The sequence below is a fragment of the Physella acuta genome, unplaced genomic scaffold (assembly GCF_028476545.2).
Source record: "Physella acuta isolate Inbredline_101_S28 unplaced genomic scaffold, ASM2847654v3 ptg000409l, whole genome shotgun sequence".
NCBI lineage: Eukaryota > Metazoa > Mollusca > Gastropoda > Physidae > Physella > Physella acuta.
In genome coordinates this window covers 236,798-297,745 of record NW_026731928.1, presented here as the reverse complement: position 1 = coordinate 297,745, position 60,948 = coordinate 236,798, and the positions used below count along the sequence as shown (strand labels likewise).

At 35.3% G+C, this 60,948-nt stretch overlaps 6 protein-coding genes and 1 pseudogene across 6 annotated transcripts in view; 1 reads left to right on the top strand and 6 right to left on the bottom strand.

Annotated features, from left to right (window-relative positions):
• Nucleotides 1-2,164: 2,164 nt before the first annotated feature.
• On the top strand, nt 2,165-4,222 carry LOC131942501 (cytochrome P450 2U1-like). Its single transcript, XM_059302404.1, has 2 exons — nt 2,165-3,555; nt 4,049-4,222. Exons 1-2 carry the CDS (start codon nt 2,165-2,167, stop codon nt 4,158-4,160), a joined length of 1,503 nt encoding a protein of 500 aa, XP_059158387.1. The 3' UTR covers nt 4,161-4,222.
• A 2,308-nt stretch (nt 4,223-6,530) lies between these two features.
• On the bottom strand, nt 6,531-14,275 carry LOC131942488 (cytochrome P450 2U1). The gene is made up of 3 exons (XM_059302391.1): nt 14,130-14,275; nt 12,189-13,571; nt 6,531-6,876 (listed from the first exon to the last, which is right to left on the bottom strand). Exons 2-3 carry the CDS (start codon nt 13,562-13,564, stop codon nt 6,765-6,767), a joined length of 1,488 nt encoding a protein of 495 aa, XP_059158374.1. The 5' UTR covers nt 13,565-13,571; nt 14,130-14,275; the 3' UTR covers nt 6,531-6,764.
• A 4,217-nt stretch (nt 14,276-18,492) lies between these two features.
• On the bottom strand, nt 18,493-19,043 carry LOC131942500 (ubiquitin-conjugating enzyme E2-17 kDa-like; annotated as a pseudogene).
• A 1,366-nt stretch (nt 19,044-20,409) lies between these two features.
• On the bottom strand, nt 20,410-21,667 carry LOC131942499 (abasic site processing protein HMCES-like). The gene has a single exon (XM_059302403.1). It carries the CDS (start codon nt 21,586-21,588, stop codon nt 20,410-20,412), a length of 1,179 nt encoding a protein of 392 aa, XP_059158386.1. The 5' UTR covers nt 21,589-21,667.
• A 9,054-nt stretch (nt 21,668-30,721) lies between these two features.
• On the bottom strand, nt 30,722-45,921 carry LOC131942498 (uncharacterized). The gene is made up of 17 exons (XM_059302402.1): nt 45,798-45,921; nt 45,055-45,145; nt 44,693-44,784; nt 43,724-43,854; nt 40,823-40,970; nt 39,329-39,474; nt 38,318-38,453; nt 38,049-38,144; nt 37,615-37,739; nt 37,158-37,255; nt 36,136-36,220; nt 35,409-35,480; nt 34,884-34,982; nt 34,539-34,592; nt 33,459-33,563; nt 32,764-32,859; nt 30,722-32,282 (listed from the first exon to the last, which is right to left on the bottom strand). The coding sequence occupies exons 2-17, from the start codon at nt 45,126-45,128 to the stop codon at nt 32,079-32,081; spliced, it is 1,761 nt and encodes a 586-aa protein (XP_059158385.1). The 5' UTR covers nt 45,129-45,145; nt 45,798-45,921; the 3' UTR covers nt 30,722-32,078.
• Nucleotides 45,922-48,704: 2,783 nt separating this feature from the next.
• Nucleotides 48,705-51,285, bottom strand: LOC131942508 (uncharacterized). The gene is made up of 2 exons (XM_059302411.1): nt 51,263-51,285; nt 48,705-50,414 (listed from the first exon to the last, which is right to left on the bottom strand). Exon 2 carries the CDS (start codon nt 50,366-50,368, stop codon nt 49,148-49,150), a length of 1,221 nt encoding a protein of 406 aa, XP_059158394.1. The 5' UTR covers nt 50,369-50,414; nt 51,263-51,285; the 3' UTR covers nt 48,705-49,147.
• Nucleotides 51,286-56,476: 5,191 nt separating this feature from the next.
• The window catches only part of LOC131942497 (cytochrome P450 2J2-like), a 5,286-nt gene continuing 814 nt past the window's right edge, over nt 56,477-60,948 (bottom strand). Inside the window, exons 2-3 of the mRNA XM_059302401.1 lie at nt 57,166-58,562; nt 56,477-56,588 (exon numbers count right to left, since the gene is read on the bottom strand). Of these exons, the coding sequence (XP_059158384.1) occupies nt 56,477-56,588; nt 57,166-58,562 (1,509 nt within the window). The remainder of the gene's footprint in view (nt 56,589-57,165; nt 58,563-60,948) is intronic.

Sequence of the window (60,948 nt, the reverse complement as noted above, 5' to 3'; positions counted from 1 at the left end):
GGGTCTCCAAACTACGGCCCGCGGGCCGGATGCGGCCCGCGAGGTCCTCTCATCCGGCCCGCGAAGATCTTTTTGTCCACTGAAAAAAACGTTTGGTGAAGTTGGCTGAGGAACTTGCTCAGATAGTCACGACATGCCTGGAAGAAACTGGCCCCCGAACTGAAATTTGATAGTTAATGTGGCCCTCGGACTAAAAAGTTTGGAGACCCCTGGTTTAAAGTATGGATTTTTCACCCACTCTTACTGGGTTCTACTTTAAATATTTGGACTTAGTTAACATGTTACCGAAAATATCAATTCCCTAAATTGAATTAGCAATTAACAGCATGGGCGAATTTCAAGCTAAAGGACTAACGTTATAGTATTTTCTGTGACCGTGTCTATGACTACGCCTATGACGAAGTCTAATTAAGTGTAGGTGTGTGTTTATGAGTTTTGTTTCCCTTTCAAACCTGACGGTAGTGAAGTAGAGTTCACTTGTTTCCGTGACCTCGGCATATATGCCCAGCCGCCTTTACTTGAGTGAGTTAGGTACCCATCAGAGTTGAATGAACTCAGGGACAGTCTACTGACTTCGACCGGATTCGAACTCGAGTCTTTCGAATTAGAAGTCCAGATCTCTACCGCTAGACCACTCCGTCCCACATGAGTTTTGATATTGTTGGTATTCATATAGCTCTTACTGCATTTTCCTACCTATTCACCAACCCGGGCTTTTTTGTTTAATTTAATGAATCAATTTTTTTAATGATAGGCTAAAAGATCTTACAGTTAGGAAAATCTTAATTCCCCAAGGATTGATCAGTCGAACTATGGTAGAGACGCCTAGCGAAAAAAAAAACAACCTACAACACAACAAAGCCCCCCCCCCCCTCCCCCTGACCCCTCTCACCCTCCTACCCTAACCCTTCCCACTCATCCAACTACCTACATGTTTCAATAATATATTTCTAAAAAAAAACAAGTCCAGTTGTAACAGTTACAGGACACCCTAAAATACAGAAACAGACTCGTCCTTGACACTTTGACCTATTTGCATATCGTTGCTGTCGACTTTGGCCTAAATGTGTGTGTGCACTTTAAATTAAATTCATTTTTACTCAGTTGGCTGGGCTTGGTGTTTCATTACTGTCTGGGTATCGGGAGCGAGTGCACATGTAGCAACAACTGCAAGTAGGTCCTGTTTAGTTTTACTTACATTGGAATTTTCTTAGCCTTCATATTTTTGGTATAACGTTATTTAAACTGTTTAACGGGATAATTCCTAAAACTCTTTGGTACAATTTATATATATATATATATATATATATATATATATATATATATATATATATATATATATAGTTTGGATACATACATTATGATATATACTATTATTATTTACATTTCAGTTGCATAATTTTTGTTGTTCAAGGGCGTACGTTGTAAATTCCATGTTCATATGATTTAAAACTATATTACATATAACATATGAAAGTTATGTTATTTATAGCAGTTGTTTTTATAACAGATATTGTAGATGTTAGCTTGAAGTGACATGAGCCTTGCAATGAAATCGAGGCCCAAAATATCGTTTTAAATTCGGTACATGTATTGTCATATTGATGTGCGATCTCCGAGCCTTTGATTTTCCTGAAGCTGCAATGGAATATGGTGCCCTTTTTACACTAGTTTGAGAAACGGAGCTGTAGACAGATGTAAGTGTGGATTATATCAACCAGGCAACATATGGTGTTACCTGTCTGACTAAAGTGTAGACAGCGTAGTACACGCTGTACGGTTGGACTGCATTCTCGCCTGGCCCAGTTTATGGACTATTGATCTAGTGCGCTATATTTACGGGACACGGAGCTAATCAATTTCACTTGCAAATCTATTACATCTCGACATACAGTCTCACAGTTAACTGTGCGGATACACAAACAAGTACGAAAATACATAAATACGGCGCATATATATATATATATATATATATATATATATATATATATATATATATATATATATATATATATATATATATATATATATATATATATATATATATATATGTATAGTATTTGTAATATATAGTAATATTATTATTTAGCTTACCAGCCCGCATAAAGTATTATATCATTATTATTTTAATTACTTGTTTTTTTTATCTTATTTCAGAAACAATATGCTAGAAGAACTACTTTCCACACTGCCCTCATGGGCGTGGCTTGTGGTTGTCCTCATATCTCTAGTGTGGTGGTACAACCACAAGCCAGCACCACCAAACTACCCGCCTTCTCCTGGTCTGTCCCTGCCTCTGATTGGTCATCTCTATTTGATGGAGAAAGATCCAAGAAAAAACTTCAGACAATGGGCACGGACATTAGGAGGGGCTTTCAGCTTAAAGATGGGGACAGCACCGTTTGTAGTGTTGAACAAATATGAGCTGATCCATGGGGCGCTTGTTAAACAGGGAGATAACTTTTCTAACAGATCGAGCACAGATATTTTCGCTAAACAGTTTCAAAAGCGTCAAAATGGGATTATTCTTTCATCTGGCCCTTTATGGAAAGAAATTAGATCTACGTCGATGACAATTTTAAGAGATTTAGGCATGGGTAAAAATATCCTGGCGGAAAAAATATCCGAGGTGGTTGAAGTTTACCTGCAGGAGTTATCTCACCTGGACGGTAGAGCAACAAATGTCAGGAATTTAACCAACGCTTGCGTCGCTAACGTCATCTGTTCAATTATCTTCGGGAAAATGTTTGAGTTGACGGATCCAACCTTCACTAAACTTTTAACCCTCAACCAAAAACTAGCGTTAGTGTTTTCGCCTACCTCGGTTTTTAACTTTTTTCCTTATTTGAGGCTCGTTCCTTTTGACCCATTCAACTTAAAGCAGATGATCGCCATCACAGATGAGATCAGAAACTACACAAAAGATCTAGTCACAGCAAAGATTCGCCAGTCTGACTCTACCAGTGCTGATTGTTTCATCTCGGCCTTTCTCGCTGCAGTCCGCGTTAAGAATCATCATGGTCAGCCCACACTACTGGACGAAGAAAAACTCAGCGTCGCCGTTGAAGATTTGTTTGCGGCTGGATCTGAGACTACCAGTACAACACTGATGTGGGCCATGCTGTACGCTTTACATTACCCAGAAACACAGGAGAAAATCTATCAAGAAATTGTTGACAATGTTGGAACTAATCGATCACCTACAATTTATGACAAGGCAAAACTAAATTATTTAAACGCGTTCATCATGGAAACCCAAAGGGTGTCGACTATATTACCACTAGCTCTGATTCACGAGTGTTCACAAGACACGACCGTTGGCGGTTACACCATCCCTAAATGGACACAAGTCCTGCCCAACTTGGATTTTGTACACAACGACCAGCAAGTCTGGGGAGACCCGGGGAACTTTAGACCCGAGAGATTTCTTGATGACCACGGTGACGTCATCGCGCGCGAGGAGCTGATACCCTTCTCAGTTGGTCGACGGTTATGTCTGGGTGATTCCTTGGCTAAGATGGAGTTGTTTCTCTTCCTAGCTGGTTTATTTCAAAGGTAGGCAAAATCGTTTTTAAATATTTACTATTTTCTCGAATATCATACACAAATTAAAACGATGTTTTTTTTATTTTCGTATCACACCATTGACCCTAGAGTTAGCACACGGGGCGGGTGCCCCACCCGCCCTTACCTAGGTTCGCCTCTGGCTAGATTTACCGAGTTGTTTCGCTAATGAGAACTCTTTGTGTGGACATGTTTCAAGTCCTCCTAGGGCAACACGAGCAGAATGACATGAAAGTCTTCTATGTCAACATTCATGTCTTAAAGTATTGCTTTTGGCTTTAAAATTAAGATAACATAAGTAAAACTACTAAAACATTGCTTTGTAGTTGACTTGAAGCGTGTTGTTTAATTATTATTTCTATGTACTGTTTTGTTTCTAACTGAACTCAATTCATTAAACTTCAAGTTGTTGTTTTTTTCTCAATAGATGAAACACAATCACTTATTGTGTGGTTTTACAAATGTCATGTCTCCTGCTCCCCAGGTTCCACCTGCTCCCAACTGACCCAGCCACCTTACCACCACTGACAGGTGTCGTTAGTGTAGTTGTAGCCCCGGAGGCTTTTGACATCAGGATGGTGGAGAGAGACAACTGATGTCAACAGGTTTATGTCAAATGTGATTGGTGTGATGTAGTTATGTTGATGTCGCCAGGTTGACGTCAAAGTGTATTATATATATATATATATATATATATATATATATATATATATATATATATATATATATATATATATATATATATATATATATATATGCTCTTGATGGCAATGGAAAGCCTTCTATTAATATTCTGAGGCGAGCGTAGGCTCAATTCAACTAATGATAAATAATGTTTGTGTTTATGAATTTACTTTTTTTTAAATTTAAAATCAAGCAGATTTTGTTTTATTTGTATATACATTGTAATTTCTTTATTTTTTACACAGAATATTAATAAACCGTGAAGCTAAATCTCAGACCTCACAATTTATTAGTGGCCCATGTTAGCCGGCTAACTCACACACAAACGTATATTTTCAAGAAGAAGAATATACAAAATATGACAATTGATTTGAAGCTCAAAACCTAACATTTTGTTCATGGTATTGTTTTCAGTTGTTTGCTACCTTGCAAATAATGTTGTGTATTGTTTTTATTATTGATATGCACACATTTTTCATTCCATTTATCTAAAACCATTGAATTTTATCTTTTTATACAATATATTAAAATTTAAAGTTACATTTAAATAAAATGTGTACAAACAAGACGTAATAAGTTTGAAGTCAATTTCTAATCTTACTTGTTTATTATTATAAAACTTAAGACATATCTTCTTTTATTTTTAAAATACTATACTGTATCTAAATCATATCTGCAATGGCTGATAAAATCAAAAGAATATCCGCAATGTTTTTCTAAAATTTAAAACGTAAATGCGACAATAACGCAGATTATATTTTTACTATTTTGTACAAAACTTAGATGTATTATAATAATCTAAGATGGAAAATTATTATACTCAGATTTTTTTAGTTATGATATTTATTATTAATACATTGCACATTATAAAATTGTATTGCAAAACAATGAAGGTAAACCGTTTGCTGTCGTAAAAAAAAATCAACCTACATACATTTAGATCTAACAATACTAATTTAGTGTAATAAATCAGAAACTATTAAATTTGAATATTAGTTACTCTAAAAATCCACTTAAAAAATACAACAAGATTTTAAAGTTACGTTTTCTTTATGATTTTTATTTTAAATTTAGCATTAGATAAAATGGGATTGTTGTGTTATGAGGCAAATGGTTCCCAGTGTTGTTGTACCACGATAAAAAATGTATTGATCTCAACATAAGCGAAAATTGTAATTGAAGCAGTATAATTCTGGCAAATGTTTTTGTTTGCATAATGTGAAGACCAAGTCCTATTATTTACTCATCACAGCAACATGTATACTTTGAAGTTAAAAAAATAATTTTACTAAGATAATTTTTTCGAAAAATTGGAAGCCATAACAACAGACAAGTTCCCTATTCAGCAGAAGTTAAGTAATTTAAACAATGAAGCTAAGCATTTTATTGATCATGAATCATTAAACAATATAATAAATAATATAATAATAATAATAATAAAAATAATAATTAATAAATTTAATAAATAGTAACTTAGAAAAACTGCGCAGTTTAAAATTAAAAGTATAAAATTATTAATAAAAAAAATAATTTTCGAATCAATCGCAAATGTATTTTAAGGATAGCTAAAAGATACCTCATGCAATGTTAAATGAAAGTGCAAATCTTATAGCCTACCTAGTTGGAAATGTTAAAAATCTTGAACGCATTATCACCAATTTACATTTATTCAACTACCCCCAATCATCATATATTAGAAAACATATTAGAAAACTCATATTGGAGTCTCTATATGTTAGAGAAAATTTGAAAAAAAAAAACAAATTACACGTGACAATATGAAAGCAGATGTCTGTAAAATATAAGACAAAACAAAGACACAACAACAGCAATCTTGTATGATTTTGTAAAAATGCTATGCAAGACGTATAGTTCGATCTAAAAAAAATAGACAATTAATTAATTTCAAAATGGCCCATTATTATTAAATGTGTAATGTAGTGTTGAAGACACTGATCTATTTATTGACAAACATGGACGTTTTAATTTAGTCAGATAAAAGTTTTTCCTTCTGAAATATTTCATTGTGTTTTTTATTTAAAATTATTACAGAAGCTTGTGAAATATTTGTATATTACTCTCATATCAGGAGTCGAAATTTCCCATAACGACCCTATATTTATTTAAATAATTTTAATTTTAACTAGGTTTTTAACAAGATATTTTTTTATAGAGATTTGAAAATGCATAACGTCATGGCTTTCAGACAACAACACCAAGAAACAGAAACATCATAATCGTCATATATGACATTTTAACTATGCTAATAAAACCTTGTGTTTATAGAAATAAGAAAGGAAAAACATCATAAACAATGTTGAGACATCTGGACGCTGATTTAAGATTGTCAAGGAATCGAAAATACAATCTTAAGTAGTTGTTGTTGCCTTATGAAACGGAAAACACAAATTTAACTTTTACAAGTGACAAAGAATACATCAATGAATAAGTGTATCAAATTTGTTTTACTGTAGTGGTAGTTGTAGATGGTTGAAGGTGTCTCCAAATTTGTGACATCAGTTGTTTCTCTCCACCATCCTGATGTCAAAAGGCAGTGGTGTTACAGCAACACCAAAGACACCATTCAGTGGTGGTAGGTTGGATGGGTCAGCTGGGAGCAGGCGGAACCTGGGGAGAATGTGACGCAAATTTAAATATACGAAAACAAAAACTTCACTGACCGATTCACCAATAAATTGTCTAAATAAAAATACCCATTATTCGAGTTTTACAACAGTATACAATGAATATATTATACTTTTACACCCAAAAAAAAAATATTTGTGTCTACTATCACCGTAAAAAAAATAGAAAGATTAAATGTATCTGAGATCTAATTTTAAAAATTAGCGTCTTAATAAGTTTTATTTTAACTTCGAAAATTAAATGTAATTGGAAAATTCATACCGTAAAGACAACCATTCACAATGCAGATTTGCGAAACACAAATTGTATCTTTAACTATAAACTAACCTAGTGTGATGACGCAAGATTACGTCAGACATGTTTAGCAGATATAGGTTAGCAGAAACAGACTATAGGCCTAGTTGGTTGGGTAGAGAGGCCAATGGGCGCACAGGGCTGACCGGTCACGTGGGACGGTCAGCTGACCACTGAGGCGTGGGGCAGTAGAGCGATAGGCCAGGAGTTGTTAGGTAGCGGCAGAGACGGCCGAGAATGTAGATAGTTAGGAGATCATGATTGGATAGCGAGGAGAGAAGGTGTTAGGTAGTGGTTAGAGACGGTTGTAATTTGCAGAGCTAGAGAACAGTTAGATAGTGTTAGGAGTGGTCACGGGAGTGCGTAGTAGTAGGTAGCATGTGGTATGAACAGTCAGTAGTAGAAGTAAATAGTACAGTGTAGATCAGTTAGGTAGAAACTTGAACATATATATCATTTTAATAAAGAACAATTATAGTTGAACTTGAACTGTGTGTTGTTGGATTCATTCGTTCCGCTACGCCTCATAAAACCCCCACCCTCACAACTGGTGGAGCGCGGGTCGAGGACAGGAAAGACAGTATATTGGTTACTCATGACGGAGTGTACTGGTGTACAGCTTTCTTAACTCAACACAACAGAGGGTTTCTTCAACCGGAACGAGTTTGGATTACCAACACAAGGGAACAGTCTACATATTAAAAAAGATAAGTACCTTCCAACAATTTTTTTAAACGTTTGGGTTTAGACTCGTGCTGGATATTTTGTACCAGCGGGGTTCCTGTCTGTTGTTTCTTCGTTACACTTACACCCTGTTGCCTTAGTTGTTTTTTTTAACTTCCTCAACACTACACACAAATACACCATGGAAGCAGAATTAGAATTATATAAACAGGGTATGGCAATGAACAAAACGGGCGAAGAGCTAGACGCATGGGTAGATGGTAGGTTAGAACAACGGCTAGAAAGAGAGGCTAGAGTAAAAGCAAAAGCGGCAAAAACATCAGCAGAGGCAGACTTGGAAAGCAAAAAATTGGAAGCAGAAACAGCTAGGCTTAAAATAGAATCGGACAAAGCAATAGAACTAGAAAAACTGAGAATACAGCATGAATCAATAACAAACAACCAAAACAACACTATTCCTGCTCCAGTAAAACAAGAACAAACCAACACCCATAAGAGCATGCTTTTCAAACTGCCAAAATTTCAAGATGATAGAGATAGCATAGACGCATACATTCGCAGGTTTGAAACTATAGCAAAAGCAGAAAACACACCAGAACACCTCATGAGCACACACTTACTCACCCAATTAGGAGGTAAAGGATTAGACGCTTGCCACACGCTCACCGAAGACGAAATAAAAGACTACAAAACACTCAAGCAAACACTCCTGGAATTCTATAATTTAACAGAAGAAAACTACAGAAATAAATTTCACAAATTACAGCCAAACAAAGAGGAAGACTTCAGAGTTTTTTCAAACGAAATTAAGCTTACATTAGACAAATGGATAGAATCATCAGGCATCAACAAAACTTACGAAGACCTCCTACAATTCATACTTGTAGACAAAGTACTAAACAGTGTACACGCAGATCTATTTGCATTCCTACAGGAAAGGAAACCCAGAGACATGAAAACAATGACTGATCTATCCCAAAAATACATTGCTGCCCACCCCACAAAACCAATTAGCAAACGAATCGAATCAGAAATAGTACCAGTCTACGTAGCCAACATAAACGATGGGGTCAGAAGCCGTAACCGCAGTGCTAACAACAATCGCCCACACTCAAGTAGACCAGAGCAACGCCCACTGCCAAGAAATAACCTTTACCAGACACCAAACAGAGAACCTCGATGTTATAGATGCAATCAAGTTGGTCATATGGAAAGAAACTGCACACAAAACACGAACTACAGGACCAACAACGCCAACTACACATACAACGGACCTAGGAACAACAGATATAACACACATGCAGCATTTATAGCCTCCCAAACGAAAAACAATAGACTCAATACATTCCAGGCAAGAATTAACAACACACCAGCGTACGCAATGAGAGATACAGGTTGTTCGACCGTTGCAGTACGCAACACATTCGTACAACAGCATCAATACACAGGCAGATCACAAAGAATACAAAGTTTTGGAGGTGCGATACACACATGGCCTACAGCTATTGTTACTATAGAAACACCAACAGCATACAAAACAGTTGAAGCTGTGGTATTCAAACATGGCCCTTACGACATGATTCTGGGCAACATACGAGGTGTAAAAAGATTCCAGGTAGAACACAACACACATAGACACGCGCCAACCCCATGTCAACAATGCCCTGCAATAGAAAGCTACAATTCTCTCAAGTTAGTATGTACAACACAACAGCAAACGATTGCCAGATTACAAAATGATATCACACAACTCATAGAACAGCTACAATGTAACCATCTACCCCATCGGTCTTAGCACATTAACCCCATGACCAAGCATTTGACCCGGAACGCCCCCACGAATGTTTTTGAACAACGGACTAAAGTCAAGTCGAGTTTTTTTTTTCTGTTAATCTAAGTCGCCGAGAAATCGGCGTGAAGTCAAAGAAGTTATTCGAAGCCAGTCAAGGCAGTCGATAAGTTGTTGAAGTCGTAGTTGAGTTCTTAGTGACGTAGTTGAAGTCATGTTGCAGTCAAAGAAAAGTCTTTGAAGTTATATTAAAGTCGTTGAGGCCATAGTGAAGAAGGGAAATCGTCGAAGTCAAGGAAAGACGTTTAAGCCGTCGAAGTCAAAGTGAAGACGTTATTTAAAGACGTCGAAGTCAAAGGGAAGTCTTTGAAGTCATATTGAAGTAGTCGAAGTCAAAGTGAAGTCTTTTAAAGTCATATTGAAGTCGTTGAAGTCAAGGAAAAGTCTTTGAAGTCAAAGTAAAGACGTTTAAGTCGTCGAAGTTTAGTCAGTCAGTGAAGTCTAATAAGTTAAAGAGAAGTCGAAGCCAGTCAGAGGTCTATGAAGTCAGTCGATTTAGTTGTCGCAGTGAAGTTAGTCTTCAAAGTGAAGTTAGTCGTCAAGTTGAAGTAATTGAAGTCGTCAAAGTGGAATCAGTTGTTTAATTGAAGTCAGTCGAGTTACTGAAGCCAAAGTTGAATAAGTCAAGTTACTGAAGTCATAAGTGAAGTCAGTCATTAAGTCAAGCCAGCCAGTTTTTTGTCAGAAGTCAGATAGTGAGAGCTGCTCCACTATATGATTACGTATTCAAATGTTGATTTGAAACGGCACGATTACTTATATACACTTACATGTCTACTCTTTTTGTGAAGCTATTTCTAAGCTCTAGTAATGTTTACGTCTATTGAGTTTATTAGGCTTTACAGATTGTTGTTAGAGTGTACTGATTTTTTATTTGGTTAATTTTGTAATGTTATATTTGTATGCTGTATGTACCGCCAGACAAATGTTCAGCACGTTTAAATTTGGGATTGAGGTTTTTTAAATGGAAGGTACCTCTGTCTGAATACATGTCTGCGCGGGCACTAAAATGTTCACGTAAAGCCATTGCTCATTGTCTCGTAATACAATTTTCAGACCCACTACGCTTATTCAGAATGAGACGAGATGAAGCAGACACTTCAAAGAATGCCGCCACCTGAAGCCCTGATTACGTTGAATTACCTGGACAGCGAACAGCCCTGCTTAACAGAGAATTGCCCTGGTCAAGACAGCGGACGCATCGCCACCGCTTCGCACCCGCACTGGGGTTGAATAACAGACCGCCAGCTACGTACACCTACGTCGGCACATACAAAGGGTAGAAGACCCATCGTCCAAGTTCCCAGCGTCGGAATGTTACGTCATTGTTCGCCACGCACCAGACAGCTCCAGTTCATCGTCTAACCACTCTACGTGGACGTCTCAACCAGCGTTGAGTTTGTTGCGTCATCACATTGACCAACGAAAGTTATGCATACACCCGCCTCACGGGAATTTACATCAAAACTCGCCACAACCCACCCACCACAGAGGAACGCCAGCAATTACATAACACTTACACATACACTTACACTGCTCGCAGAGCCCGTTCAACCAGTTACACATTCCACTAAGATTAGCTCAAGGCCAGTACACGACAACCTAGCCAGAACTGAGTTACATATGATTGGATTCACACATCCCATAACGCTACAGACGTCAGGATACCTACACAAGAACGAAAACAATGACATTTTTTTCTCAGGAACACAGACACAAGATTTTATGTTTTTGTAAACTGTGCTGTCCCATTTTTTATTTGATTTATATGATTGATGTTAGGGATAGAATAGAGTAGTAAGATAGATAGTTGTTGATGTATTAGATAAGTAGCAGACGCTGAAAAATATAATTTGTCAGCTACAGAAAGGGAGGGAGATATGTGATGACGCAAGATTACGTCAGACATGTTTAGCAGATATAGGTTAGCAGAAACAGACTATAGGCCTAGTTGGTTGGGTAGAGAGGCCAATGGGCGCACAGGGCTGACCGGTCACGTGGGACGGTCAGCTGACCACTGAGGCGTGGGGCAGTAGAGCGATAGGCCAGGAGTTGTTAGGTAGCGGCAGAGACGGCCGAGAATGTAGATAGTTAGGAGATCATGATTGGATAGCGAGGAGAGAAGGTGTTAGGTAGTGGTTAGAGACGGTTGTAATTTGCAGAGCTAGAGAACAGTTAGATAGTGTTAGGAGTGGTCACGGGAGTGCGTAGTAGTAGGTAGCATGTGGTATGAACAGTCAGTAGTAGAAGTAAATAGTACAGTGTAGATCAGTTAGGTAGAAACTTGAACATATATATCATTTTAATAAAGAACAATTATAGTTGAACTTGAACTGTGTGTCGTTGGATTCATTCGTTCCGCTACGCCTCATAAAACCCCCACCCTCACACCTAGCTAAATATAAAACGATTCAATAACAAAAACTGGATTGAATGAAAAACTTTATATTAAAAAATGAAGAGCTACCTTTGAAACAAAGCAGACAGAAAGAGAAACAACTCCATTTTAGCCAGCGACTCTCCCAAACAAACCCTACGACCAAGCGAAAAGGGTATCAGTTCTTCACGGGAGATGACGTCAGCGTGGTCATCAAGAAATCTCTCGGGTCTAAAGTTCCCCGGGTCTCCCCAGACTTGCTGGTCGTTGTGTACAAAATCCAAGTTGGGCAGGACTTGTGTCCCTTTAGGGATGGTGTAACCGCCAACGGTCGTGTCTTGTGAACATTCGTGGCTTAAGGAATATGGCACAATCGTCGTCACTCTTTGGACTTCCATGATGAACGCGTTTAAATAATTTAGCTTTGCCTTGTCATAAATTGTAGGTGATCGATTAGTTCCAACACTGTCAACTATTTCCTGATATATTTTCTCCTGTGTTTCTGGGTAATGTAAAGCGTACAGCATGGCCCACATCAGTGTTGTACTGGTAGTCTCAGTCCCAGCTGCAAACAAATCTTCTACTACGACACCAAGTTTTTCTTCGTCAACTCGTGAATTTTGAACTCCATTCCGTTTAATTTCATTCAGAAATAAATTGAGAAAATTTTCAACGTTTTGTGAATCAACACATTTAGTCGAGAGCATTTGTGTGTGAAATTTGATATCTTCCAGCAAGTTTGACAAATGTTTTGCACCAAACGGATCACCAGGAATATTCTTTAATACAGGGAAAAAGTGTAGAACAGAAATCGATGAGAATGCTGCAGCTAATTCTTGGAAAAGTTGTATTTGTTTTGTGAATAACGGATCAGTTAACTCAAACATTTTCCCGAAGATAATTGAACAGATGACGTTAGCAACGCAAGCGTTGGTTAAATTCCTGACATTTGTTGCTCTACCGTCCAGGTGAGATAACTCCTGGAGGTAAACTTCAACCACCTCGGATATTTTCTCCGCCAGGATATTTTTACCCATCCCTAAATCTCTTAAAATTGTCATCGACGTAGATCTAATTTCTTTCCATAAAGGGCCAGATGACAGCAAGACGCCGTTCAAACGCCTTGGCATTTGTGTGGCGAAGAAATCTATGGATGATCTGTTAGAAAAGTTATCTCCCTGTTTAACAAAAGCCTCATGGATCAGCTCGTATTTGTTCAACACTACAAACGGTGCTGTCCCCATCTTTAAGCTGAAAGCCCCTCCTAATGTCCGTGCCCATTGTCTGAAGTTTTTTCTTGGATCTTTCTTCATCAAATAGAGATGACCAATCAGAGGCAGGGACAGACCAGGAGAAGGCGGGTAGTTTGGTGGTGCTGGCTTGTGGTTGTACCACCACACCAGAGATATGAGGACAACCACAAGCCACGCCCATGTGGGTAGTGTGGAGAGTAGATCTTCTAACATAGTGATTCTGTAGAATAGTAAACACAATTTTCAGTGGTGTAACCTTTCAATGACTATTTCAGTGTGCTTACAATTTTAAGATAGCATTAGCCTTGACTGTATTAATTGCTTTAATACATTCATCGATAATACAATAAAAGCGATATATAGGTAACGTAAAGATGTATGTTTTAATATAGGACCCTTGAATAATCATTATTTCCTTGTACAGTATCATCGATTAAATTTTTAGTATTTAAGTGTTTAAAAAGAATAAACCTGATAAAATTGTTTTTAATTACAACAAACGTATCGTAAAATCTAGTGTATTGAAAGATTTATTTTATATGATAAAAACCCGAAGAAATGAATAGGTTCATTGATAGCAGAAGGGGTTGGCCTAAGGAATGTTTTATAGAAGATAAAAAAATCAAAATAATTCTTATCGTTAGAAAATACAAAGTACCTCAACTTATATCTACCGTAACACATTTTAAAGGCAAACAAAACTTACAAAACTCTAAAAGTATTCGATGCTTAACTGGCTTAATAAACACTTCAATATAACATCACAGTCGAATCTTACCCTCTTTGACAGTGTGCAAATGTTTAGTTAGTTTCGTTAAAGTTCCTGTCGTGATAACACATGAACTATTTACTCCATGTTATGTTTCTCCTTGTGTAAAACACAAGCTTGAACTGCATGAGAATAGAAGTTCAGAGCTAGCCTACATTGCGGCACAACTAGGTCAGAGACTATGAATCACGTAATCTCTTGGGCGAGTCTATGTGGTAAGCGCTTTAGGTATGTATTTCTAAAGCAGGAAAGTTTCGTTGGCACATTTACTCATTAAATAGAATGCGCTCTTATTTTCCAACATTATTCTTAACAAGTCCGAAGTTTTTATATAAGCTATTGGTAAGAAGTATTTCTTATTTTCTAGGGTTATGATTTATGCTCTTCATCAAAAATTCAAAAGTTCAGCTTGGGGGCTTAAATCTTATCTTAATAAATTGGTACGGTCTACGACAGTAAGTAGACTGGGTTAGGCAAACGTGTGTGTGTGTGTCTATGTGTCTGTGTGTGTGTGCCTGTCTGTTTGTGTGAATGTATGTGTTTGTGTGTCTCTCTCTCTCCCTCTGTGTTTGTGTGTGTGTGTGTGTAAGTAGCAATCTACAAATTGAAATGGGGTCGATCGGATTATGTTGTTTTAAATCTATTAGCTTAATGTGTGATAATTACTCTTTTAAACATGGCGGTCCATGGGGCAGATGAAGTAGAGTTCACCTGCTTCTGTGACATCGGCATGAAAAGGGATAGTGTGGTTCCCATTCTACACATTGAGAGACAGCGTGGTCAAATGGTAGAGCTGTCGGCTACTCACCAGAAAGTCTGGAGTTCGGATCTCGGTCTGGATTCGGGACTGTAGGACGTCCATGAGTCTCTGACTCAGGTTGGGGAAAGCAAAAGCGGCTGGGTTTATCTCACCATACCTACATATGACCACACCATACCTACATATGCCGAGGTCAAGAAACATGAGCAATACATCATCCCTGTAAAAGGAAGCTTCATAACTGGTTGACTATAAATATATGCAGTCCTTCCCTGTGTATATTCGTAAAGTTAAACCATCAAATCTTTAAACAAAACATAACGATCCGATTTGTGAAAATACTTCAGTCTACATTGCATTAAAGTACAGTGTTTGATATCGGTTTTATGTTTTTAAAGTACTTGTTATGTTGGCGGCCTTGAGATTAGAACATGATAAAAATATGTTAAAAACATATCTAGTGTTTAAACCCTATACTTTATTTAAATCTATATCATGTTAGATTGTACCCCAGTAAGTAATACGTTAATAGTAATAATTACTATTATAATTCATGTACAATTTTTTTTTTGTTAGATTATTTTTTTAAATTCATGTATTTATATATATATATATATATATATATATATATAAATTTAATAGAGAAAATAAAATGGCATAAGAACTAGACTAAAAAAATGTATGTAAACTCGGGTTCTTTTGACTGCTTAGTTTACTGTGCTCCATCCTAAGCTGCGAAGTCAAAGGTTTATATTGTAGCCACCCATGGACAGAAATAGAAACGACCGTGGGAGAAGGGTCTCTGTAATTCTCATACATATCTATCATTCCAAAATTTTCCACGACACAATATTATAAAGACTAGAATCTAGATCTTTTTTTTAAACCTTTCGTTTTTTTTTTTTTGATGTTCGCAATCATGTATGGAATTTGATGTTGATGTTAAGTTTCGCTTTTAAACCTAACGGTCTATGGGGCAAGTGAAGTAGAGTTCACTTGATTCTGTGACCTGTCAGCACTATGGTCAGCCGACTTTACTTTCCCTAACGTGAGTTAGGTACCCATTAGAGTTGGGTGGACTCAGGGACGGTCTACTGACTTGAACCCGGATTCGAACCCGAGACTTTCGGGTTTGCATGCCAGCACAAAAGACTATATTTTTTTATTTATTTTTTAGGTTTTTTAAAGTTTATTTTTCTCACAAGTATACCAATTTCAAAATTCAACACAAAGCTCATCTCTTTCACACTCAATAATACATTAGGGATGTAGCCAATGCTCAGAGGAATTTAAATTATTTTAATAAAAATAATTACAATACAACCAGGGCACGAGTATCATTTTGCTCAACCTAATTTGAAATGAACTTTTTAAAAAAGTATGAACTTTTTAGTCTACTTTACAAAATTTAATTATACCGCACTATCTCTTAGCTACTCATAACTATAAAGAGTATCATCAGATGGGTCACACTTTTCAGCTGTACTATAATTAAATCATCAGGCAGCACAGATGTTAATGGAACATGAATGTTTGTTATTCTATACATGACAAACATATAATACACAAGACAAAGAGATGACCCAACCAAACATGGAAACTAAATATACAATCAAAAATATTTTCATAGCAAACTGTGAGTTCAAAAGTAAAACTTTAACTAAAAGACAGAATATATATAGAGAAAACAATGCATTAATGGTTGCTTCAAAAAAATAAATAAGCCTTCATTATATAATAGCAAATGTACATTTTTAAATGATTTAGGGGTTGTAAATTGTTTACCTAGTAAAGTAAGCCCTGCAGTCTTAAGTGGCTAGTTAAAGGCATAAATATTTAATCAATTCTAATGTATGTTTCTAGAACATTAAAATTTGTTTTAGGTACACAAATCCTACATTTTAAACAAATTGCACAGTCATAACCTGTTTCCTAGTAAACCAGAAGAAAAATTGAGGTACTTAGAACTAAGGCTGATATCATAGGCACAAATAAAAAGATAGCAAATAAATGGTCAAACAGCTAATATTGAAGACTAACTTTTTTTAAAATTTCTCAAACTTTTTGTTTAAAGGTAAGTTAGTTACTGCCTAAAATTATTAAATAAACCCAAAACTTGAGTTTTAAGATTAACAAAAAATGAAATGTAAAAATTGATAGTAAAAAAAGATAGTGTTTTAAAAAACTAGTGCACAGTTAAATTTTATATTTTTCAAGAATGTAAAGCAGGATGAGCTCTAACTGAAATACTTAACACACCTGTTTAAAAAAAATGAATTTTTTTTAAGATTATTTTGAACAAACTGAAGAAAAATGAATTTAAAAAGTCAAACTGTCTGCCTTCTACTTTCTTTACAAAAAGATTATCACATAGGTGTGTTTAAAAAAAAATAAAAGTAGCATGATTTACTGAAAAAGAAACTGAAATTTTGAATCAATTTCTTGTCATCACTGGGCGATCCTTTCTTCAACCGGAAATTAACGCAAAGACAGAATGTAGTCTTGTTTTATAAATGACTAGCCGTCCCGGCCAGGCGCTGCTCTGGCTTCTGTGAAAAAACTTTCTGTTAAAGACCATTACCTGTGTGTTTAGTAATCATCATAAACCTGGCACTGCCCACCCAAACCACAACCAACCAAAACCAAAACAACAAAACGCAAACATAACCTTAACACAATTACAAATACAAACGAAAACAAAAACCTAACAACAAACCCAACCACAAACACCAATACAAACACAAAGAAAAAACAAACGAAAAAGCAAACGAAAACAAACCAAATCCAAACGCAAAACAACCACAAACACAAACACAAACCCAAAGAAAAAAACACAAACCAAAAAGCAAACGAAAACAAACCAAATCCAAACGCAAAACCAACCACAAAAACAAATACAAACACAAACCTAAGAAAAAACACAAACGAAAAACGAAAAAAAGAACGAACAAAAACAAACCAAATCAAAACGCAACCACTAACGCAAACCCTAGCTAAACACAAAGAAAACACAAACGCGAACATAAACGCAAAGTGCTCACAGTCTAGCCCGGGGCAGAATCGCCTGTTTCAGCTTAACAAACGACTATAGTACCCCAACTTATTCATAGTCTTTTGCACTCACTTAAACGAACGTAGGTGCCAAACCAAACCAAATGAACAATTATAATACTCCAAGCTTATCCGTAAAATACCTACAACATTTGCACTTGATCAATCCCCGCTAATTATGTCATATTTTTTTTCCCAACACCAAAACAAAGTAATAAAAAGTAAATTCTTTTCCACTAATACAATGGTTTTATAAAGGGAAGTAATTGTGTTTTCCTAATTTATCAAAGGGAAGTAAGTTCTATAGGACTAAATAGAGACATAATTAAAATTTTTGTAAAAGATGATATTTTTTTTAAACTTGTGTTTAATGAACATGCCGAAAATTATTACTTTCAGTTTGATAAATGAAAATTATTTCCCAAAACTTTCAATATTAATGTTTTAACTCATAAATTTAGACCATAAGGACTTTAACTATCTAACACTTAAATCCATCGAAGATCCACTACAAACATATGTGTTACATACAGAATTGAGCTTTATATATTAGATTCTAAATTATAAAAGTGACTCAGTTGGTGGTAGAGGGGCTAACATCACATAGCCGCGTGCAGTTTCATTGTATTTGGCAATATCTGTTTTGTAGATACGAGCAATCTCTGGAACTAAAGGATCATCTGGATTTGGATCCGTTAAAAGCGAGCAAATGGATAATAGAACTTTTGAAATAGTAAGAGCTGGAGACCATTGGCCACGCAAAATGTCCAAACATATGCTACCATTGCTATTGATGTTAGGGTGATAAATTTTTGTTGAGAATGCCACTTTAGGTGGTTTGAAAGGATAATCTGTTGGGAAGTGTGTGTTCAGATTGAAGCATCCACCTGCATAAGGACTGTCTTCTGGGCCAATAATAGTAGCTTGCCAGTGAAATATGTCTTCTCCTACTGGTCCTGCTCAGCAGTTAGTGGGGGGATCTTTATGTAAGTCCATTAACTCCTTTGAAATTCTTTTCATAGCCATTTTGCTACCTGTACCTATGATAGAGCTGCTCCTCAACCCCCTACAATTGAAGACACTTTAGTGAGGCAAATAAGTTGTGGTTTCTAATAAACTGGGGTACTTCTTTTTTTTTTTTTTTTTTTTTCTATTTAATTATTTTAATATAAATTTTTAGTGAAAAATATAAAAATAATAGTTTATTATACATCTACTACCGGTATTCAAAAAACATTATTAAAAAACATAGGTATCTGTCCAATAAACAATTAGACATAATTTTAGTGCTTAAAATGCCATAACAGTTAACAGCAGTAAAAAAAATCCAACAATAATATCTCTAATGTTTAGTATTCTTCAAAAAACACTAGAATGGTTATTAATTTTAAGTAATTTAAGCATCGAAGTAAATGGCAGTGGGTAAATCCAATGAACACATCTTTAAAATCAATAGTTTTGTAGAAGTTTTAGGTCAATACAAAATTAGTTAAACATTTGAAACAATTCCTGATTAGGCATATTTTTCTGAACACAGTATGGAGTTGAAATAAATGAATACAATGCAAAACAGCGAAGTATTTATGAGGTATACTGCTCAGTTGACAAAAATTATTTACAATATGTTAACAACCTGTTATTTTGATGTAACTTATACTTTTTCAAATATAGGAAACATTTAAAGCTAAGAGTAATACATCATTTGGTCAATATTACTTTTGTTATTAATTTTTAAAAGGTTGTAATAAATCTTAATATTTTTTAATTATAAAAATTACACACTTTTTGTGATGTAAAAAAAATTTGATCACTTCTTATGACTTCAAAATAGGAATGCAATTTATAAAAGAATAAGGGATTCAGTTTTAATAAAAACTTTTGATGTAACAGATCTGAAAGTGAAAATGATCAAACAATTAGATCTTTCTCTTCTTTGCTGGGGAACCTGTTTTTAACCAGCTCATCATCAAATTACTGCAAGGATTTGGTTTGGTTTCTCCAAGCTTGACTGGTTTGAGACAGTCAGGTGTGTGGTTCCTGGAGTTGTTGAGAGCCTTTGAGACTGGGTGGTGGCTCAGGCTTGACTGGTTTAAGACAGTCAGGTGTGTGGTTCCTGGAGTTGTTGAGAGCCTTTGATACTGGGTGGTGGCTCAGGCTTGACTGGTTTGAGACAGTCAGGTGTGTGGTTCCTGGAGTTGTTGACAGCCTTTGAGACTGGGTGGTGGCTCAGGCTTGACTGGTTTAAGACAGTCAGGTGTGTGGTTCCTGGAGTTGTTGAGAGCCTTTGAGACTGGGTGGTGGCTCAGGCTTGACTGGTTTGAGACAGTCAGGTGTGTGGTTCCTGGAGTTGTTGAGAGCCTTTGAGACTGGGTGGTGGCTCAGGCTTGACTGGTTTAAGACAGTCAGGTGTGTGGTTCCTGGAGTTGTTGAGAGCCTTTGATACTGGGTGGTGGCTCAGGCTTGACTGGTTTGAGACAGTCAGGTGTGTGGTTCCTGGAGTTGTTGACAGCCTTTGAGACTGGGTGGTGGCTCAGGCTTGACTGGTTTAAGACAGTCAGGTGTGTGGTTCCTGGAGTTGTTTACAGCCTTTGAGACTGGGTGGTGGCTCAGGCACTTCTGTGGTTTGATGAGAGCAGAGGCCTTATTGAGAGGAACATTTGAGAAATCCAGCCAATCATTAACCTCTTTGGGTGTAGATAAAATTGCGGGCATGCGGTGATGACACCAGTCCATGTCAGATGAGGCGGACACAGTGGTGATGCTGTAGGAATACAAGGGAGGCGAACCATCTGAAGACTTCCAAATATCAAAGACACCTGCCATTGTCAAGAGTTTTGGACCATGCCACTCTTCAATCTTGCTACTGAGATTGGTATAGTCTGACTTTTCACTTTCTTGTTGGACATCTGAAAGTTCTGTCTTTGTATCGTCATCTGCTTTTTCTTCTTTTAAATTAGTCAGAGATACGGTTTCATTTGTTTCAACTTTTGGTTGCAGTCTTGGTGGCTTTGATTCATTTTCTTCTTTTAGTTCTGTCTTAATATCTTCATCTGCTTTTTCTTCTTTTAAATTAGTAAGAGATACGGTTTCCTTTGTTTCAACTTTTGGTTGCAGTTTTGGTGGCTTTGATTCATTTTCTTCTTTTATTTCACGTTTTGAATTACTGGCACTATTGTCTGGTAGAATTTTGAAGGGAAATTGCACTGTTTCTGGTTGCATGAAGTAGAAAAAGTAGGGTTGTTTCCCCTCTTTTAATGTTTTCCATTCAAAAAAGCCATCTGCCAAAATAACACAGCGATAACCTTTTTGTAAAGGAACTCTGTATGTCCTCTTCTCTAACATACCCTCAGCTCTGCAATTATTTGTTTCATATGGGATTTTATAAGGGTCTCCTTTGTGCCAAGATAGTGTGAGACCCCATTTCATTGGAAGAACAACACGCTCAGACTTAGCAGAGATTTCTGAATTGTCAAAATGTTGGCTTGATAAAAGAACAGGGGTGTATGAGGTAGGTGCCTTGTTGTAAGAAAGATAGTATTTTTGTCCATTTGCAGCATCCATCCATTGAGGACAATTTTGTTCACCATTTGCACTTTTAAACCTGCAGGCTGCAACAATCTCATCAGGCGACAATGTGCAGGCTGTTCGTCCACACATGGTTATGTTACGACTGTTGTAATAAAGAATCTTTGCTTATTTTTTACGAGGTACGCTCTATTTCTGGAAATTTTCGGTAATTCGAGGGGTACTTCAATCACACAAAAGAAGTTAAAAAGGAGCAGAGATCAAATTAACTTCCTGAAATATTGTTATATATAAATAAAATGATTTCACACGTTTTAGGGTTTTAAATTTTAGTCCAAGCATATTTTTAAAATATGCAAATAAAATGTTTTGGATATTTTATTTCAAAACATGTTTCTTAAATTATATTTTGCTTTTATACAATAATGAATTGTGCGTGTCTTGTTCCAAATGCATCTTTTAGTCAAGATATTTTGAATACAGTTATATATGTTGCGTCCCTTGAAAATAATTTTCATCAATATTAGAGGGAGATAGCTCCCATTAACATCGCACATAAAAAAATCATTAAAACATCGAAATGATGGCAGAATACCCCGCAATATTCGAGGGGGGGGGGGGGGGGCAGGACGTTTAGGGGGCTCACAGCCGACCATAATTATTTTTTTTAAATTTAAAATGTTCGCGCAATTTTGCCTTGATGTTTGCTTTGTAAAAAAACAAATACTCTAGTGGTGCTTGGATTATTCGTATCTCATGCTCTTCTGCAAACATTAAAAACCAGTGCACAAACTGTGGAGAAACAGAAAGGCAAAACTTCTGTGAATTGTTGATCCCCTTTGTCAGCAGAGTTTCTTCCAGGCATCTCTTTTTTTTACCGCCCCCCCCCCCCGAACGAAGTGAAATGTAGAAGAAGAAAGTCTACCCCGAAGAAAGTCTACCGCCCCCCGAAAATTTCAAGTGCCCCCCCGGAGAAAAAAGTCCGGAAAAATAACTGTTTGGCAGGCAAATAGCGGGCACGTTAAACATTCACACAATTGTATTATTTATTATAACAGTTCGACTGGACCTCAAAAGTGTACTGTGACGAGGAGAGGTCAAGAGGGGGGGGGGCGAGAACGATTTAGTGGGCCCAAAAATTGTCACAAAATTTATTTATAGAAGTTCAATTATAATAAAAAAGATTCTTTGTTTTTACACCATTGTGAATGTCGAGTTCTCAGTAACACGTGAACTCTACTTCACTTTCCCCACAGACCGTCGTGTTCGAAAATGGAATTTTACTTTTTTTCTATAAATATAGTCTACTAGAGGTAATTATTAATCGGGATTGTTTTGATTTTGGTTAACTAACCAGGATCCTGTTTAATTAAAATAATTAATCAGCATTGTTAAATAATTACAAGACCTAATTAATCTTAATTAATGTTTTCACTTAAATTAAAATGTGCACATGTTAGATCAACCAATATAAAAAGGTTAGAAACAAAAAAAAACAGCGGTTTAGAGTGCACAGTAGTTCTTTAACTCTAGCTCTACATTCTAATAGACCATTGGATGATTGCGCATTGGAAATGCAACCAAAATGCCTTGGGAGGTAAGTTGAGACGAGCCAGAAGAGCCAACGTATCAGGCCACCGTCTCTCCTTACAGCTGATGGAACCTATGGACAGGACGATACTTGTACAGCTTGCAATCAGCAGTGTAGCAGGAGCTGACAAAAGGAAACTAGAGTAGGTAATCTTATCGCCTAAGTGTGATAACTTCTGTTGGATTTTGGAATTTACTGTCCTAGATGGGTTGTTGTCTCAAGCTGTAAGGTTCAATACTTAAACCATTCGGACCACGTATACATATATATATATATATACATATATATCTGGTTATTAGAATGCTACTTGACCAATGTAAACAGAGGAAATATGCTACGAACACTACAACAATGCTACGATGAGACAATTACCAATTAATTATAGAGGCTGAAAGACACAAAAACAGATTTGCAGGCAATCGGACTGTCAGGCAGACAGATACATTGACATATTCACAGGCAATCAGATAGGCAATCAGAATTATACATATTTTTGTAAACCGAAAACAAAATTGTAAGCACATATATACAACAGAGATATTTAAAATGACTTAACACCATTGTCTACAACAATTTTATTAACTAAAAGCAGAACTAGATTTCTTTGACGTCCGCTTAAATGTGTCGATAAAGTAAACAATGCTTTCTGTTATTTACAAATCTACTAGTATTAATAATACTAGTAGATTTGTAAATAACAGAAAGCATTGTTTACTTTATCGACACATTAGTATTATTGTAATTTACATGTCATTCTTGTTAATGTTTAACAAAACAAAACAAAAACATCTGGTCAATAAATTAATAAAAGTAAGATTAGAAATAAATAAATATTTGTTCGTAGAATAAGTTTTTAACATGTACGACAATTTCAGATTGTAGAGGTTGTAACTACAAATTAGTTGAATCATCTTGATGCTAACATAAGAGCGGTGTCATCATTACGACATCATTTTGGTGACATCTGTTTGGTAAATTTATCATCGTGACATCATGTTGATGACATCAACTTAGTAAATCATCATCCAGTGGACATCATCAATGTGGAACATTCTTTGTAACTTCACTTCACATCATCTCAATGACATCATCCTGGCAATATCAGTTGTTTCTCTCCACCATCCTGATGTCAAAAGCCAGTGGTGTTACGGCGACACCAAAGACACCTTTCAGTGGTGGTAGGTTGGATGGGTCAGCTGGGAGCAGGTGGAACCTGGGGAGGTTGTGACAGACAGCGCGTCAATCTCTTTGTTATGTGTAAGTAATTGTGTTAATTATTTTAGCTTTACGCTTTTAGTTAAACAATTATAACTGTTTCATCCAATTTTAAGTAATAGCAATTACTATTACGAGTGCTTTAAATATATCTATAGTCTTACGTCTAAACATATTTCCTTCAATACTATAATTGTTACACTTTGAATGAAGACTAACATATTAAAGCTTTACTCCGATAATGTAGTGTTTTGTAACAAGTAATATATGTATGTGAGTATGTACTATTTAATATATATATATATATATATATATATATATATATATATATATATATATATATATATATATATATATGATTATAAGTGTGGAGAGTAGATCTTCTAGCATGGTGATTCTAAGACACGAAAAAAATAAAAGCAATTGATAATAAACAAACAACTTAAAATAAAGATATTTCTAGTAAATTCAAAAATTATTCAAAATAAATTCAAAATTACTGTCACATTCAGACTTACTGTCACACTTAAAGTCACATTCAGACTTACTGTCACATTTAGACTTACTGTCACATTCAAACTTACTGTCACACTCAGACTTACTGTCACATTCAGACTTACTGTCACACTTACTGTCACATTCAGACTTACTGTCACACTTAGGCTTATTGTCACACTCAGACTTACTGTCACACTTACTGTCACACTCAGACTTACTGTCACACTCAGACTTACTGTCACACTCAGACTTACTGTCACACTTACTGTCACACTCAGACTTACTGTCACACTCACACTTACTGACACACTTACTGTCACAATCAGACTTACTGTCACACTCAGACTTACTGTCACACTTACTGTCACACTCAGACTTACTGTCACACTTAGACTTACTGTCACACTAAAACTGTCGCATTCAGACTTACTGTCACACTCAGACTTACTGTCACATTCAGACTTACTGTCACACTAACTGTCACATTCACACTAACTGTCACATTCGGACTTACTGTCACATTCAGATTTACTGTCACATTCGGACTTACTGTCACACTTAGACTTACTGTCACACTTACTGTCACATTCACACTTACTGTCACACTTAGACTTACTGTCACACTTACTGTCACATTCAGACTAACTGTCACACTCACTTACTGTCACATTCAGACTTACTGTCACACTTAGAATTACTGTCACACTTAATGTCACATTCAGACTTACTGTCACACTCAGACTTATTGTCACACTCAGACTTACTGTCACACTTACTGTCACACTCAGACTTACTGTCACACTTAATGTCACATTCAGACTTACTGTCACACTCAGACTTACTGTCACATTCAGACTTACTTTCACAATTACTGTCACACTCAGACTTACTGTCACACTCAGACTTACTGTCACACTTACTGTCACACTCAGACTTACTGTCACACTCACACTTACTGACACACTTACTGTCACAATCAGACTTACTGTCACACTCAGACTTACTGTCACAGTTACTGTCACACTCAGACTTACTGTCACACTTAGACTTACTGTCACACTAAAACTGTCGCATTCAGATTTACTGTCACACTCAGACTTACTGTCACATTCAGACTTACTGTCACACTAACTGTCACATTCACACTAACTGTCACATTCGGACTTAATGTCACATTCAGATTTACTGTCACATTCGGACTTACTGTCACACTTAGACTTACTGTCACACTTACTGTCACATTCACACTTACTGTCACACTTAGACTTACTGTCACACTTACTGTCACATTCAGACTAACTGTCACACTCACTTACTGTCACATTCAGACTTACTGTCACACTTAGAATTACTGTCACACTTAATGTCACATTCAGACTTACTGTCACACTCAGACTTATTGTCACACTCAGACTTACTGTCACACTTACTGTCACACTCAGACTTACTGTCACACTTAATGTCACATTCAGACTTACTGTCACACTCAGACTTACTGTCACATTCAGACTTACTGTCACAATTACTGTCACACTCAGACTTACTGTCACACTCAGACTTACTGTCACATTCAGACTTACTGTCACATTAAGACTTACTGTCACACTTAATGTCACATTCAGACTTACTGTCACACTCAGACTTACTGTCACATTCAGACTTACTGTCACACTTACTGTCACATTCAGATTTACTGTCATATTCAGACTTACTGTCACACTTACTGTCACATTCACACTTACTGTCACATTCAGACTTACTGTCACATTCAGACTTACTGTCACACTTACTGTCACATTCAGACTTACTGTCACATTCAGAATTACTGTCACACGTACTGTCACATTCACACTTACTGTCACATTTAGACTTACTGTCACACTCAGACTTACTGTCACACTCAGACTTACTGTCACACTCAGACTTACTGTCACATTTAGACTTACTGTCACACTCAGACTTACTGTCACACTCAGACTTACTGTCACATTCAGACTTACTGTCACACTCAGACTTACTGTCACACTTACTGTCACACTCGGACTTACTGTCACACTCAGACTTACCGTCACATTCAGACTTACTGTCACACACACTTGCTGTCACACTCAGACTAACTGTCACACTCAGACTGTCACACTTACTATCACACTTAGACTAACTGTCACACACAGACTTACTGTCACACTTACTGTCACACTCAGACTTACTGTCACACTCAGACTAACTGTCAAACTCAGACTAACTGTCACACTTACTGTCACACTTAGACTAACTGTCACACTCAGACTTACTGTCACACTTACTGTCACACTTAGACTAACTGTCACACTCAGACTTACTGTCACACTTAGACTAACTGTCACACTTACTGTCACACTCACTTACTGTCACACTCAGACTAACTGTCACACTCAGACTTACTGTCACACTCAGACTAACTGTCACACTCAGACTTACTGTCACACTCAGACTTACTGTCACACTTATTGTCACACTCAGACTTACTGTCACACTCAGACTTACTGTCACACTTAGACTAACTGTCACACTTACTGTCACACTCACTTACTGTCACACTCAGACTAACTGTCACACTCAGACTTACTGTCATACTCAGACTAACTGTCACACTCAGACTTACTGTCACACTCAGACTTACTGTCACACTTACTGTCACACTCAGACTTACTGTCACACTCACACTTACTGTCACACTCAGACTAACTGTCACACTCAGACTTACTGTCACACTCAGACTAACTGTCACACTCAGACTTACTGTCACACTTACTGTCACACTCAGACTAACTGTCACACTCAGACTAACTGTCACACTCAGACTTACTGTCACACTCAGACTTACTGTCACACTCAGACTTACTGTCACACTCAGACTTACTGTCACACTTAGACTTACCGTCACACTAAAACTGTCACATTCAGACTTACTGTCACACTTACTGTCACACTTACTGTCACACTTACTGTCACACTTACTGTCACACTTACTGTCACACACAGACTTACTGTCACACTTGCTGTCACACTTACTTTCACACTTACTGTCACACACAGACTTACTGTCACACTTACTGTCACACTTACTGTCACACTTACTGTCACACACAGACTTACTGTCACACTTACTGTCACACACACTTACTGTCACATTCAGACTTACTGTCACACTTACTGTCACACTTACTGTCACATTCAGACTTACTGTCACACTCAGACTTACTGTCACACTTACTGTCACACTTACTGTCACACACAGACTTACTGTCACACTTACTGTCACACACAGTTACTGTCACACACATACTTACTGTCACACACACACTTACTGTCACATTCAGACTTACTGTCACACTTACTGTCACACACACTTACTGTCACATTCAGACTTACCGTAACACAAAAATTCATACTCTACCACGTCCTGTATCCAATATATGTCACAATCTGTTTACTTCACTTTTTGTCCGATGACGCTTATCTTCCAAATCAACATATGTCAACATATATCGACTCCGTGACTCTACTGAGAGGCCACAGTGACATTCACAACTCTTTAATGTTAAAAGCACATCCATATCAATTTCATTGTAGAAATTTGATATGTATTTTACACAGGTCCATGGTGTAGAATAGTAATTTATTCTTGTATAGTCGTACTTTTGAGCAGTTGGATGTCAAATATAGTTTACAGTTACTAGTTTGAAAACGGATATTTTTAAGTGTCTCAGAATTTGGAAATTATTTTATACGTGAATGCTTGCCACTTAAATTGTACTATAGTAATAGGATTTGTAAGTAGGTCACCGACTTCTTGTTGTTGTGTTTGCCAGCTAGTATTTTTCAAACCAACCCGCAAAAAACAATATATATATATATATATATATATATATATATATATATATATATATATATATATATATATATATATATATATATATACATGTGTGCGTGTGTGTGTGTGTGTTTGTGTATGTGCCGTATGTATGTGTATAAACTTTAATCACTGCAGAATTAATAGTAATGATGTTTATCTATAGTCTGTTAATAATGAATTTGGATGTAGAATTGTTTCTCTATAGTTAGCACGTTTTAATAATTGTAGATTTGCACTTAAAAGATTGTTTAACTTTAATTAATCTTTAATGGAACTGGCAAAAAGCATTTTTCTTCTGTACATTATGCGATTTTTTTTTGCCTTGGTGTCAACCCCGTAAATGGTGTCACCCGGTACGGTCCGCACCCCCCCCCCCCCCCTGCCCCGCCCTCGCTACGGCTGAGCCTATGTTATATTGTGATTTTTAAAAGGAAGCGTCGTTAGATATTCCTTAATCGAATCCGTGACAATATTAATATAATATTAAAATAATTACCGGTACTTAATTTGATATTTTCCGGTTCGTGCCAAGACACATGGGGCAGATGAAGTAGAGTTCATCTGTGTAAGATTACCTCGCCTTTAGTTTCCCTGGACATTCTACTAATATAAACGCGGATTTGAACTCGAGACTTTCGGGTTAGCAGTCTAGTTCTCTATCATTCTCCGGCAAACATAGATACAAGCCGTTATATGTGTCATACAAATATAACAAGTGTAGCGTTGTATAACGATAACTGTACTGTTAAACTTTCTCACATGACGGCCAATACGGCCGTTGAAATATAATCCACCTGTGACTCACAGGAACATGAAAGTATATTCATCTCTATGTCCAACAGCCATTACCTACCTTTACTAAGAATGAATCAGCGGAGCAGTTATGCGCCCTACCGTTTGACCGCGAATTCCAAATTATGTGGGTTAGGTTCAAACACAACAAACAACAAATTTTGCACTTAACACTCATGGACATATTTAGTAGCATACTAAAACATACACAACTTTAGAAATGAAATCGCCCGGAAATGGTTGCTGTTAAAGTACGTTCAACTAAAACAGTGTTTAAAATTCCCATCATTGGCTATGACCTTAAAACGACAGGTTTTTTTAAACGTAAAACATGCAACCTAATTAAGTCAAAGTAACGTTGTTTTTCGGTAAATAGAGTCCTCGTGTTTCATGGTTTATTAAAATTCAGTATATTGAAAGTACATGTATATTTTATTTTTTAATCTGTTGATATATTCGTATTTTAGCTTTTAATTCTCACGGATGTTTAAAGGTTACAAACAGAAGTTTATCTGAATGTGATCAATTAGAATTTGAAACGATCGATCATATAAATTAATTGTTGATTTTCTAGCTTTTGAATTTGGACGGTAAAGTAGACAATGTGATCTTCTAAACTAAAAATTTAATCAACGTAGACTACTGTTTAATCAAAGATATACTCATTTAAGTTTTCATCCTAATTAACTGAAGCAGACAATGCGATCTTCTAAACAAAAAATCTCATCTACGTACAGTTTAATCAATTAAGTAGTCAGCCTAATTAACTTCTGGAAAAAAAATTCCGACAGAACAAATGTGCTTCAACTACAATGTTAATCCAAAACAAAACATGGCTTTAGTGAAACTTTTGTGATTCATGTTAGAATAATAACTCAATTCACGTCCACTCTAAGAGATAACCTAAGATAATCTACGGGTGTTAATCCAAAACAAAACACGGCTTTAGTGAAACTTTTGTGATAAATGTTAGAATAATAACTCAATTCACGTCCACTCTAAGAGATAACCTAAGATAATCTAAGGAAATTATGTCAAAAGTCTTAAACGGTTATTTGATTTTTTTTTAAAAATACAAGATAATTTTGAGTATTTTGTGATAAAAGGTTATATAAGAGTGTACATAGCTGCATAGGTATATTTTATTGGTATAAATTATACATTTATCACATACATTTTATTTTATAAATTAAAACTAATATTACCAGACAATAAATGCTTATAAAGTGGAAAAACAATTATTACTTAAAAACATAAATTAATTCCAATAAGATCCCCATCAACATTGTTATAAAGTGTATTATGCTACATGTCGCATTATTGAACTATAAGCGTATGTACATGATCGAACACACGAGTTAAGCAAACAACGTTTAAAGTAGAGACGAACAATTCAACTCACGGTAATCAAGAAATGAGCTTTTGATTTCGATTACAACACGATTTACCTTCCGTAAACGAGAAAATAAAACAAAATATTCTCGAATACATTTTTACCGTGTATGGGAAACAGGCTTTACATTTGTATAGTTATCGAGTAACAGTAATAGGTATAGCTACTTTTTGCAAATTCTAAGGATTGAAATGTTAAAGGTATTTTTTTAAAGCAGAAAATTATGAAAAAAACTCGAAGTTGGAGTATTTTGAGTTAAAAGTTTATCCATTATATAAGAATTAACCTAGCTGGATACGTATATTTTATTGGTATAAATTGTACATTACCGTTAAAATTATGACATACATTTTATTTTATAAATTAAAATGTACAGCAATACCAAAATTGCCAGACATTAAATTCTTATAAAGTAGAAAAATAAATGTATTAAATAAAAACACAAATCAAATCCAATAAGATCCCCATCAACAGTGTTATAAATTATATTTTGCTACAACATATCTCATTATTGAACTATAAGCGTATGTACATGATTGAACACAAGAATTAAACTAACAACGTTTAGAGAAATGACGATTCATTCAACACTTTATGTAAACAATTAATTGCATTCCATATTCTCTTAACTATTAATTAAACTTTACATTCTACATATAAATTAACCATACAGCACATTTTCCAATAAATTACTTAGCAACAATAATCACCATACACATAATAGGACTTTAGGTTACTAATTGTGCCAAACAATATTTTATGTTCGATATTACTCAAACGATTAATGTATATACCAAGTTCTCCATACGAAATAATGGGTATACCTAATTATATTTAGCATTAATTTATATACATAATCATATTTACCATCAATGTACTCACACCATTATCCATACATTAATGTGTATACCACATTCTACATAACATTAATTAATAAACCACATTCTCCACACCATTACGTTATGCACTAAATTTTGCTTACAATTAATTTATGCACCTCAATCTCCATACCATTTATTTATACAACATACGTAACATTTTCATATATTAATTTATACACCACAATCTACATACCGTTAATTTATAAAACATGCGTAACATTTTCCATACATTAATTTATACACCAAGTTCTCCAAAAATGTATTTATACTCCACATTCTCCATACCATTAACGTAACCACCGCCTTCTAAAACGTATTAACTTCTACTTCACATTTCTCAAATAGCTAATGTTTTTATAACACCCTCTCTCCAAGCAGCGCGTCATGTTCCGCCGCCCCATTTTCTATGCGCACTCTGTGTTGCATGTTGTCGTAGAATGAACTCACAGAGCCGTTCTCATCAGGGAGATGTTCTCTAGGAGATGCCAGCCTTCTCTCACAGTGTCGGCCACTGGCTACACAGTGTCGGAAAAAATTCCGAGCCGCATAGTAGCCACGCTGTGAAGGAAATAATTTAAACGTTTAGTTGTTTTTTTTTAATCAAATATTAAGTTATAATAGTGTTTAAGTTTTATATTTTTATAATTAATGCGGTTCAATTTTTCCCATAATTTCTGAATAGAATAAAATAACATTGAGTGTTTTGGGCTGCCCCGATTTTCATTTTGATCACTAGTTACAAATTTTGTTTTAATTAAAAACGAACGATAATTTTGGAAATTGTGGTCAAGGTTGAGTAGAATTCTCAACAAACATATCTGCTATTTGCGCCAAATTATGCTTAAAGAGATTCCTAACCCGTAATATATTTGTAATGTGATCAGCTCTAATATTAAAAAGTACATTTGTAATGTGGTCAACTACAATATAAAAAGAACATTCGTAATGTGGTCAACTACAATAAAAAAAATACATAAAATTGTTGTGTGGTCACCTCCAATATAAATTACCCCAATTTAGAGAATAAAAAAAGACTTACGTCAATAACAAATTCCTTGTCTGCTGGTTCTAGATCGTAATCCGACGTGCCGACATGTCCTGTGTTGATACCAATCGTCCTGTCTACGTCTTGTTCCTGTATGGACAACAAAGTGCATTTTTAAAACAACGAAAAAAAAAGACGTTTTAACATTACTAGCACACGTAGGATTAAGTGCCTGGCGACATAACCAACAAAGCATTTAATCAGAAATGTGGTATTATCAGTAGGTATTAGGTCTGGCTGTGGAAACACTAAATGCGTAAAAGGGTCATCTCCTATTAAATTAGTTTAAAGACATAGCAGCACATTTTGTTTCGAGGGTGTATAATCTATTATTGTTATTTTTTAATTAAAAATTTTTCAATAAAGAATAAGAACTTTACCAGGTACTACACATTAATTAAGGAAAGTGAAACAAAACAAAATTCGAAGGTCTCATTTTCGTTCTGATAGCTAAATTTGGTACAACATCAGAGGCTTTCAATCTTGCAGGTTATTTACTTCAGATTAAGAATTGCATAAACCGTAATTGGGTGCTAAATATTTCACATACATCGTAAAATAAACCACACATTTCAATGACGTCACCAACCACACAGCACATTTCACTGACGTCACCAACCACAACAGACATTTCACTGACGTCACCAACCACAACAGACATTTCACTGACGTCAACACATATGACTCACATCGACGTAAATAAACTTCAGGTTGGTGTACATGGTGTTCTTCAACGCCTTGAGGAACTGGACAAACGACGTGATCTCCTTCCTGCCATAGCCGTGAATTCTTGTCTGCGTCACACAAACACAACACAAATCAGTTTATTTAGAAAATGGGTCATCCATAAATGACGTCACGCTTTTTTGACGATTTTTACCTCCCCCTCCCCTCCGTCACACATCGTCCCAAAAAGCCAGACCCACCCACCCCCCTAAAATGACGTCACACCTCAGCCTACAACCCCCCCCCCCCTCAAAATTGCAGTTGAATTTTTTTTAAACATCGATATTTTTACAAAATCTTGTCTGAACTCTGTCAAAATAGAGTATTTTAATCAATTCCTATTACAATTTATTAAAACAGTTTTCTAAAACGCGATATAACGTCTAAAATTCGTTTTCTAACATTGCTTTTTTATAATGCAAAAGTGTGACGTCGCACCATCTGACCCTCCCCCCTACCCTTCATCACACACTGTCACAAAATTACGGATCCCCCCTCCCCCTACTAGTGTGACGTCATTAATGGACGACCCCAAACACCATAATTAATTTTCATCTGATCAAACAAATAAAAGTTTCCTTTTTTTTAAGCTAACTAGTATTTACTTGTCTGTAGTGAGAAAAAAAAACTTTATTTTAATGTAATGTAAACTCAAACAGCTTTTTCAAAGAACGGATATAGAAAACTAAACAACTATAAATTTATTATTTCATTATTTCACATAAACGCAAAATACAGCGGGGAAAATGTGCAAACGGTAAAATGCAGAAATACAAACTAATTGTGTTTATACACTTTCCTTTTGTTATAATTTGTAGGAAAGTGTTTTTACTATGCTACTATATAGGCTACATGTGGTCATTTTTGCCAGTTTTTGTACATGTTCGATTTAAAGGCGAAAAATCTCTTTCCCAATTTGTTTTGTATCTATCCGGTCACCAGTCTTATCATCGGTTAATAGTATTAACCCGTTATTATATTATGTACCCAAACAGACCTTATATTTCGGTCATTTTCTAATGTTAACAAAAAAATGTTTCAACCTGCATTCTTATTCCCCTTTCCTCAAGGAAGTGTAAAATCTCTGGAATTGATATCTAAAAGATCAAAAGATAGATTGCATATTATATGTATAATTATATATATATATATATATATATATATATATATATATATATATATATATATATATATATATATATATATATATATGTGTGTGTGTGTGTGTGTGTGTGCGTGCGTGCGTGCGTGCGTGTGTGCGTGCGTGCGTGTGTGCGTGTGTGTGTGTGTGTGTGTACGTGAAAACATTGTATCTAATAATGTAAGAAATCTGTTAAGTATTCACTACATTGTCAGGTTGGCACACAATGAATAACAAAGTTCTTTACCGTGCCAGTTCCATCCTTGTCCAAAAGATCCAAGACATTATCGACGGTAATGTTGTTCCCAAACAAAATTGTTGCATTTTCTTCTGAGAAGACCTCGGTCTGTTGAGAATGGGTTTTTATTAAAATGTTTTGTTATAACTTATTTGATACGAATCGTGTGGGTATATATATATATATATATATATATATATATATATATATATATATATATATATATATATATATATATATATATATATATATATATATATATTTATATATATATATATATATATATATATATATATATATATATAAGAAAATATATATATATATAAGAAAATTCAAATCTTTAATTTTAATAGGAAGTAAACAAATGCTTTAATATTCACTCGAGAAACTAATTCAGAATTCTCCAAAAATGTGTTTGTTTTTTTCTTTACCAAAATTTAACATATTTTCTAAAGCTATACACTGTTTAGAATACCTTGTTTTTTATATCAATTGTATAGGTAATTTTTTTTAACAGTATTCGTAGCTACTCACATCTCTTAAAGCATTTTCTAATTCATCTCTTTCAATATGCTCCAGGTCTTTTTTGTTGTGTTTATCTAGAGCCTACAAAAGTGTATAATCAGGTTTAGAGTTTGACACGTCTCATATGTCTAAAATTAAATAAATCTAAAATGTCATGAGTCTTAAATGTCATAAATACAAAATGGGAAAATATAGAATGGTTTTAAGTCTAAAATATTTTGAGTGTAATATGTTAAGTTTCAAATGTTTTAAGTCAAAATTTGCTTATGTCTATAATACCACATGGTTAAAATGCCATATGTTTAAAATGCAGTGTGTAAAAAGTCATGAGTCTAAAATGTCAAGTGTCTAAAATGCTGACTAAAATGCCATGTGTCTAAAAATGCCATGTCTAAAAATGCCAAATGTCTACAATGCCATATGTATAAAATGCCATATGTATAAAAATGCTATTTGTGTAAAACAGTTATATGCCTTATGCCTACAATGCCTTATGACTTAATGACATTTGTTTAAAATGTCATGAATAAAAAGCAAGACGACTTTACATCATGACTAGGCTACATAATAATCAACCCAATGTTTAACTAAACAGGTTTTTTGACAAGGGTAATACGGTAAAACGAAACTGAAATAATATGATTTTTCGGATTTCAACATAAGCGTGTTTTTGTCATTGTAACTTTTTTGATCTGACACGCTTTTGTATTCCTTATATTAATAAAGGCTTACTAACAGTCATAAAAGCTTCAACGGCAGTCACAATCTTTCGGTGTTCCCTTTCGGCGTTTGCCCTTTCCTGCATCTTTTTGCGTTTTTCTCTGCATGGAATCAAATATTGTCAGCGAATATATGTAAAGAAACATACAAGTCATTGTGTGAAGGTTGAACTGACCCATAACAATTTTGGAAGAAAAGAAACACATACGAAAGTGCCAGAGTCTAAACCCCCTCTCAAATTGAAATAGAATTTATATACACAATTTATTCTTCACCCAAGGTCTGCCACCCCTCCCCTCCCTGGAAATTTAAGTCCGCCCCTCTCCCTTCGGATAGTTTTAAGTACCCCCCCCCCCCCCACCTCGGTGAAAAATGTCTGAAATATAAGCACTGGATAGTGCGAAGAAAATGTTTTGAGTATTACGACTCATAAAAGTTAAGAACTACTGACGTTAGTGCAAACAAAGAAATTTTAAATGCTTTTTAAAGTAAAGTAAAACGGGTGTTTAATGTGAAGCGAATGATATTTGAAAGTAAAAAAAAAACCTGCTAGTGAGAAGACAAGACTAGCATATCTCTAATGGAAATAAAATGAAAGTAAAGAAACGCTGAATCTAGGGCTAGGAAAATTAACTTATCTATACACTTTTTGAAAGCAAAGAAATATGTTTGGAAGGAAAAAAAACATGCAAGAGAAGCATATTTTTTTTTAAAAAAGTAACACTGATGCTAGTGAGAAGAAAAAAAACGTACAATTTTGAAAAAAAATAGATTAATTAAATAAACATTGGTATTAATTGAAAGGAAAAACACGTATAATTTTAAAAGAAAAACATTTGTTATATTGCAAAGAAAAAACTTGGATTATTATGGAATAAAAGCAAAGAAAAAACATAATGTTGAAAAAAAAAACATTTTTATATTGAAAAGAAAAGACACGTATAATTTTGAAAAGAAAAATGCATGTTTATATTTGAAAGAAAAAAACACGTATATTTTGAAACAAAAAGTGTTATATTGGAAAGTAAAAACACGTACTCAAACAACTTAGTTGTCTTTACTGGCTCAGCTGGCTCATTGGTCCCAGCTCTGGCTTCAAGGCTGAATCTCATTATCTCGGTCTCGGCTTCGTCGTACTGTCGTAGAAAATATTTCCTTTAATTACCTCATTACTTGATGAGAAAATTACGCTATAATCATATCATAAGTTTTTATTTTTTGAAAAATACGCTCTAATTGTTTTTTAAAATATATTGTTTTTTTTTTAATTTTACAAACTATACCGTAATCATGTTTATTTGATTTTGTACTAATATTAATTAAAGATAAAGTTCATAATCAGCAAACCAATCAAGTATGAGATATAAGTGTATAATATAGGAAAAAGAGTTGTGAATGATAATATTAATATTTACTAATGAGTGACTACTTATAAAACTTGAAATTATTTTTTAAAGTTGACATTGTTACATGTGACGGGGGTTCAAAAACTGACCAAAAGAAAGCCGAGAGTCTTCTCATTGCGAGGATAGAACCTTCTGGACATGTTGCTTGAGAAGTTCTGTAAGGATGTCATTTTGGTGAGTAGGGAGTCTTCTTTCCTCATCGACAGGTACCAGCCTAGAGTTGGATATTTAAAAATGTACGTACGTTTTTATTTCTGTTTATGTTTGTTTGTCGTTGTTGTTTTGTGTTTTTTATTTGTGTTTTTTATTTGTGTTTTTTTTTTTTTTTTTTTTTTTTTTTTTTTTTTTTTTTTTTTTTTTTTTTTTTTTTTTTGGTTGTTTGTTGTTTTTTATATTTATCTTATTAAATTAATACTTTGAATATGTTTTTTTTTCTGGCTTTTAAGTGACATGTTTCGAGGCTAATGGCTTGTACAACTTTAGTCCTGTACAAGAATCCCAACCCTGTGTGTACGTGTCTTACCGTCGTAGCAGTGTAGCGGGTAGTTGCACAAGACTCCCCCGTCCACGTAGGTATCCGCCTGTCCGTGTATGTCGTAAATCGTCGGCGAGAACACGGCTGGGGGGGGGGGGGGGGGGGTGAAATAGTGGATCAGATTAAAATCCAGTTAATGCATTTAAATTTTTAATAATTAAAAAATAATATTAAAATACGTTCATAACCAGCAAATGTTTTTATATAAATCAAACGTTTAATTAGTTTTAAAAATAAATTAGGGTTAAATGTATAACCTGGTATTGCCATTGTCATGCGCAGAGCATCTCTAATTGGCATGTCTGGAGTGGTCTTAGGGTGACAGTACTCAGACCTCATTTGGTTGAGGTTAGTCACAACAACACACAGCTCGATGTTCCTGTGTTTGTATAGCTTTAGGAGGAGAGTATAGAGGAGTTAGGGGTTTATTCTCACAATTTGTTTAAAGTTCAACTTTGGCTCATAAGTATAGACAAATTTAGGGGTTTATTTACACAATTTGTTTATAATTAATCTTTTGAACATGAGTATAGAGAAATTAGGGGTTTATTTTCACAATTTGTTTATAGTTAATCTTTGGAACATAAGTATATAGAAATTAAGGTTTATTTTTCCAATTTGTTTATAGTTAATCTTTGGAACATGTGTATAGAGAAATTAAGGGTTTATTTTCACAATTTATTTATAGTTAATTTTCGGAGCATAAGTATAGAGAAATTAAGGTTTATTTTCACAATTTGTTTATAGTTAATCTTTGGAACATGTGTATAGAGAAATTAAGGTTTATTTTCACAATTTTTTAATTGGAACAAGTATAGAGAAAAAAAGGTTTATTAAGTTTATAGTTCAATTTTGGGAAATACATTAACATAAATTAAGGGTTCGCACAGCTAAATAGTTTTTTTTTAATATAGCTACAGCAGTAGGTGTTCAATTCCGAGTTTCGTTAAAGTTAAAGGAAAAATGAAAGGTTTTTTTTCAACTAGTTGATTCTTAACTTCAGAACTTGAGAATATAAAAACTAGGTTTATTTAAAATTTAGAAAATCAGTAGGTCATATACAGAAATCAAAGGCTATTTAATATAAGAACGAAATGGAATTAATTGAATATTGAAAAAATATATAACATAACTAAAGATTAGAAAAACGAATCAGGTCTTTTGCTTTATTAGGACGAAAAAAAAAGTTGTTTAGATCAAAGTGCTTAAACTACAAAAGTCTAGACTATTATTTCAAAGCTACCAACACAAATTGTAGTAATACAAACCTCATAGAAGGTCATATCCGGGTTGTTTTTCTCTGGAGATTTTTCTTTGATCTTTTCTCCCAGCCAGTCCCGAATTCTAATACCAGGATTCCAGCCAAATTTCCTCAACAAATTGGGCAGCAGACTTAGGTAGCCACATGAATGATCTAAAAGAATGACACATTAACGCGATGATACATTATAATAAAACAAATCTAATCCAAGATATTAAGTGGAATTGAAATATATATATATACATATATATACATATATATATATATATACATATATATATATATATATATATATATATATATATATATATATATATATATATATATATATATATATATATATATATATATATATATATATATATATATATATATATATATATATACATATATATATATATATATATATATATACATATATATATATATATGTATATATATATATAAATATATTAATATTGCCTCATCCATAAACAATCTCACACTGCTAGGGGGCTGAATGCGATAAAATGTATTGCTGATATTTAAAAAATATTACAAAATTGAATTGAAGGTTGTTTTTTTTTTATTTTCATTTTTTTCATTTGAATCTGATATTGGTCCTGATTACCAAAATTTTTATTTTTTTTACATAATATTGATTTAATTTCCTCACAAACAGGACAACTACTCAATTAATATTTTCAGCGAAAACATCTCAGCTTGATTATATCCCTTTACCAAAATAAAATGAAAAATTAGGGATGGGGTGTAGGCCCCTATATGCCGAAGTTAGACGTCGATTTAGAGGATTTCAATTTTCTGACTATCATAGCAATGGGGAAAGTAGTATACGTTACATCGTGGATGGACCATCTCTAATAACTACACAGAATAGCGTGGTTGGACGATAGGGCACGTGACTCCTAACTCGAAAGTCTCCAGTTTGGATCTGTTACTCAAATCCATACGACATCCCTGAGTCCATCAAGCTTTGAAGATTACGAAATTCACGTTCGGCAACCAAATTGACCACAATATCCCTTTTTAGTCCAGGTTAACAAAACACATGAACTCTACCTCATCTGTTCTACTGACAGTTCCACAAGAGAACTTTAAGGGGAAATAAATACCAAAAAAATGCAATATAATAGAATATTAATTTTACTATATCTACATGAACCATGCTGTTATAACATTTAAAATGTACATTGTAAATTACTCAAGATACTAATTGAAACCCACAGGGGATAAATCACAGTTGTCATAGTTATCTATTTTTAAGTACACTACATGAATATGGAACTGACTCAAAATTTTCAAAAAAATGGACTTTATCACGTGTGGTCTTATATATCATTATATATATATATATATATATATATATATATATATATATATATATATATATATATATATTCTTTTGTTTTTTTTTTAGCATTCACACAAAAATTCAATCCGTACGTTGAATTTACCGACCAAACATACAACGTACAATAAAATTCAAACAAATATTTTATACCTAGAAAAATGTCTCGCGTGTCGACTTCGAAAAATGTCCGGATGTCTTCTGAATTGTACCCTAGAGCAATGAGGGCAGCAGTTATGGCCCCTGCGCTGCTGCCTCCCAGTCGCTTCACATTGTTCATCAAACCCAGCTCTTCTAAATACTGCAAGAAAATAAATGAACAAATCCTTCATAAAACCCAGCTCTTCTAAATACTGCAAGAGAATACATGAACAAATCTTTCATCAAACCCAGCTCTTCTAAATACTGCAAGAGAATACATGAACAAATCTTTCATCAAACCAAGCTCTTCTAAATACTGCAAGAAAATAAATGAACAAATCCTTCATCAAACCCAGCTCTTCTAAATACTGCAAGAAAATAAATGAACAAATCCTTCATAAAACCCAGCTCTTCTAAATACTGCAAGAAAATAAATGAACAAATCCTTCATAAAACCCAGCTCTTCTAAATACTGCAAGAAAATAAATGAACAAATCCTTCATAAAACCCAGCTCTTCTAAATACTGCAAGAAAATAAATGAACAAATCCTTCATAAAACCCAGCTCTTCTAAATACTGTAAGAAAATAAATGAACAAATCCTTCATCAAACCTAGCTCTTCTAAATACTGCAAGAAAATACATGAACAAATCTTTCATCAAATCCAGCTCTTCTAAATACTGTAAGAAAATACATGAACAAATCTTTCATCAAACCCAGCTCTTCTAAATACTGCAAGAGAATACATGAACAAATCTTTCATCAAACCAAGCTCTTCTAAATACTGTAAGAAAATACATGAACAAATCTTTCATCAAACCCAGCTCTTCTAAATACTGTAAGAAAATAAATGAACAAATCCTTCATCAAACCCAGCTCTTCTAAATACTGCAAAAAAATACACGAACAAATCCTTCATCAAACCCAGCTCTTCTAAATACTGCAATAAAATACACGAACAAATCCTTCATCAAACCCAGCTCTTCTAAATACTGCAAGAAAATACACGAACAAATCCTTCATCAAACCCAGCTCTTCTAAATACTGCAAGAAAATAAATGAACAAATCCTTCATAAAACCCAGCTCTTCTAAATACTGCAAGAGAATACATGAACAAATCTTTCATCAAACCCAGCTCTTCTAAATACTGCAAGAGAATACATGAACAAATCTTTCATCAAACCAAGCTCTTCTAAATACTGCAAGAAAATAAATGAACAAATCCTTCATCAAACCCAGCTCTTCTAAATACTGCAAGAAAATAAATGAACAAATCCTTCATAAAACCCAGCTCTTCTAAATACTGCAAGAAAATAAATGAACAAATCCTTCATAAAACCCAGCTCTTCTAAATACTGCAAGAAAATAAATGAACAAATCCTTCATAAAACCCAGCTCTTCTAAATACTGCAAGAAAATAAATGAACAAATCCTTCATAAAACCCAGCTCTTCTAAATACTGTAAGAAAATAAATGAACAAATCCTTCATCAAACCTAGCTCTTCTAAATACTGCAAGAAAATACATGAACAAATCTTTCATCAAATCCAGCTCTTCTAAATACTGTAAGAAAATACATGAACAAATCTTTCATCAAACCCAGCTCTTCTAAATACTGCAAGAGAATACATGAACAAATCTTTCATCAAACCAAGCTCTTCTAAATACTGTAAGAAAATACATGAACAAATCTTTCATCAAACCCAGCTCTTCTAAATACTGCAAGAGAATACATGAACAAATCTTTCATCAAATCCAGCTCTTCTAAATACTGTAAGAAAATAAATGAACAAATCCTTCATCAAACCCAGCTCTTCTAAATACTGCAAGAAAATACACGAACAAATCCTTCATCAAACCCAGCTCTTCTAAATACTGCAATAAAATACACGAACAAATCCTTCATCAAACCCAGCTCTTCTAAATACTGCAAGAAAATACACGAACAAATCCTTCATCAAACCCAGCTCTTCTAAATACTGCAAGAAAATACACGAACAAATCCTTCATCAAACCCAGCTCTTCTAAACACTGTAAGAAAATATATGAACAAATCCTTCATCAAACCCAGCTCTTCTAAATACTGCAAGAAATTTCATGAACAAATCTTTCATCAAATCCAGCTCTTCTAAATACTGTAAGAAAATACATGAACAAATCTTTCATCAAATCCAGCTCTTCTAAATACTGTAAGAAAATACATGAACAAATCTTTCATCAAATCCAGCTCTTCTAAATACTGCAAGAAAATTCATGAAAAAATACTTCATCAAACCCAGCTCTTCTAAATACTGTAAGAAAATATATGAATAAATCTTTCATCAAATCCAGCTCTTCTAAATACTGTAAAAAAAATGAACAAATCCTTTATCAAACCTAGCTGTTCTGAATACTGTAAGAAAATACATGAACAAATCCTTCATCAAACCTAGCTGTTCTGAATACTGTAAGAAAATACATGAACAAATCCTTCATCAAACCTAATTCTTGTAAATACTGTAAAAAAATAAATGAACAAATTCTTTATCAAACCTAGCTGTTCTGAATACTGTTAGAAAATACATGAACAAATCATTCATCAAACCTAGTTCTTCTAAATACTGCAAGAAAATGCATGAACAAATCCTTCATCAAACCTAGCTGTTCTAAATACTGTTAGAAAATACATAAATCATTTATCAATAATAGCTCTTCTGAATACTTTTTTTTTAAAAAACTCATCAAAACAAATATTATGAATCCAAACCAAAATATTTTTTAACGAAATGTTGGAAAAAGTGAGCTTATCTGCACCCAATAATATTCGTGGAACTAAAGTCAGTTGTAGTGAAATAAAAAGTCCTTTGTTGACGCTGGTATATGTGTCATATTATAGTGTGAATTGTGATTTTAAAAAGATCTTTTGTGCCTACCTTAATGCAGCCAACATACGCTAAGCCTTTGTTCCCGCCCCCTTCAAACACGAGGTTTTCAAAAGAAAAATTGTACTCTCTAGGATCAGGTGTGTCTATTGTTAGCTGCTCCGGGTAGCTGTCTGCACTGGCTAGAGAGAGAAACAAAATAACAGGGAATAAGGGACCACCCACATTAAATTCATTATCTGAGATTAAAGATTTTTTCATGTCATGCTATCTGCGTTAGTTCGTGTTTAGTTTTCGTCATTAATTTTAGTCTTAGAGAGGAATAAGCACAGAGATTTAGAGACTATATACAGAGTTCTAGAGACTATATGAAGGGCTCAGTGGAAAAAAGTACTTAAGTTACATTTTTTCAAAAATGAGTTAAGACCGGTATATTATTTGATTACCTACCCTTAACCATCCCTGTAAATTTGGGCCATGGAAAAAGTACCGAAGTAGCTTAATTCAAATACTTTGCATCAGCTGTTTTGGTATTTCAGCTTCAATTTAAAAACTTATTGTACTCATTTTTCTCAAAACTCTCAAAATACACTTAAGTACTTTTTCCACTGAGCCCTTCATATACAGATATCTAGAGACTATATACAGAGTTCTAGAGATTATATACAGAGATCTAGAGAATTTACACTCATCTAGAAACTGCACAAAGATCTAGAAACTATACAGAGATTTAGAGACTATATACAGAGTTCTAGAGACTATACAGAGATTTAGAGACATTACACAGACATTTAGAGACTATACTTAGAAATCTAGAGGCTATACGCAGAAAGCATACATTTTCTAATAAAACATAAATATTTTTTAAAAAGACGAACAAAAGGCTAAAGGCAGTATTTTTCCCCAAACATTTCTCAGATTTACGTCAGTAGGTAATTCAAAGGCCACTGTGGTTAAAATAAAATCACACGTCTAAATTTTGTATAGTCAGCCGGCACCCTACCCTACAAAAAAACGTACCTATGATATCCTCTGTGTTATCAGTCGAGTCTACACTAAGTCTTGTGTTTCTCCAACGTGTCTCCTCCTCTTTTTGTATTGCGGCATGATATCTGCGGTCAAATACGTAAATCTTTAAATTGCTTAAAATATGCGTGAACGTATGCACATATTATATTTGGAATTTTTCTTAATTAAACTACATTCTTTCAAAGCATGTTACTTTGACGAAAATAAGTGATTCTTACAACGTAAAAATGTTTCGGTCTATACGTATAAGCATAGGTAGTAACTGTGTTTGGCTAGGTAATCTACAGCATGAACGGTAAATTGGGAGCCTTGTTGTTATGGGCCCAAATGTCACGGACCCTAATTATACTTACTTTTGAATGTCAGTAAAGACCTGCTGTTCATTAGCACCGTGACGTCCACTCCGACATAGTATACAGTTCCCCATCCAGAGGAAATATGTTCCTGTTTATGTGACACACGCAATACATCAATCATGTACACATCAACATTCTTCTTCAAACAGCTTGCTAGAATAGAATATAATATAATCTCTTGTGATTATTTCTTGTCGTAATCTCATAAAATGGTTTAATTCCCACATGTGTTACGTTTATTAAAGGAAACATTTCACGGTTCAGTGAGATGCAGATATTTCAATATATGTAAGTGGAAAATTCCTTTGTTATAAATCTACTTGCATATGGTATATATGTGTTCGAGTGTGTGTATAACTTGTAAATCAATACAGTATATTTTATCCAAAGAGATTTGTGAGTGATGTAAATATAACAGTGTGTGTCTGAATGTTATACATATATATATATATATATATATATATATATATATATATATATATATATATACATATGTATATACATATATAGATAAATAGGTATTTATAAAGAAATATATTATATGTATATTTATATACCTATGAATAAAGACAAGAATTATATATGTATGTATGGATGTATGAATGTGCTACATAAGTTATCCAAATACACACAGAGATCCTGGTTTTATACTATTACCTACAGCCTTACCAGATCACAAGTGACACAGTGTATCGCCGGCCAAGAACCAACTGGAAATAAACACACACAAAAACACTTACCTCTCGAACTGTTTCCGTGTTTGATGGAACACCGCTGCAGCTTGTTGCTATTCGATGTATTGTTTTTTCGCGGCGATATCACAGGTGACAGCTGGTCTCTACACACGGTCCAGGTGTGCTCAGGTGAATAGAGCACACTGTAGTGTGTTGTTCGCCTATAGACTTGAGATCAATGGAAGGTTAAGTCGAGTAAGCGGTTCAATGAACTAAATATTCATGCACTGATTCACAGCTATTTGCACCCGGCTTAGTTATAAATAGTTGTTAGAAGCGATCATCACATGAACAGGGTTGTGCATATATATATATATATATATATATATATATATATATATATATATATATATATATATAGTATACATGTGTGTATATAAATATTTATATACATGTGTATATATAGGCCTATATATATATATATATATATATATATATATATATATATATATATATATATAGTTAATTATATATTTATATATATTACATTATATATATAATATATGTATATATATTTATATATATATTATATTATAGAGTAAATATATCGATATACATATATTGAGAGAGAAAGAGAGAGAAATTTATAGTGGCCAGGGTTGTTCATATATATATATATATATATATATATATATATATATATATATATATATATATATATATATATAATATACATGTGTGTATATAAATATTTATATACATGTGTATATATAGGCCTATATATATATATATATATATATATATATATATATATATATATATATATATATATATATAGTTAATTATATATTTATATATAGTTAATTATATATATAATATATGTATTTATATATATATTATATTATAGAGTAAATATATCTATATACATATATTGAGAGAGAAAGAGAGAGAAATTTATAGTGGCTGTAGGATATATCACATAACAGCAACTTTAGCTGTACAAATTAGTCAAAAAAAATTACAGTTTTTTTGTGCACTTTCTTCTTCGTTCTCAATTTTTAGCCTTATCTGCCCGAGGGTTGGAACTCGAGACTTTTTTTTTCGAATTTTAACAGCCATGAGCTTTGCCGACGCTACCACGTGTCCAACACAATTAAGTATACATGTCAACTAATTGAGTCCGATTTCAGCCTGCTTTTCTTTTTGGATTATCATCCATAGTCTTTGTCCAACCAAGAACAATCTACAAGGCAGCAGTTGTTTGATTTTGGAGTTGTCTCTCCTAGAAGAGTTTTTGTCCCTAGCTGTCGAGCCGCATTTGCCCCGAGAGATCGAACTCGAGACTTTTCGGTTTAGCAACCATGAACTCTACCGACTCGACCACGCCGACCCCTGCTGTGCACTTTGATAGTCTAGTGGTTTTGTAAAAAGAAAACTCATACACACACACACACACTGTTGTGTAAAAAAAAAAACTACGTGAGCAGTAGTTTGAAAGATAGGCAAACCTCCAAACCACTTCCATGACTCATCGCTCCTCGTTAAATATTCTAATAGGTCTGCCTGGAAGGCTCGAATTAATAGTTTTGTAACCAAGCAAATTAAAAAGCAAATTTCTTCTCTGAATTATTGTTAAAATAAGCGATAGTAAGAATGTCAAGGCTATAAAAAGGAATATGTTCTAAACTATTGATATAAATGCAATTTAAATGACATAAACCAGATTGTTTTATGCTAGATCAATCTCTCACTTCGCTCGTAACGTCATTTTCGGTATTTCCCGTTTACATTTATAGTAACTCTCGCTTTTCCCGTTTATTTGACGTGTTTGTGAGCAATGGGTTTATTTTATTTTTTTATTTTTCTCGGAAAGTTGTGGATGCCACGTCGTTGGTGTAATACAGATGCCTAAATATTTTCGAATTAAAAAAAAAACCAGTCGTAACCTAAGTTATATAATCAAGAAGATTTTAAAACAGAAACATAAAATAAAAAAGGTTTTGAAATGTCCTATTTGTTAACATATTCATATATTATTCAATGAAATTGGATGGCTAAGATTGCACCTATTAAAAAAAAACGTGTTCAGATACAGCCCATGTAGCAGGTGAAGCAGAGTTCACCAGTTTTCTGTGATCCTGATACAATGGGATGATGCAGTTGTTTCCCTTACATGGACACATAAGGGCTGGGACGCCCTAATGAATCAAGTTGGGGATCAGAACTCGAGAATCAAAAACCGAAATCTTTAACTTGAATTACACACACACACACATATATATATATATATATATATATATATATATATATATATATATATATATATATATATATATATATATATATATATATTAATGCGCGTGTGTCTGTGTGTGTATTGGTTTTTTTCTCAAGCCACTATCCCTTTTATTTCGTCCTTGAGACAGTTACATTACACCTAACTATATTTCTCGTCCCTTTCAGTTTACACGCTTCTCTGAATTTACACGTCCCTCAGTTTACACGCCCCCACAGTTTACAATCCCCCGTCAGTTTACAAGCCCATCTCAGTTTACAAGCCCATCTCAGTTTACACGCCCCCACAGTTTACAAGCCCATCTCAGTTTACAAGCCCATCCCCCACAGTTTAGAAGCCCATCTTAGTTAACACCAGTGTTTCTTCCAGACTTTTTTCTCCGGGGGGGGGGCACTTGAAATTTTCGGGGTGCGGTAAACTTCGGGGGGGGGGGGGGGCGGACATTGTTAAAAGTATATATTTTCTATATAAATTATATACATTTCATTTCGTTCGGGGGGGGGGGCGGTAAAAAAAATTCGGGGGGGGGGGGGGCTTCGCCCACCCGAAGAGATGCCTGGAATAAACTCTGGTTAACACGCCTTTCACGGCGTCTGTTGACTATACTTAACCGATAACTACATGTGGACGAATATGGACAAACTCCAATAATTTTATCAATAAAAAACACATTTTCAGTTATTAGAATTTATTTACGTAAAAGCTTCTACAAAACATTTATCAGGACGATTTTAAGAACAGAAATATTATTTGAGTAGCTTTTTACTATAAAATATTTACAAAGATACACCATTTAATACACAAGAAGAATATCACAGATCTAGATATACACTAAAAAGAAAAACATGGAGTTAAGCATAAGAAAAAGTTAATGAACGTAAAAGGTTTTGATTTTAATCAACACTTTGTTTTTAAATAACTGAAATATTAATCAATATTTTTTTTAAATGCTTAATATGTAGAAATACTTGTCCATATTATGTTAATCACGTATTCATTATAAAATAAATAATACATTTTTAAAAAAAAAATTTATTATTAAGCTTTTGTTAAAACAAATTCACGTCGAACTATTATATAAAGATCAAACGTAAGTATGTGAGTCAACCGATTATTTAATTTACTTTTCTGTTTTTGGAGCTCCTAAAATTTTTTTCTTTAAGTATGCTGCTATAGTTGAACGCACCTTTTTGAAAGTTAGGTTCTTTAACTCCTCTTCTTCCTTTTTGACTTTTTCGGCCTGTTCTTTCCGTTCTCTCAATATTCTCTCTAGATCTCTCTCAGTGCTCCTTAAGTTCTCGTTCAGTTCTTTCAGCCTCGCATCGTAGCGCTGTGTATCAGTGTGGAGTTGTTCTTTAGCAGCGTCGCGATCGGCCTTCAGTTGTTGTTTTTCTCTCTCGTATTTCTCTTTGATTTCTTGCAGCTTCATAGCTTCCTCGACCGCTTTCATCTGCTGGTCGACACATTCGCTCTTTTGTTTGGCGATGTCGATAAATTCGATGAGAACGCCGGTACCTTTGTCTTCATCAACAATTCTCTTCATCAAATCTTCAGCTCTGTGTTTTAGATGTTTCAGTCCCACACGCTTTTTTTCCAGATCACCCATATCTAATTCACACAATTCTTCAGTAATCTTGTTAGCTTCTCTCCAGAATTCTTCTTTAAGGGCAGGAATTTTTTTTTCCACAAGGATCTCATCCCGTCTGTTTTGAGCCAGTTGAAAGTTGGAGTCTTTATACCGCTGAGATTTGCTAATCTCGTCAACGGTTTTTATAAGTCGCGTAATCTGATCGTTGATTTTTTGCTCATCTGTGGTTTTATTATCGAATAAAATGGCTCGATTACTGCATTCGTCCAAAAGTTTCCTGAAATCGCCTCTTTGTTCCTTACACCATTTCTCAAAATCTACCTTGACTTCAAAATTATCCCCGTTTGTCACCACCACAACGCACCAGTTTTTCACAAAATCTTCTCCGAAAACATTTTTCAGAAACTCAACAGTCTGTTTCTCTTCCCTTGTGAACCTCCCACCGTATCTGAAAACCAAAAGAAATGCGTGATATCCCTGGGGGTGCGCGGATATTGCTTCAGTAAACCAGTCCATGTACTGTCCCCACCCATCGTCCCCCAGCCCTGTGTCCTCCACACCCGGGCCATCAACGACTGTAAACTTTACGCCACGGCGCTCTGAGGTTTCCTCATTCAGTCCCCTGGTTTCCGAGGTCGTGTTTCCGCTTGTCTTAAACGCTTTTTTCCCTAAAATGGTATTTCCTGTTGAGCTTTTACCGTTGCCGGTTTTACCTATCAGTAAAAGATCGATTTCCTTGGCTTCTGGATTCATAGTGTCAAGCTGGGTCGTAGTTGTAAGACGCTTCAGGGAGGTAAGACTGAAATATTTTTTAAATAGTTGTATTAAAATATGGAGAGAGAGAGAGAGAGAGAGAGAGAGGGAAAGAGAGAGAAAGAGAGGTAAGAGTTGACCAGTGTTTCTTCCAGACTTTTTTCTCTGGGGGGGGACTAGATATTTCTCCGGGGGGGGGGGGGGGCGGGGGTTCAACATTTTCCGGGGGGGGGGGGCGGTCACTAGTAAAAGTATAAGTTTACTATATAAATTCCATCCCCAAGAGATGTCTGGAAGAAACTCTGGAGTTGACTGTTGTTTTCCTCGATAGCAATTTTTTTAACGTTTTTTTTTTCAGGACTGAAGATCTATGGGGCAAGTGGAGTAGACTTGGCCTGTGTCTCTCTAATCTCGGCATATAAGGAGATAGGTTGGTTAGCACCATGACAACCACCTCTACTCCCCCTATTGTGAGTCAGGTACCTATCAGAGTGGACTCATTCATGTTGTACGGACTTGAACTCGAGTCATTTCGAGTTAGCAGTCGTATGTTCAACCATTCGACCACGCCGTTTCATAGCCATTGATTAAAATATTTACAATTACGATAACAATACTCATACCGAGAGAAAAACATGTGAATGAACATTTGATAATGCAGCATACATTGACAGACAACGCTTCTGTAAAGCGAAATTGTAATGTTAATTCATAGGTCACCTGCTCTATTGGAGATGATCAAGTACCGAAGGTTACAGCATACAAGAAGCTATACGTTACTTACCAATATATCCTTTAGAAAAATGTGTTGAAGATAGCAAATCGAATAAACACAAGAATACTTCATATATAATCACAATCTAGAACATATTAGATATTCCTCTGACTACTCACCTAAGGAGAAATGTGTTTCTAAGTTTTCTAGAAAATCCGCAAAACTATTATATAGTTCGGGAAATCCCAAAATTACCTCTAAGGTTATTTATAGATTAGTGAGCGACAATACAAGTCAAACTACGGCTCAAACGCTAGTCAGTGGCAGCTACAGTGAAGAGATGTCTTGTAGGATAGATGGCACACACATACACATATATAATTGTATATATATATATATACATATATATATGTATATATATATATATATATATATATACATATATATATATATATACATATATATATATATATATATATATATATATATATATATATATATATATATATATATATATATATATATATATATATATATATATATATATATATATACTAGCTGCATCCCGTGCTCCGCCACGGTAAATCTTTTTTAAATGTACCAACTTGGGAACAGAACAAAACTAAACACAACACAAACGAACGCAAAAAAAAACACAAACGAAAAAAAACAAACACAATACTCATAACATAAACACAATTTAAATGCAATCATAAAGGCATATTGCTCACAGTCTAGCCCGTAGCGCCCAATCGCGCCCTTTCCGGTGATTTGCACCCCCCTCAAACTTTCGATTTGCACCCCTGTCCCCCCCCCCCCCCCCCGCCCTAAAATTTTCGATTTCCAACCCCACCCCCCCCCCCCCTTGCAAATTTTTTCCAACCCAATTTGGCGCCCCTAAGGTCGGCCCCCGGGGACATATGCCCTCCCCTCGCTACGCCTCTCCTATAAAACCCCTAGCTTGTCCTCAAACCGAAAGATAGAATAATAATAAGTAAACAGTATCAATAATAGGCAGTATTTAAAATATCCGTGTTTTACCTACAATATTTCACTTTATCCATTCACGCATTTTTTTCCCAGTACTTTAAATTTTAAAAATTTACAATAGAGTTTCATAACTAAAACCATTGCGCACCTAACCCTAACCCTAACCCCAGGTGCCAAAATAGCCCCTGGTGATCTCGAGACGCTCAACTACACATTTCCGTAGGAAGCCGTCACTCCAATATTTTCAAACAAATATTAGGGCTTTGTCAAATAGGGAGGTATTTTTAGAGTGCCCAGCTCAGGCGGAGGAAAACCTTCTCATTTAAGGGACATACATAAATGACGTCATGCTTTCTTTGATGACCCAGAAAAGGCCATACCCTCACCCAAAAATGACGTCATTTATTAATTGATTATAAATGTTTAATTAATTCATATACTAATAAGCAGGATAGTAAAGAATAGTAGTTCTATTAATTCAATAAACGTACTTTTGACATTGTAAAAAAAAAAACAATGGATTGTGAGCCCCTTTCCAACGCTATAAAGCAGGGGTCTCCAAACTTTTCAGCCCGAGGGCCTCATTAACTATGAAATTTGAGTTCGGGGGGCCAGTTTTCTTCCAGGCATGTCTTTGATTTCTCAGGACAAAGTTCCTCAGCCATCACCAACAAACGATTTTTCCTTGGACAAAAATATCTCCGCGGGCCGGATGAGAGGACATCGCGGGCCGCATCCGGCCCGCGGGCCGTAGTTTGGAGACCCCTGCTATAAAGAAGCAAAAGTCTAAATATCTAGCGGCCTCTCGCGCAATTGACTTTGATTTTTTTTTCAAAAGAATTTTGACGACAACGGCGTATTCTTTTTACAAAACAGCCATCAAATCAAAAATGCAAGAAAATTATTTTTTTTTAACTATAAAAAAATTGATCATGGTCGGCTGTGGGCCCTCAAACGGCGTGGGCTACCCGGCATTGCGGGGTCTGGCGGCACTGTAGTTCCGCCCCTGCCCGAGCTTCGCTACGGTGTAGTGAAAAATTGTGCACTCTAAATGACACAAGACGTAAAACACATTTTCTTTTATAATTGTCGTGAAATAAAAAATACTTGCACAAAATGAGATATTAAAAAGAGGTAGCGATAACTGAAGGGCTAATTTAAAAAAACAAAACGCATAACAAACCGCCAGACATCATGAGCCAAAAGCCCAAATTAAACCCCAAATCACTGGCTCCACCCCCTTCTGCCAACACAACACGTCCCACTAGATCACATAGCCCACCCCCACAAACACCACGAACCACACCCAGTCACGAATACAACACCAGACACACACAATTCACCATACACCAGAACAATGAGAAATAGGCGACTTCATAAATCTTTCAGGAAGACAAAACGCCTATATATATATAGGCTATATATTTTATTTTGAATTTCCGTGATAAAGCCTCGCTTTAGGGGTAAATTAAACTTTGAAATACGAACTAGGACATTAACCTCACCCCCCCCCACACACACACACCCAAGTCAATTAAGCTATCAGCGGGGGTAATGTCCTTCTGAGTTTGTAATTGACAAGGGGATACTTTCTCCGTGTGTTATATCGGGAAGGGGGGGGGGGGGGTGGGGGGGGGGAATATCTGGGAGTTAGGGGTCATCCATAAATGACGTCACACTCGTAGGGGGGAGGGGGGGGTCCGTAATTTTGTGACGATGTGTGATGAGGGGGAGGGGGGGGGTCAGATGTTGCGACGTCACATTTTTGCATTACAAAAAAAGGAATGTTAGAAAACGAATTTTAGACGTTATTTCGCGTTCTAGATAACTGTTTTAATAAATTGTAATAGTTTAGACAAGATTTTGGAAAAAATATCGATGTTTTAAAAAAATTCAAATGCAATTTTGAGGGGGGGGGGGGGGTTGTAGGTTGAGGTGTGACGTCATTTTAGGGGGGGGGGGTCTGGCTTTTTGTGACGACGTGTGACGGAGGGGAGGGGGGGGAGGTAAAAATCGTCCAAAAAAGCGTGACGTCATTTATGGATGACCCCTTATGTCGGGGGGGGGGGGGCGGGCGGGGGTAATGCCCTATACCCCAAGTCTACAAAAAGGTAGTTTGCTGTACTCTTTCGCTAAGTATTTATTTTAAATAGCGTTTGGGTTGTGTTTCTGTGACTCATCGAATTTTTTTATTGTTACGCTATAAAATGTCCAATATAAATAATTCTGGGTGTTATCAATTTCTTTGGCTGTATTTTGTATTTTCTTGTTTTCGATCTCACCTCAGGAGACAATGGACGCACCCCCAGAAGTGTAATCCTGTGGGTACACACAAGGGTTTGGGTGAGGAGATCAGGCGTTGACCATGCATAATGATCACTGTTTCGATCTTTGCTGGTATATTTCAAATTAATCAATGGCGTCGATAGGTTTTGTGTCACCCTATGCGGCACTTCGTGGTGTCACCACCACCCCCCCCCCCCCAAGAAACAAAGTGTATATGTGTGTGTGTTTTTTTTTTGTTTGTGTGTGTGTCGACCTACATATACCTATAATTTAAATGCATGCCACTTACGCGTACATCTATGTGTGTAAGATTTAATCGCTGCAGACTTAATAGTAACGATATGTATCCTTAGTCTGTTAATTATACAGTTGGATGTAGCATTGTTTTCTCTATAGTCGATTTGTACCTAAAAAACTATTTAACTTTAATAGATCATTAATGGGACTGGCAAAAAAAGTATTTTTCTTGTGTATATTTTGCAATTTTTCGTTTTAGTGTCACCCCCCCCCCCCCCTAACCTAAATGGTATCACCGATTGCGATGGGTTGAAGTTTCCATGTATTGCGCCTTATCTACCCTGGGCTTCAAACTCTGGAATTTTTGGAATAACAATCATGAGTTCTCCCACTCAATTGAGTCGTCTACAACTAAATGAATACCACAGAAATTCAAAATGAGTTGGTTTTTGTTTACAACATACAATTGTAAAATAGTCCAATCCTTTAGGAAAATCCAAACCATTTGATAACCAAAATATCGTTACTATTTTTAGTAATTTTTCAAATGAACTTTTTTTTAAAATTAAATTTTGTAACAAATTTTTGTAAAACAAAACTTTTCCAAAATTAATTTAATTCATTAAACTATATGTTAAATATCGAAGATTTGTCCAAAATCTCTCTTTTTTTTCAAGGTTATAATACTTTCCACATATACTCCGTATACAATAAAATACTTCCCCATATACTCCGTACACAATAAAGCTAAAATATACGAAATTATTAAAACAAAACAAACCAGATATAAATGCTTCAGAAAGAAATACAACAACGAAAATTAACATCTCTTTAGATTAGAATGATTGAGTTTAATTTGTTAATAAAATAAAATCTTCAACACAAGAACTAATTCAATTCAGCTGCATTGGTCCTACTTTGGTTGATCTAGGTTAAACAATGAACAATCACCTAGACTAGACATGTTTTGTGGAGTATTTAAACCAATGACAGCAACACATTTACTCGGCGCTACAACCAATCAGTAGGCGTCGCTTGTGGTCTCTGTAGTAAAGCTGTTGCCCTCTGATAATAACTGCCATGTGAAAAACTGCGTCAAACATGGTATTTTAATCACGTTAAAATTATTCTGAAAGAATTAGCGGTACAGGCACTAGACCGCTAACCCAAAAGTCTGGAGTTCGAATCAGGGTTTAAGGTAGTAGAAGATAGCGCTGACCACATAATCCCCTTGTATGCCGAGGTCGTTGAATAAGATGAGCTCTACTTCATCTGCCGCATGTGGTTTTGGGCTCAGACGTGAAAAGGTGATGGACATCACTCTTCTTTTCTTCTTCCTCGTTCTTAATTATTAGTGTTGGAGGGATTGAGATTTATCTGCCAGTGCGTTTGAACACGAGACATTGTTTGAATTTATCAACCATGAGCTTTTTTGCTGACTTGACCCACGCCTCCAACACAATTAAGCTTTACGTGTCAACTGGTTATGCGCCGTTGAGGCCATTGAACTCCGATTTTCAGCCTGCTTTTCTTTTTGATTTGCTTCCATAGCATTTGTCCAACCAAGAGCAAACTAGAAACAGCAGTTGTTTAATTTTGGAGTTGTCTCTCCTAGAAAGCGGCTGTCCCCAGCTAACGAGCCTCATCTGCCCGAGGTTTTCGAACTCGAGACTTTTCGGTTTAGCAACCATGAGCTTTACCGACTCGACCCACGCCGACCCCGACATCACTCTGACTAAGTGATGTTTTTCAGCCGTTAACGATACTCTTATGATCTGACGATGTGATGTTTTTCAACCGATAACGTTACTCTTATGAACTAATGATATCAAACATAAACAGAATATTGACATCAAATTATTGACATTAACTAGTTGACATCAGTTGTTTCGCTCCACCATGCAGATGTCAAAAGCCAATGGTGTTACGGCGATACTAAAGACACCTTCCAGTGGTGGTAAGGTGGTTGGGTCACCTGGGAGCAGGCGAAACCTGGGAGGAAAAAAGAGGAGTATGAAAATTATACTGAAATAATAAGTAATTTTGATTGTAACACAAGATTCTTATTTCTTCTTATACTTAATCTCGTTCGTGCCCAAGACACATGAGGCAGATGAAGTAGAGTTCGTCTGATTCATAGACATCGGCATATAAGGGGATAGTTTGGTCAGCACAATACCGAGCCGCCTTTGTTTCCCAAACGTGAGTTAGGTACCCATCAGAGCTGGGTGGACTCAATGACGTTCCACTGATTTGAACCCGGATTCGAACTCGACTCTAGGGTTAGCAGTCTATCTCTCTACCGCTAGACCTCGCCGTCCCTTAAGGTTCTTATTTAAATTTACTAAACATAGTTATGTTTCATAGTTTAAAAACAACTTTGCTTCTTTATATTTTTATAAAATACACTTTATTGTAATACATTGCAGTATCTCACGAGTAGCTAAACACATGGCATTTTCTGCAACGTAACTACCTTTATAAAGTATTGGTTGTTTAATGTGTTCAGAATATTTTGATATGTTTTTAATTATTAATGTGGTTTAATTTTTACCGCTGGTAAACTCACCTTTGAAATAAATCAGCTAGGAAGAGAAACAACTCCATTTTAGCCAAGGAATCGCCCAGACATAACCGTCGACCTACTGAGAAGGGTATCAGTTCCTCGCGCGAGATGACGTCACCGTGGTCATCAAGAAATCTCTCGGGTCTAAAGTTCCCCGGGTCTCCCCAGACTTGCTGGTCGTTGTGTACAAAATCCAAGTTGGGCAGGACTTGTGTCCCTTTAGGGATGGTGTAACCGCCAACGGTCGTGTCTTGTGAACACTCGTGCACTGTAGCGTATGGGATGATTGTGGTCACTCTTTGGACTTCCATGATGAACGCGTTTAAATAATTTAGCTTTGGCTTGTCGTAAATTGTAAGTGATCGATTAGTTCCAACATTCTCAACAATTTCCTGATAAATTTTCTCCTGTGTTTCTGGGTAATGTAAAGCGTACAGCATGGCCCACATCATCGTTGAACCTGTGGTATCAGTACCCGCTGCAAATAAATCTTCAACGGCGACGCTTAATTTTTCTTTATCCAATAGTGTTGCTTGACCTTTCGAGTGTTTATATTTAAAATCGTTGACAAACGCGACAATAAAATTGTCATAGTTACAGGAGTCTTGATTCTCCACACATACATTTACAAGATCTTGCATGTATTGTTTCATAGCTTGAAGAATGGATACCAGGTTTTGTGCTTTGAAAGGGTCAAAGGGTATGTACTTTAGAAAAGGGAAGAAGTTGAAAATAGATAAGGATGAAAACGCTGAAGTTAGTCGTTGATTGAGATGTAAGAGTTGATTAAATCTGGGGTCCGACAGCTCGAATTTTTTCCCGAAGATAATTGAACAGATGACGTTAGCGACGCAAGCGTTGGTTAAATTCCTGACATTCGTTGCTCTACCGTTCAGGTGAGATAACTCCTGCAGGTAAACTTCAACCACCTCAGATATTTTCTCCGCCAGGATATTTTTACCCATCCCTAAATCTCTTAATATTGTCATTGATGTTGTTCGTATTTCTTTCCATAGCGGCCCGGACGAAAGAGCAATTCCATTTGTTCGTGCAGGGAATAATTTAGAAAAGCAGTCATGTTTTGATCTATCAGAAAAGTTATCTCCCTGTTTAACAAGCGCCTCATGGATCAGCTCGTATTTGTTCAACACTACAAACGGTGCTGTCCCCATCTTTAAGCTGAAAGCCCCTCCTGATGTCCGTGCCCATTGTCTGAAGTTTTTTCTTGGATCTTTCTCCATCAAATAGAGATGACCAATCAGAGGCAGGGACAGACCAGGAGAAGGCGGGTAGTTTGGTGGTGCTGGCTTGTGGTTGTACCACCACACCAGAGATATGAGGACAACCACAAGCCACGCCCATGTGGGTAGTGTGGAGAATAGCTCTTCTAGCATGGTGGTCTGAAATATAAAAAATTGAGTTTTAACGCACTGTAAACCAGATGTTTACATACCGGATGATAATTTTTTTTTACAGAAAAAGCTTTTGGATATACTTCTTTACTGTGGGTAGTGTGGAGAGTAGCTCTTCTAACATGTTGATTCTGAAATCTAATAAACCGGTGTGATCTCCCCTAAACTTTCTCGAATATTCTTATATAAAATAACAGGGGATGGGAACTCGGGCTATAGACATGATTTTTAATCCATTTTAAATACTTAAAGTTTTAAAGTTAGAATAAAATCTCGTATACAAATCAATTGCACACTAAGTGAACGCCAAATAAAAAAGTGCATAATAGTGCTCAATATTATTAGTACTTTAAAAATTTACATTTGTTTTTTGAGAAATCGGAAGTAGCGTAAATTAGTACTTCCGGTCAACGGAAATGACTCAAAATTTAACAGAAGGTAGAGAATTAGATCTTTTACTTACATGTGAAATTTCATTTATCTATCTGAAATAGTACTCAAGTTATAGGCTTTTGAAAAATTCAAAGTAGGAAAAGTACCACTTCCGGTTATCGGAAATCGTTCAAAAGTTGATACGGATCTACGATTTTGATAAAATACTTATATATGAAATTTCATCAACCTAGCTGTAACGGTACTCAAGTTATCGTGTTTACACACGGACACACACACACACACACACACAGACACACAGACATACGGACAAGATTGCAAAATTATGTTTTTCCGTATCAGTGAGATGTAAAACGTCGAGATTTGTAAAAATCTCGTTCTTTTTTTTTTTTGCACGATTACAAGACTTTCTCTATACTTCGTATATACGAGAAAGTAAAAAATGGAGTTATAAAACGCCCTATAAACCAGATGTTTACATATTGGGTAATCATTTTTACTGAAAAAGCTTTTGGATATACTTCTTAACTATGACATGCTGAGTGGGGGGGGGGGGGAGCGAGCGTTTGGTACAAAAGGATATTAATGGAGAAGGGATCGATGCGTATGGTAGGCTTAAATAAAGTGGTAAAAGCGGCGCGGTGCTACGGAGAGACAATTATCCAACGGATAACTGAGTCGTCTAGTAGTGTATAAATTAGGTGCGTATTGTGTACTACATTTTCTGAATATGTGAAATGTAGTTATTCAACATGTTCCCTTTCATTTTTGATTCCTACCGACAGAAGTCGAAAACCTTTCATATTCTCAACACTTTTTAAAAGTTAAAATGAGTTTCAAATTAACAAATGACATTTTACAATGTTAATTTTAATTAGGTTTAGAAACTACATTTTAATGCAGCTGTAAATACATTAATGATGAAAATACATGTAAAATATAGGAGAATATAAATACTTTACCAGAATGCCAAAGTCAGTCTAGAAACGATAGCTTTAAAATTTTTAACGCAAAATCAAATGTAACCTATCGCCTGATGTTTATAGAATCCACTGCAATATTTAGACCATGGTCGATGCTAATTTTATGCAAATGCATCGTAAATAGATTGGGTGGGTCTATTACAGTGTGTGTCATGTTTCAAATGTTCATGAAAGGCCAAGTTTATTTTGTTTATATTTATCTACTTCACATTGCAGGGGAGAGTCTAAAAATATTTGGATTATATGGATAACTGTGTCTGATAAGTCTAGAATAATAGAATCGTCTGACAAAAAGGGGTGTTAGGTTAGAGGTAGCACACAAAAAAACTATTCTATCCCGCGAAAGTCAACCATAACCCCACCACAGCCGTATTGCGTTATACGAGCATCATACACGAACCTGATCGCCCTGATCATCATAAACAAATACAACAGCTAATACCATTCATGGTAGGCTTACTAGCCGTCCATGATACTAGCCGTCCATGATATTAGCCGTCCATGATATTAGCCATCCAAGATTCTAAACGTCCATGATATTAGCCGTCCATGACATTAGCTGTCCATGATACTAGCCGTCCATGATAGTAGCAGTCCAAAATTTAGACGTCAATGATATTAGCCATCCAAGATTCTAAACGTCCATGATATTAGCCATCCATGATATTAGCTGTCCTTTATATTAGCCATCCATTATATTAGCTGTCCCTGATATTAGCCATCCAAGATTCTATCCATGATATTAGCCATCCACGATATTAGCTGTCCTTTATATTAGCCATCCATTATGTTAGCCGTCCATGATACTAGCCGTCCATGATACTAGCCGTCAATAGTTGCGACATATGGTATAGCTCAAATAACCCAGTTATCCGCTCGCCCGTAACATATAACAGAACATGATAGAACATAGAGCATCTGCTAAACCGAAAAGTTCAAAGAATTAAAGGCGATGGTATATTGATGCAACTAAGCCAGTGCATTATGGTAATGTCAAT

Excerpts from the sequence above, each read along its gene's own strand:
- LOC131942499 (XM_059302403.1), bottom strand. The coding sequence starts at position 21,588 with ATGTGTGGACGAACAGCCTGCACATTGTCGCCTGATGAGATTGTTGCA.
- LOC131942501 (XM_059302404.1), top strand. The coding sequence starts at position 2,165 with ATGCTAGAAGAACTACTTTCCACACTGCCCTCATGGGCGTGGCTTGTG. Across the intron at positions 3,556-4,048 it reads CTAGCTGGTTTATTTCAAAG|GTTCCACCTGCTCCCAACTG; the intron begins GTAGGCAAAATC and ends CCTGCTCCCCAG.
- LOC131942508 (XM_059302411.1), bottom strand. The coding sequence starts at position 50,368 with ATGAATCCAGAAGCCAAGGAAATCGATCTTTTACTGATAGGTAAAACC.
- LOC131942498 (XM_059302402.1), bottom strand. The coding sequence starts at position 45,128 with ATGGGGAACTGTATACTATGTCGGAGTGGACGTCACGGTGCTAATGAA. Across the intron at positions 35,481-36,135 it reads CCGTTGAAGCTTTTATGACT|GCTCTAGATAAACACAACAA; the intron begins GTTAGTAAGCCT and ends ACACTTTTGTAG. Across the intron at positions 34,593-34,883 it reads ACAAGGATGGAACTGGCACG|ATATCAATTCCAGAGATTTT; the intron begins GTAAAGAACTTT and ends TTGATCTTTTAG.
- LOC131942488 (XM_059302391.1), bottom strand. The coding sequence starts at position 13,564 with ATGTTAGAAGATCTACTCTCCACACTACCCACATGGGCGTGGCTTGTG. Across the intron at positions 6,877-12,188 it reads CTGTCTGCTTTGTTTCAAAG|GTTCCGCCTGCTCCCAGCTG; the intron begins GTAGCTCTTCAT and ends CATTCTCCCCAG.